Source organism: Benincasa hispida, chromosome 2 (genome assembly GCF_027475165.1).
Source record: "Benincasa hispida cultivar pf3 chromosome 2, pf3_genome.v1.1, whole genome shotgun sequence".
Classification (NCBI taxonomy): Eukaryota; Viridiplantae; Streptophyta; class Magnoliopsida; order Cucurbitales; family Cucurbitaceae; genus Benincasa; species Benincasa hispida.
Genome location: NC_143479.1, coordinates 12,623,097 through 12,695,185, shown reverse-complemented (window position 1 = coordinate 12,695,185; position 72,089 = coordinate 12,623,097). Strand labels below are relative to the sequence as shown.

At 34.3% G+C, this 72,089-nt stretch overlaps 3 protein-coding genes, 1 long non-coding RNA gene and 1 pseudogene across 10 annotated transcripts; 1 reads left to right on the top strand and 4 right to left on the bottom strand.

The window, feature by feature from the left end:
• Positions 1 to 21,290: 21,290 nt before the first annotated feature.
• LOC150037651 (uncharacterized) lies at positions 21,291 to 23,762 on the top strand (annotated as a pseudogene).
• A 9,704-nt stretch (positions 23,763 to 33,466) lies between these two features.
• LOC120071098 (protein transport protein Sec61 subunit gamma-like) lies at positions 33,467 to 40,675 on the bottom strand. Of its 7 annotated transcripts, none has more exons than XR_005480148.2 (4): positions 40,426 to 40,675; positions 40,176 to 40,291; positions 37,973 to 38,078; positions 33,467 to 33,797 (listed from the first exon to the last, which is right to left on the bottom strand). XR_005480148.2 is itself a non-coding variant. In XM_039023151.2 (3 exons), the coding sequence occupies exons 1-2, from the start codon at positions 40,517 to 40,519 to the stop codon at positions 40,176 to 40,178; spliced, it is 210 nt and encodes a 69-aa protein (XP_038879079.1). In that variant the 5' UTR covers positions 40,520 to 40,675; the 3' UTR covers positions 38,328 to 39,990. The 7 variants fall into 7 exon arrangements, 2 of the variants coding, with proteins under 2 accessions (XP_038879079.1, XP_038879080.1); XR_016527671.1 differs by lacking the exon at positions 33,467 to 33,797 and adding an exon at positions 34,166 to 34,531 and having other exon boundaries at positions 34,630 to 38,078; XR_016527672.1 differs by lacking the exon at positions 33,467 to 33,797 and adding an exon at positions 35,711 to 36,564 and having other exon boundaries at positions 40,426 to 40,651.
• Positions 40,676 to 41,771: 1,096 nt separating this feature from the next.
• NF-YC1 (nuclear factor Y, subunit C1) lies at positions 41,772 to 47,237 on the bottom strand. Its single transcript, XM_039023067.2, has 2 exons — positions 46,222 to 47,237; positions 41,772 to 42,007 (listed from the first exon to the last, which is right to left on the bottom strand). The coding sequence occupies exons 1-2, from the start codon at positions 46,878 to 46,880 to the stop codon at positions 42,004 to 42,006; spliced, it is 663 nt and encodes a 220-aa protein (XP_038878995.1). The 5' UTR covers positions 46,881 to 47,237; the 3' UTR covers positions 41,772 to 42,003.
• A 2,254-nt stretch (positions 47,238 to 49,491) lies between these two features.
• On the bottom strand, positions 49,492 to 53,926 carry LOC120071058 (uncharacterized). Its single transcript, XM_039023065.2, has 2 exons — positions 53,522 to 53,926; positions 49,492 to 52,657 (listed from the first exon to the last, which is right to left on the bottom strand). The coding sequence occupies exon 2, from the start codon at positions 52,500 to 52,502 to the stop codon at positions 49,974 to 49,976; it is 2,529 nt and encodes an 842-aa protein (XP_038878993.1). The 5' UTR covers positions 52,503 to 52,657; positions 53,522 to 53,926; the 3' UTR covers positions 49,492 to 49,973.
• A 1,125-nt stretch (positions 53,927 to 55,051) lies between these two features.
• LOC120070681 (uncharacterized) lies at positions 55,052 to 57,626 on the bottom strand. Its single transcript, XR_005480012.2, has 2 exons — positions 57,228 to 57,626; positions 55,052 to 55,922 (listed from the first exon to the last, which is right to left on the bottom strand). It is a non-coding gene; the product is annotated as an uncharacterized LOC120070681 (long non-coding RNA).
• Positions 57,627 to 72,089: the final 14,463 nt, after the last annotated feature.

Below are 72,089 nucleotides of genomic sequence, written 5' to 3'. Positions count from 1 at the left end.
TGTAACTACAGGGGCATAACGATTATTTGTCCAACTGTACTTACAAGCGATCTGTGAAGGGTTATCGCATTGTTGATTGGTTGATATGGACACATAATATTTCTGTAGTAAGGATAGTGCAGTTGTTGATCTTTAGTGGAGTGTCTGGCAGTTAACGGATGGTGGATCCCGTGACTAAAGAGTTTAGTTAGTTATTCGCATATCGTTGGAGCTTCAAGCTATAGGTCCATAAGGTCCCCTTGGTAGCTCAATGAATTCAAGTTGAGAATCAGTTCTTGGTGTTGATTTGAAATATTCGAATTGACAAGAGGAAATTCGATTATATATGATATGATTAGTGTGATGTATGAGATACATCAAGTGGAGGATTAATATAAATGAGATTTACATTAAGTACCATGATAGAAAAAGAGCTATGGTTTATATGTTTCATGAGATGAAATATTAAAACTATAGGTTATAAATATAATATGGTAAGTTGGTTATCATATATATTTATAATAATATTAATTATTGGATAATTATCTTTTTTTCTCTAATAACCAATTGAGTGGGAGGTTATTGATGGTTTCATGGTAATCGTGAGATAAAAGGAAAAATGTTTTCCTAATTTTAGTGGTGGTTGTGACAGTTGCTATTTTCGAAAACTTACTCACGGAAATGCTATCAAGTGAATTGGATTCATTAAACGACAGCTGAAGAGAGACTAAACGATCTTGAAGTGCACTACACAATAGTTCACTCAGATGGCCATTAGCTAAACGATCACGGAGCATTTGTTAAACGATTGGGTATTCATCTATACGGTAGACTTTTGTCATCTCCCACTTGCTCAATCGTTACACGATTGTTACTCCTCCGGTCTCTTCCTCTAACCAAGTCCACACAGAACCCACACTTCTGGATTCTCACACTGAGAATACCAAGGTGGCCATTGTGGTGGTGTCTTACGCAACTTGACCGAAGTTGAGGTTTTAGAGGCCATTCGTTGGGTTCGTGACCTTGGAGTTCGTTGAGTTCGAGTTCATTGTGATCGTGTTGTGTTGCGGTTGTGGTGTACGAGCGTTCGTGTGTTGCAGTCTTAGAGATTGAACGAGCGTTCGTGATCGAGGGAGTTTGAAGACGAGTTTTCAAAGTATGTTTAATCTTTCCCTTGCTTATCTGGTAAAGCATGCTGTAATTTCATATTGTTGCATGACTAGTCAGTTTCCGTTTGTTGACTGTAATTGTTAGTATTCAATTTCGAATGGAATTTGGAACGATCATTCCGCTACTCATAGAAATCCTCATGTCTGATTTCCTTCATATATTATATCTGAAAATGAGGATTTTAAATAAAATTCTGTTGAAGAATGTCAACATAGAAAAGATTGGTTTCGGTGGAAAGAAGCAATCGAGGTAGAATTAAACTCAATTTCAAAACATCAGGTTTTTGGACCAGTAGTCTGAACACCAGAGGTGTCAAACCTGTGAGATACAGATGGGTATTTGTGAGGAAAAAAAATGAAAATAATGAGGTCACAAAATATAAAGCAAGACTAGTTGCACAAGATTTGTCATAAAGACCTGACATTGATTATGAGGAGATGTATTCTCCAGTGATGGATGCAATTACACTAAGATATTTCATTGGTTTGACTATATATGAAAATCGGGATATGCATCTTATGGATGTAGTCACAACATACTTATATGGATCTCTTGATAATGATATTTATATGTGAATCCCAGAAAGATTTAAGGTACCTGAAACATACAAATCAAATTCGTAGGAACTGTATTCAATAAAGTTACAGAGATCGCTATATGGATTAAAACAATCGGGACGAATGTGGTACAATCGCCTGAGTGGATATTTGTTGAAATAAGGATATCAAAACAATCCAATATGTCCATGTGTTTTTATAAAGAAATCACGGTAAGGATTTGTTATTATAATTGTATATGTTGATAATTTAAATATAATTGAAATTTCTGAAGAGCTTTCAAAGGCAATAGAATATCTTAAAAAAGAATTTGAGGTGAAAGATCTCGAAAAAACAAAATTTTACCTTTGTTTACAAATTGAACATTTCGAAGATGGGAATTTGTTCATTAGTTAACTTATACGAGGAAAATTTTGAAAAGATTTTATATGAACAAAGCACATCCTTTGAACATTCCAATGAAAGTTCGTTCATTAGATGCGAGGAAAGATATATTTCGACCTTGAGATGATAATGAAGAACTTCTTTGTCCTAAAGTACCATATCTTAGTGCAATTGGCGCATTTATATATTTTGCTAATAATTCAAGACCAGATATTGCAATTTCAGTAAATTTATTAGCAAGATACAGTTATTCTCCAACAAAAAGGTATTGGAACAGAATTAAGCATATACTCTGTTATCTCCAAGGAATGATTGATATATGTTTGTTTTATTGAAATAAATCAGATTTTGATCTAGTTGGTTATGCAGATTCTGGATATTTATCCGATCCACGCAAAACTAGATCTCAAACATATTATCTATACACTTGTGGAGGAACTGTTGTATCGTGGTGATTGGTGAAATAGAACATAACGAATATTTCTTCAAATCATGCTGAAACTCTTGCAATTCACGAGACTAGCCGAAAATGTGTATGGTTAAGATCAATGACTCAACACATTCGTGAAACATATGGCTTGTCTTATAATAAAAATCTTCCAACGATATTATACGAAGAAAATACAACATGCATATCCCAAATCAAAGGATGATATATTAAAGGAGATAGAACAAAACATATTTCACTAAAGCTTTTCTACACTAATGATCTTGAAGAAAATGGCAATTGTTGAGGTTAATGCCTAAAGTCTCGTGTCCTGTAGTTTGTAAACAGTATGTACGAACGCTTGTGTTGTTAATCTATGATATTTCCTTTACATCTTGTATTTTTGCTCAGTTACTTATTTTATTTGCTTTATCACAAACCAATAAACATAAAATCCCTGGTTATTTGTATGTGACTCAAGCATGTATGTAGTGACATATAAGTGGATCATGTCTTGAGTGATAACCAAAATAGTTTGTAGTATATAGATATAGGAGAGAAACCTTGTCCTGGTAATGCTATGGATGCGGCCCGCTTTGTGGAATGGTCATAAGTGTTGTGACTTGTCACAGATGGTCTGATCCTGATCATTTGTGTTGGGGACATGCGAGCAGGGGCGTCCTATACAAAGAGTTTGTATAAGAGCTGACCACGAAGTGTTAACGTATCATTATATAACATCATTCATGACAGAGACTTCACTTCACTAGGATGACCATAGGTAACATGACCTCAATCCTGAGTGAGTTGAGAACTTCTGCCATTGAGAGCGGTCCTTTGATTTGAATGGGTGCGAGTGGCCAGGACGCCAATTCAAACCTACCATTTTAAGGATTCGTCTGATTTTGGGACCTGGAAACTCAGCTACACAAGATGGAATTCACTTCTTCCCCGAGGCAGGAGTAAGTAGATAGATAACTTCCTTAAGGGATGATTCCGGGGCTTGAACGATGTGGCACCACACACCTTCTTTTGGCCTGAGAGGTGTTCACACATAGTTAGACTATGTTGTATTGTTCATTAGAGGAATCAGTGGTACTTAAGAAGTGAGATGTAACTACAGGGACAAAACGGTAATTTGGCGTAGCTGTACTTACGAGCATCTGTGAAGGGTCATTGTACTCATGATTGGTTATATCCGATGGACACAGAAATATATCTGTGGTAAGAAAAGTTCAACTGTTGGTCTTTAGTGCAATGTCTGACAGTTAACATATGGTGGATCTTGTGGCTAAAGAGTTTAGTCAGCTATTCACGTACCAATGGAGCTTTGAGCCTTATGCGTTATTTTATTGAATAGAAATATGGATGATATGCATTGATGGATTGCGTTGTGCACTCAAGTTTCCCCAACGGAATTCAAGTGTAAATTCCTCTGAGTTTCCTAGTAAGTCTAGAGTCGAACATAGGGACTTGTGAAAATAATTACGTTGGTAATGTTTATGAAAACTTTGTGGTAACCAAGTAAATAAATAAAGTGTTGGGTGTGTTGTTGCGTTGATGAAAAAGAAGTAAATAAAGGCGGCGGAGTTGAGAAAGATAGTTGCATTGATAGATGCAATGAGTATGCGATGAACGGGTTGAGAAGATCTTTAGCTGGTGCTACTCAGGAATGCGTCAAATATGAGATCATGTTACAACCATGCACAGCAAGTCATTTCCCAATGTAAATGCGATGCTCCTAAGTCTAGGACGCATGTGTTGAATGCAAAATGTCCATAGAGCTTATCCCTAAGTCTCTACTCTTGTCCTATGCGTTGATGCAAAATGCATGAAAGCAAGGTGACCACATACAATCATATCTTATCGTTAAGATGCATGCGATGCGTTAATAACAAATAGTGCTCATTTCTAAGCGCCTATCTCCCGTTTATACGTTCTAATCTGGTTCTTCCAAACCTAGATTCTGACCTGACCTTTCCAAGTCTAGATCCTGTCCTTAGACTACCCTCCCAAGTATCTCTAATAGATGAATGAAGCATACATAAACAAGATAATTGCAAAGAATGAAGATTCCCTCGTTATGCTAGTTAATTGCTTCTCAACCCATTCAACTAATTTAGCTACTCATGCATGAATAACAGAGAGTGAACAGATATAGAGAAAGAAATTCCATTCTTATAACTGAGTTGAATACAAAATGACAATGGAAAGTAAGGTAGAGAGCCTGGTAGAAATTCCTTACTGACCGAGGCTTTTTACACTGAATCTCTATTCTGATCTACAAATGTTCCCGCTTCCGCAAGCATCGGCCCTCTCTCTGTCTTGGAGCTTCCGACGCTTTCCCAAGCTTACAGGAACGATCTACCAGCACACTTTCTTCCTCGCGTCCGCCTTGAGGTGAAAGAAAAACTATGGACAGAGGCGTGAACTTGTAAGGTGGTGAATTAATCGATTGCTTAACCCTTCTCTAGAGAATGCACTTGGTATTTATAGAGTTTCCATGGTGAAAGGCGGTTTCTCTCTCTCGATTGTACAGATGGGACAACTTTAATTCCTGATTGATGTGCCGGATAATTGTCACCGATAAAGCTGAATGTACTTCGTGACCGTTATCGGCTATCAACTTAATTTGGATTCGACTGTCGTCACTTTCTGTCCCATCACTCTTAATTATCCTTTCACCCAGATGCGTCCATCATGTTGTGTTGACCAAGTTGCGGTGATTCTTCTTGGGCGAATGTTTGCGAACACGATCAACGCAAAGTCTTGCAGTGAAGATGCGCTTGACCAGTGAATTCTTATGATTGCCATCTTTGCATTGCGTTAACGCATATTCTGCACGAAAATATAAAGATCAACCGTTCTAATGCGTTGGACGCATGCAACCACAATATTATAGAATTTATGCTTAATGGACGCAATTTAACATATTTCATCAATGCAATCTAATATTGTTTAAGATCTTAGTACTATGATAACATGCATTTCTGCCCGTTATCAGAGCCACAGGTCCATAAGGTCCCCTGAGTAGCTTGGATAAAGTCGAGAACCAGTATTTGGGTTAAGTTGAAATGTTCAAATTGACAAAAGGAAGTTCGATTATATATGATATAATTGGACTGGTTAATTATATATGATATAATTGGCTAAATATATGAGATACATTATTTTGGAGGAAATTAGATATAAATATGATTTATATCAAGAAGAGGAAAAAATACTATAGTAAATATGTGATATCAAATTATAGGATAAAAATATAATATGATTATATTTATTAATTAATTAGTTGATTAATTATATGATGATTAATCCAAAATTCACATTCGGACGTGGGTTAGTGGGGCAACGTCGACTATTGTAACCGATGAGTTAAAATGAAAAATGTTTTCATTTTCCACCGCCTAGAGTTCAATCGTCCAAAGAATTGGTGAAGCACACGTTGGAGAATTCTAAGCGATCGCTTAAGAAAATCGAGAGACTACACGATAGTTCTTCTCCGCCTAAACGATCATCCACCTCGCGCTAAACGATCGCACACTGTCACCTATACGATCGGATAGCTTCTCTAAACAATCGTATAATGTGCCGATTTTACTAAACGACCATGTACCTTTCCCTAAACGATCGTTCAGTAAATCCTACACAATCGTGTAGCTCCTCCTAAACGATAAGCATTTCTACTATGCGATAGCGTTTTCATCCCTCCCACTTTCTTATCGCCTACACGATTCGTGTTTCCTCCTTCCTCTACCAAATTCACCAAAGCCCACCCTTTGGGTTTTCACTCCAAGAATACCCGGGGCTCTTTAATGGTGGTGTTGTCCCTGCGGCGCTCGTGTTCATGCATTGTTCGTGCTGCTGTTGTCGACGCTGCTGCTGGGTGTTGGTAGATCACGTAGAGGGTTTCCACTGTGTTGGAGTTCCGAAGTGTGAAAACTGTCTTCAACTGGTATGAAACTCTCTCCCTTGTTGTTTATCTTGTTCTTAGCATGCCGATAACTAAGATTTAATTGCATAACTATATGTGTTGAATATATATTGTTTGTATTTCGGTCACGGTGAGATCCACACTCATGGAACTCGTAGATATGAGATCCTTCAGCGACATCACTGTACAACAAATTCGTTTGAAAGATAACTTCGCTGACTTATTTACAAAGGCATTACTTAGTGCAATCTTTAAAAAACTAGTGCATAACATTGAAATACGACGACTCGGAGATATTAAGTGATGTTTCCATGAGGGGGAGTAAATATTACTTTTTAAGAGTATAAATTATATGAAATCTATACTCTTTCCCCTTCACTAGGATTTCTCATTGGGTTTTTTTCCTAGTAAGGTTTTAACAACATATATTTCATATATATAATGGACATCTAAGGGGGAGTATTATAAATATTATGATAACAAATGTCAATTAGATGCTTATGCTTAGTGTTTATTGTAATAGGATAAACAAGCATAAAGCGGAACCAAACAAAATCATTAAGCACTCTAATTACACTTAATTTGAGTTTAAAAGCATGTTTAAAACATAATTTCACAAAAGAGGGTTTCATAGTTTATACCTTTCTAGAATCCTTTTTAATCCTTGCTTTCTACACAAAATTGGATCTCCAAATCCTTAGTAGAGACCACCAAGAGGAGCTTCTCTACTAATCTCAGCCTTGGATTGAATGCTAGAAACTCAGTATTGAGAGAGATCAAGATAGGTTTGAGAGAGCTTGAAAGTAAAAGAGTTTTTGCAAAAATTTCATAAAGTTCAGATTACATCCATGTTCAATATCATAAATTGAAGCTTTTATCAAGCTCAAACATGCAAGCACTCACTCATTCAACAATTTGACACTTCAAATTCCACTTAGTGAATGGTCTAGGTGTTGATTTATCGACAAATCCACTAAACTATTTGAAATTTAGGGTAAACATTTTTAATTTCCACTACTTATTTAAATTAAATTTATAATAAAATCAAATTTAAATAAAACTAAATTGAAATTTTGAAATTGAAATTTATAAATTAAAAATGATTTATTTAAATAATTTAATGAATTAAATAATAATTTAGTATCAAATATTAAATTAATAAAACACCTAATTTAAATATGAATCCTATTCATGTAATCAATATTCTAATCAATATTTAAATATTTTAAACTTTCCAATTTATGTTTAATTTCGATAAATTCAAACGTTATTTATATCGAATATAATTATCCAAACCCTAAAATTGAATTTGAACACTTTAAATTCACTCAGTTTTCTAATCTAAGGTGTAATATTTTACGAGCTAGTAAAGGGACCTTATGGACCTACAGATCATGAGCTCCAACAATTTGAGATTAATCAATTAAACTCTTTAACTCGAGTTAATCAATATTCGTTAACCACCGAGACATACCGCTATAGCTCGATCGTTTTGCACTCTCCTCACTGTAGATATATTTCTGTCCACTTGATTTAACCATAATTAGTAAGTCGATCCTTCACAGGTCGTTCGTATTTACAGCTAGGTCAAAATTACCATTTTACCCCTATAAATACATCTTGCTCCTTAAGCTGCCACTGATTCTCTATCAATGGTTTATAGTCCAACTAATAAATCATGTCTCTCTCGGATATGAGAGGGCGGAGCCCCTTTATTCAAGACCAAGAATCAGTACTTAAGGGAACAACTTATCTACTAACCCTAAAATGGGTAGGAGTGAATTCCATCTTGCAGGACTATGTCCCCAGCTATCTATCCGGTCTTATCCCTAAAATGGGAAGCTTGTTGAGTAGTGTTGTTAAACTATACTCACCTATGTAGATCAAAGGATAATCCCGAATAAACAAGAGTTCATAATTGGCTCATGATTAAGATCGAGTTACCCTAGGTCATCGAATTGAATTAGTCAGTTTTAACAGTAAATGATTGTTATAAAGAAAAAGTGACTATTTCGTGGTCCAGTCTTATGCAAAACTCTTTTACATAGGATGCCTCTACTCACATGTCTTCACATGAACGATTTCGAGATCACATCGTTTGTATAATTAGACAAAATAGGCCGCATCCATAGTGTCCCCAAGACGAGGTACCCAATCTCATCTATATACTATAACTTGATCTTCTTTTATGTCTCTAAATAAAGTTACAGTATTCATACTATAGCCATGGATTCGTTTATTGGATTTATATTACATAATGCAATTTCAATAATACTTTTATTGAATAAAAACTTCAATAATACTTTCATTGATAAATAGAATTTGTTTCCGTGATTACGAACTGTGAGTTTTAGGACATTCCCAATACATTGACCAGGAGTCATGCCCCCATTTTTTCAAAGTGTTGTCCATGTATCTTAACATTACACATTATTACTATTCATGCAATCCACCTCCTATTGAGGTTGATGCCCTAAAGTCTCGTGTTCTGTAGTTTGTAAACAGTTTGTACAAACGCTTGTGTTGTATAATATATGATATTTTACTTCACATCTTGTATTTTACTCAGTTGCATGTTTTATTTGCTTTACCACAAACCAATGAACTTAAAATCCTTGGTTATCTGTATGTAACTCAAGCATGTATGTGGTAACATATAAGTGGATCATGTCTTGATTGATAACCAAAATGGTCTGTAGTATATGGGAGGTAAACCTTATCTTGGTAACGCTACGGATGCGGCCTACTTTGTAGAATGGTCACAAGTGTTGTGACTTGTCACAGATGGTCTGATCCTGATCATTCGTGTTGGGGATATACGAGAGGGGGCATTCTATACAAATAGTTTTTATAAGACCTGACCACGAAGTGTTAACGTCTCGTTATATAACACCGTTCATGATAGAGACTTCACTTCACTAGGATGACCATAGGTAACATGACCTCAATCCTGGGTGAGTTGGGAACTCCTGCCATTGAGGGCGGTCCTTTGATTTGTATGGGTGCAAGTGGCCAGGTTGCCGATTCAAACCTACCATTTTGGGGATTCGTCTGATTTGGGAGTTGGGAACTCAGCTACACAAGATGGAATTCACTCCTTCCCCGATGCAAAGGTAAGTAGATAGATAGCTTCCTTAAGGACTAATTCCAAGGCTTGGACGATATGGCGCCACACCTTCTCTTTGCCCGAAAGGTGTTCACACATAGTTGGACTATGTTGTATTGTTCATTAGAGGAATCAGTGGTACTTAAGGAGTGAGATGTAACTACAGGGGTAAAACGGTAATTTGGCCCAACTATACTTACGAGCATCTGTGAAGGGTCATCGTACTCATGATTGGTTATATCTGATGGACATAGAAATATATATGTGGTAAGAAGAGTTCAACTGTTGGTCTTCAATGGAATGCCTGACAGTTAACGGATGGTGGATCTCGTGGCTAAAGTGTTTAGTCAGCTATTCACGGACTGTTGGAGTTTTGAGCTACATGTCCATTAGGTCCCCTGGGTAGCTTGGATAAAGTCGAGAATCAGTGTTTAGGTTAATTTGAAATGTTCAAATTGACAAGAGGAAGTTCGATTATATATGATATAATTGGACTAGTTAATTATATATAAATTGGCTAAATGTATGAGATACATTATTTTCGAGAAAATTAGATATAAATATGATTTATATCAAGTAGAGAAGAAATTTCTATAGTAGATATGTGATATCAAACTATAGGGTAAAAATATAATATGGTTATATTTATTAATAATTTAATTGATTAATTATATGATAATTAACTTAAAATCTCTCTCGGACATGCATTAGTGGGAAATCAACGTCGGTTATTGTAACCGATGAATAAAAATGAAATTTGTTTCATTTTGAAGAGTTCGGAAAAGGATCAGAAGGTTTTGCGTTGGTGTGGAAACCTAAACGATCGCTTAAAGTCGAGAGCCTATATGATAGTCACTCAGCGCCTAAACGATCGCATATCTCGCGCCTAAACGAACGCCTACCTAGCGCTTAAATGATCTCACACTAGTTTCTAAACGATCGGTTAGCTTTCCTAAACAACCGTATAGTGTGTCATGTTTGCTAAACGATCGCCTACCTTTTCCTAAACGATCGTTCAGTAAAACCTATACGATCATGTAGTTTCTTCTAAGTGGTAAGCATCTAGCTATGCGATAACTTCATATTCTCTCTCACTTGCTTATCATCTACACGATCAGTTCTTCCTCCTACCTCTACCAAACTCACCAAAGACCACGCTTTGGATTCTCACTCCGAGAATACCTAGGGCTTTTTTCTGGTGGTGTCATCCCCGCTGCGTCGTTTGATTATGGTTGTTTGTGTTACTGTAGTCGACGCATCTGCTGGGCGTTTGTTAGAGGTCTTCCACTACATTGAATTCCATAGCTTGAAGAGCATCTTCAACTGGTATGAGAACTCTCTCCCTTGTTATTTCTTGTTCAAAGCATGTTGTTAATTACTGTTTGTTTGCATAACTGTGCGTTTGAATGTATATGTTGTATTTCGGTCACTGTAAAATTGGAGCGATTCGAATGCGCTCATAGCTTGAAATCTTCCCTATTCTTGCAAAGAAAATGAGGATTTGAGAATTGTGGGATTCTCTTTAGAAATTGAGAGGATTTTGGAAAAAACAGAGAGAGTTTTTGCTTCTACAAAAAAAAACAGAGAGATAAAAAAAAATTCTCTTCTTTTTGCACTTTTTTTTATATAGAGATGTTGGAATTGGTGTCCTAATTTTCTCGGAGTCTCGTAGTTTGTAAATTATACACATTGTTATATATAAAATAAGAGTTATTTTATGTGACATTTACTCATATCCAATAAACAAAGCTCCATGATTATTGTATGAAAACTTAAGCATGTATATGAGATATATAAGTAGATCATGCCTTAAGTGATAACCTAAAAAGGTCAGTAGTATAAGGATTAAGGAGGGATACCTGATCCTAGTGACACTATGGATACGACTTGCTTTGTAGAGGTTTGTAAGTATTGTGAACTACTATAGATGGTAGATCCTGCCCATTCATGTGGAGACATGCAAGTGGAGGCGTCTTATACAAAGAGTTTGTATAAGACGAACCACGATGTGACTAGTCTCTTTATATAACGTCGTTGATACTTGAGACTTACATCTCACCTAAACGACCATAGGTGACATGACCTCAATCCTGAGTATTTTGGGAACTCCTGCCTTTGAGGGCGGTCCTTTGATTAATATAGGTGAGAGTGGCCAGATTGCCAACTCAACATGCCTACCTTTTTGGAGATTTGTCTGATTTGGGAGCTGGGAACTCAGTTACACAAGATGGAATTCACTTTTTTATTTCTTTATTTTGATTTATTTATAAATATTTTGAGTAATCTTTAATATATTGGTATTATTTATATATTAGGATTGGAGATATCTCTTCTTTTGAGCCCTTACTTTATCTAATTTATCTAAATGGAATTGAATTGCTAATAAAAAAAGGTTTTTATCGATTTTATAGATAGATATCCATCGATATATCTAGATAATTATCTATATCAATATAATTATATATGTCTATAATTATATATCTATATAATATTAATAAAAGGGGATAAAGATAAAAAAGAGAAATAAAAAAGGGCTTTTTTCAAGCCTTCATTTTCAATTTTTTATACAATGTATGATAGTAATTATCCTTTTTCAATTTGGGGAGAGATGGTTGAGTGGACTAAAGCGTCGGATTGCTAATCTGTTGTACGATTTTTATGTACCGAGGGTTCGACTCCCTCTCTTTTTGTTTCTGTCAATTACTTGGTATTTTTTTATATTTGAGGAAAGATGTGGAATAGATAAAATGTTAAAAACATTTCAAAATCAAGCTAGGAAAAAATCAGATTTTTTTTATTATTCACGCCCCGGATTACGTCCCGGGTCATTAGATAGGAATCCAAAAATGAAGAGAGAAACAAAGAATATTACTACTGTATAAACAAATAGTTTGAGCGTAAGCATTGCACAATCTCCAAGATCATTTTTTTTAAAAAAAAAAAGGTTGATATCTTTAGTAAGAAGAGTGCAGTTGTCGGTCTTTAGTGTTGTGTTCGAGTTTGCCGTTGATCGTGTTGTGTTGGGTCGTTGTGTTCGAGCGTTCAGCGTTGCAGTCTTGGAGATTGAGTGAGCACTCGTGATCGAGGGTGTTTGAAGATGAGTCTTCAAAGGTATGTTTAATCTTTCCTTTGATCTATTCTGTAAAGCATTCTGTAATTTCGTATGTTGCTTGACCAGTTAGTTTCTGTTCCTTGACTGTAATTGTGTTTGTTCAATTTCGAATTGAATTTGGAACGATCATTGCGCTGCTCATGAAAATCCTCATGTCTGATTTCCTTCAATTGGTATCAAAGCCAGGTTGTTCTGATATTCCAAATTTTACTTCCGTTTTCAACTTCTTTTACAGTCGTGGTGGGTTTTCTGCATTTGCATTTAAGTGTTAAATGCGTTTGTGGATGGCGTTGATGAATGTTTACGGGTTAATTGCCTCTATTTAAAGCTTTCTTTTGATTACAAAATGTTAATTTGTAAGGGCCACTGTGTTTTTGGGCATAATTAACAAGCAACTGAGTATGTAATTCAAAGTGTTTGAGTTTGTCGAGTCATTCGGGATGAAGTTTCAAAGTATGGAGATGTAGTTCTCAGCAAGGAAGAAGACCAAGAGTTGGTCGTATCGTGTTGCCTCAGGTAAATGATCGTTGGGATTTGGCTAAACGATCATATAGATTTTTCTATGCAATTGTGTAGTATTTACTAAACGATTGTTTAGCTAATGCTAAATGATGGGGTAAAGTGTTTGCTCTATCACGTAGCGTTGGGTGCCCAATCACGTAGATGCTGGAGATAAACGATCGAGTGGGAGCATTTGATGCTCATTGTTTAATAAAAGATACGCGCACTAAACGATCGTGTAGTTAGCATACTCATCGCATAGTCATTGACTACACGATCATGCGGTATACGATATTTAAGCGCTCACTCAACGATCACATAGACAATTGTGCTTCACCATATCGTTGTCGTTTAGAGGATCGTTTAAGGTTTTCGTTATATGCGGCGCGTTACACAATCGCTTACTTCATGCTTCATCGTATAACAAAAAGTACACGATCATTGCTAAACGATTGTTCAGCTCTGAAAGCTTTGGTAAACGATTGAAGCGTTTACTCTTTCGTGTAGACGATCACTTGGGTTTTAGTACACAATCAGTGGAGATACAGACTTCGACAGGATGGTTCAAGACCCGGTTCGCCTGTTTGAACTGAAGAGTCTTTGTTTTTGTAATAGTTAGCTTTAGATTTGAGGATTTTGAGGCAAATTTTCCCGGTTCATCAATTTTTATTTAATATACATGAGATGGTTTATATGGCATAGTGTATGGCATATAGATTTGAAACCCACCTTAGGTTGTGCAATTATTCATGCATCATGTATTATAAGTGTTATAATATGGCATGATTAAATTACAAGAAAGCATGCGTATGCATCATGGAATATAAGAGTTATATTTATGCATGCAGTAAGCATATTCATGCATCATCTTTATATTATAAGTGTTATAGTATAAGGGTGAATGGAAGCATGTTTACTTGGTTCGTTTTTATTTTGTATAAGTGTTATATAAAAAGTTGGAATGAATGAATAATGCATGGAGCACGACACTTAGGCTGTTTATAAGCGTTATGAATGCCTTGTATGTGTTTGTTTGGTGTTGTCCATGGTTTTGGTTGTTTTTGTTATAAGAGTTATAATAGAAATTAGAACTAAAATCGATAAGAAAAAGTTGCATGCGGACTTAGGCAAACTCATGTTTTAAAATGGTTTTAAAATTGGATTGAGATAAACCTAAGTTCAAGGTTCTAATAGGATTAGCAACCTAGTTTAATCTTTTTAAATCGGTTTAATAGGATTAAATTGATTGGAATAAAGATTAAAATTGTATTAAATCTATCTAATACCATTCATGACAGAGACTTCATTTCACTAGGATAACCATAGGTAACATGACCTCAATCCTGAGTGAGTTGGGAACTCTTGCCATTAAGGGTGGTCCTTTGATTTGCATGGGTGCGAGTGGCCAGGCCGTTGACTCAAACCTACCACTTTGGGGATTCATTTAATTTGGGAGCTGGGAACTCAGCTACACAATATGGAATCCACTCCTTCCCCGAAGCAGAGGTAAGTAGATAGATAGCTCTCTTAAGGGCTGATCCCAGGGTTTGAATGATGTGGCGCCACACACCTTCTCATGGCTCGAGAGGTGTTCATACAGAGTAAGACTATGTTGTATTGTTCATTAGAGAGATCAGTGGTATTTGAGGAGTGAGATGTAACTACAAGGGCAAAATGGTAAACTGGCCCAATTGTACTTATGAGCATTTGTGAAGGGTTATCATACTCATGATTGGTTCCGATAGACACAAAAATATATTTGTGGTAAGAAGTGTTCAGTTGTCGGTTTTTAGTGAAATTCCTGGCAGTTAACGGATGGTGGATTTCGTGGCTAAAGAGTTTAGTCAGCTATTCATGTACCGTTGGAGCTTCGAGTCATAGGTTCATAAGGTCCCCTTGGTAGCTTATATACAAGTTGAACATAAGTTTTTGGGTCAATTTGAAATGTTCAAATTGACAAGAGGGAGTTCGATTATATATGATATAATTGAACTCGTTAATTATATATGATATGATTGACTAAATGTATGAGATACATTAATTTGGAGGAAATTGGATATAAATATGATTTATATCAAGTAGAGGAGAAAACACTATGGTTGATATATGATATCAAACTATAAGTTATGAATATAAAATTATTATATTTATTATTTTATTAATTGACAATTATGGGATCATTGACCACCGTTTTCTCCATAATCGTGCGTTAGTGGGAAGTTCAATTCGGTTTTCGTAACTAAAGAATAAAATGAAAATTGGTTTCATTTAGCAAGAGATGTGCATAATTGCTCACGGTGTGATTAGCATTCTATCGCTTAGTGACTTCAAAGCCTATACAATAGGGCTAACTTACTAAACGACTACACACCCATGCCCGCACTTTCCTAAATGATTGTTTACCATTTCCTAGATGATCGCTTAGCGCCTAAGCTGAATTAAACGATCGCCTAGCTTTTACTACATAATCATGTACCTCGCCTAAACAATCAAGCACCCGACTATACGATAGTCGTTCCCTTCTCCCACTTGCTTGATCTTTGTACACAATAGCCTTTCTTCCTCTCCTCTACCAAATCCGAACAAAGCCCACCCTTTAGATTCTCACTCTGAGAATACTGAGGGCTCCAAGTGGTGGTTTCGTCCCTGTTTCCTGGTGTTCGTGCAAAGTTGTTCGTGGTAGACGACTAGAAGTGCTGAACGAATACTTGCTGGTCTAGCGAGAGCGAGAGGTCGCTCGTGGAGAGAGCGAGATTTCAAGTGAAGATAGTCTTCATCTGGTATGTTTTCTCGATCTCTAGTATTTTATCCTTTAAGCATGCCAGTAATTTAGTGTTGTTAATACATATCTGTATGTGTGAATGTATATGTGGAAATTCTGTCACAATGAATTAGAAAGTTTCGCTTCCGCTCATAGCTATTGTATAAGAGTTCCTTCAACCTAAATCTAGAATAATCATCTATGAAAGAGATGAAATACTCATACCCACCTTATGCTCTTACATTCATCGGACCATAGAGGTCAAAATGTATAAGCTCCAAGGTTTCTTTGGCTCTATAACTTTTCAAGTAAAAGGTCGTTTGGTCATTTTACCTTCAAGGCTCTCACATACTGGTAATGAGTTTTCTTCTAAATCATTTAGAAGTCCACTTTTCACCAACTTCTTAATCCTATTGAGATTGATGTGACCTAACCTTAGATACCAAAGATGGGCATTTTCTTTAGGAGAAATTTTCGGTCTTTTTACAATTGTTGCTGTTTTGAACATTTCAGTATTGAGCACAACTTTTATGACTAATGACCTTAGTACATATAAGTTATTTTCCATTGGATCAAAACCTAATTCCATCCATTCCTTTTTTTTTTTTAAAAAAAAAAAACTTTATTCTCAGAGAAGGATATGGAATATTTTTGTTCAACTAGACAAGAAACAGAAATTAGGTTCCTCTTGATATGAGAAACTACATATACGTCATCTAATAATGTATATTGCTTCTTGTCCAAAAATAACTTAAGCCAGCCTACAGCAACAGCTGAAACAGCCTCACCAGTATCGACACTAAGAATCATCTCACAAGCTTCCAACTATTTCCAGACCTTGATGGGAATAACACACGTGGTTAGTAGCTCCTGAATCAACTATCTAGGCAGAATCATCATTCTCTACTAAGCACGTCTCTATGAAAAATAAATCATATTTATTTTCTTTGGAGTTCTTCCTTTTCTGGAGAGTAGTGGGATTAGGTCCAGAACCCAAGTCATAAACTCCAAGTTTCATCTCAGAGGACAATCATCGTCGATGAACTTCGTCAGAGTTAGCTACAATTGCTTTCTCCGTTAGTCCCTTGACATTCAATATGGACTGGAGATTATCTTAGGAATTGACACTACTGGTTTCATTGTCATCAATCCCCTTTTGCTTGAATAGTGAAAACTTTTGTTTAAACAATTTCCGAATTGATTCCATGATCTCATGTGCAATGACCATGTTCTCAAAATTTTTGGCCAACGCATTAGGTATGCTTGCCAAAATGTGAACTCGAGCCCTCGAATTAGCCTTCATCACACCTTATATGCATTACGAACATTTCGTGGTGCATCGAGGTTGAGACTTGAGGACAATCCTTAGTCATGACAATTTCAAGGTCGTTTACAACGAAAATTGTTTTAATGGATTATTTTCACGTCATGTAATTGAAATCGGTCAAACTAGAAAAGGCAACTAATAGAAAATCACTATTTGACATATTTGCTGAAAAATAAACACATTGATCTATATTAGATTTTAGCATAACTCTTAAAAAATCCAATCAGTTTTAGAAAAATCTAAATGAACCCCATTTAATATCTAATTTTGCAATGACACTTCAGTGATTTAGGACAAAAGCCACCGAAGGGTAGTTAGTTGTCCCTTCACTGAATTGAGACACTCTCAACCAATCATTACACCAGAATAACTCTTATTCCTATAACAATCAGTCATCATTTATTCGGTTAAGAAATCATTAACTTGCTTAATAATTTCCCGTAAGTGTGACCCTTCAGTTTTTATCCTAGAGTTCTGCCCCGATGAGCCAACTGAATGAAAAAACTTATTGGGGAAAATACTAAAACGATCCTATCCATTTCTAGAGTTTGCCTTGATATTGACCTACTGCACAAACCATTTGAAAGGGGACGCTCCCAGGGCGCCTTGAGGCCATGCAAGAAGATCTCATAGTGCAAACCAATGAAAGAGACTGTGGGACATGTTGATACACATCCCTCTCCCACTTACTATAAATTCTCTCTCCATTCACCTTGATATTGACCTATGCAAACACCATCCGAAGGGGGACGCTCCCAGGGCACCTCAAGTCCAAACATGAGTCTCACAGTGTGAATATTAAGGGAGAAACGTGAATAAATGACGTATCATATACATCTTTTCCTCCTACTGAGTATTTTAACAACCTAGGGTTTAATTTACTTAGGAAAAATAAGTAGCCATATTTTTCCTAAGTGATTGTTTAAGTTCGCCCAAAAGTAACATTTACTTTGGAATGTTAAACAATTTTGATTAATAATCGTTAAACACTTTAACAAATGTTAATCAACAATCGCAGGCTTGTAGCAAATCTATCTAATTCACCTTTCCAAGTAGGTTCCCAGGAAATGGTGTTCTGTTTCTATCATCTTAAGTACCCCAGCCTAACCAGAACCTGCCTTAGACAAAAGGTCTCTCATAGATATATTCGCTACAAATGTAATCTTTTATTGAAATCAATTTACTCCTATTAAACCAATTAAAAAAAGATTAATCTACTTTCTAATCTCATTAGAAATTTGTGAACTTAGATTTATGTCAATCATATTTTAAAACTATTTTAAAAGATGATTTTACCTAAGTTTGCATGCAACTCTTAGTTATTGATTTTAATTTCTAATTTCATTTATTTATAACTCTTATAAAGTAAATGAAACAAATTAAAACCTACATTGCATCGATTAACATACTTTATAAAATTATAATATTTATAAGATTAACTAAAGTAATGTCATACATCATGCAATGTTCATTTCATTACTACATATACATAACACTTATATATATCAAAGTAATGAAGTTAAATAAGATACATCACATACATACATTCAAACTATATATTATAACGATTATAATATAAATGATGCATGACTATGTTATTTATGTATGCAAGCATATAGTATAACACTTATATTATATGATGCATGAACATGCTATAAAATTAAATCATGTATATACATATATTATAATATTTAATATAAATGATGCATGAAATTAAATGTATAACCTATGGTGGGTTTTCTATATGACACACAATATGATATATAAGAAAAAAAAACATATGTCATGTGTATATTTAATTCAAACAGTTAATGGACTGGGATAGGACACGAAAAAGGAAATTCAAAAGGCTAACTATTACATGAGAAAGAGTCATCTAGTTCGAAATAGGTAAACTAGGCCTTGAACCACTCGAACAGAACCGTCCTTCAGCAAACTCTTTGCTTTGATTGTGTACAAAATAGATGCACGATCGTGTAGCAAACTCTACACAATCTTGTAGCATTAGCTACATGATCATTTAGCAAATGCTACATGATCGTGTAGCAATAACTACAAGATCATTTAGCAAAAGCTAAACGATCGTGTAGCTGTAACTACACGATCATGTAGAACTACTTCTTCTTCATCGAAACAGTGCTCTACAACTCTTCTTTAAAGCTCCCTGGGAATAGCACGAGCGACTAAAACTTACGAATTACAGACTCTATAGTAAGATTAATGCTTAAAAACATAGGGGCCTTTTACAAACCAAATTTGTAAACAAAGAAAAAACTAATTATCCTATCCTGAAACATCCATCAACAAAACCACATTCATAACCATTCATCGCATGAACCAAAATGCAGAATATATAAAACCCACCATCACTGTAAAATCAATTCAATAAAATAATGAAATTTGGGATCAGAAATCCAACTATTTGGCTCTAATACCAATTGGAGGAAATTTTCAAAAAAGATAATTTGAGCGGAAGCAAGATCTACCCAAATTCCATTTTTCATTTAATATAAGTTTTACAGTAAATAAGAACAAGATGTGCATTTACTTAAATTACAACATGTTTAAAAAAAATTACTTAGGGTTTCAGCAACCCTTACTTTTGAAGAATCATTTCTTCAAGAACTCCCTCGTACAAGCCACGAACTGAACTCTTTCTCCACACGGATCTCCTTCTTCAAAAGGGACACTACCACTTGAGAACTCTCTATATTCTCTTGGGACAAAAAGGATTCAAGCAAGAGTTATGAGTTTTGTTTGAATCCTTGGAAGAGGAAAGGAGATGGAGAGGAGGAGAGGAAGGAGAAGAACTTTTTTTCTCTTTTTCAGTTTTTTTCAGTGAGAACTCTTCTCAGGGATAATTGAGGAAGAAGATGAATCTCCAACTACATCCCACGTAAAACAACTGAAAGAATGGGGGGAGGGAGTTTTAACTCCTCCCCTTTAATTAATTTCCATTAAATTAATAATGTGTATGTATATATATATAATAACTACTTTATTTTTATATATATATACACTATATGTTATATCAAATATAACATATGACGTATAGTTTTATATTGCATCAAATACAACATAAACTATAGATTTTATTTTCTCTCAACAATACATGTCATTTAATATAAATCACATTTATATAAAATTCACTTATATGAATCTCATCCATACAATTGATATTTGGATCATATCCAAATATTGAATTCCTCTCAATATAAATCATATTTATATTAAATTTAATTACATGAATCTCATTCATGTAATTAGTATTTGAATCATATTCAAATTTCTCTCATATTATCTTAAATTATAATGTATCAAATACATTGTATTAATTATACCACATATATAATCAATTTAATTAATTATACCATATATAATTAATTCTCTCAATTAATTTGAATACTCCAAATTAATCCAAAATTATTTCTTAACTAAATCTCTATTGAGCTACAGAAGGGACCTTATGGACCTGTAGATTGAAGATCCAACGGTACTCAGATAATTAATTAAATTCTTTAATTAAAATACCCAACATCCGTTAACTGTCGGTCACTCCACCAAAGACCGACAGCTGCACTCTTCGCTATAGATAAATTTTTGTGTCCACTGGATATAACCAATCAACAGTGTGATGACCTTTCACAAATTGCTTATAAGTACAGTTAGGCCAAAATTACCATTTTTCCCCTATAGTTACATCTAACTCCTTAAGTACCACTGATTCTTTTAATGAACAATAAGTTATAGTCTCACTACGACCAAGTCCCTCTCAGGCTAAGAGAGGGTGTGGCCACTATGTTCAAGACCCGGAATTAGCCCTTAAGGGAGCAATTTATCTACTTGCCCCTACATCGGAGGAGAAGTGAATTTCGTCTTGTGTAGTTGTATTCCCAGCTCTCCAGTCAAACGAATCCCCAAAATGGTAGGCTTGTTGAGTTGGCAATCTGGCCACTCTCATCCATACAAATAAAAGGACCGCCTTCGTGAGTAGGAGTTCACAACTCACTCAGGATTCAGGTCATGTCCCCTATGGTCATCATAGTGAACTGTAATTCTCTATTATTAACGGCGTTATATAAAGAGACTAATCATTTCATGGTCCGGTCTTATACAAACTCTTTGTATAGATACCCACGCTCACATGTCTTCACATGAATGATCAGGATCAGATCATTTGTAGTGCTTTATAACATTTGTAACACCTGCAAAGCGGTCGTATCCGTAATGTCACCAGGATGAGGTACCTAGTCTTATCCATCTACTACAGACCATTTAGGTTATTATTTAAACAAGATCCACTTATATATCTCTACATACTTGTTTAAATTACATGAAGTAACCTCGAATCTTAGTTTATTAGATTGAGTATATGCTGATAAAATAACACTTATTTTATTAACAACAATATGTTATACACAAAGATTACAAGAGATTTAATACACCAATTCCAACAAAGATATGTTTGCTAGTAAGGAAATAGTATCAAAGCCTTTTTACTACATAGCTATAAAGAACAACTTTGAGTTCAAGACTGTGAGATCAAATTTTAAATCAATGGTGTTGAAGTGCTCACAAGATGATTGTCAATGGTACGTTCGTGCATTTTGTTATAAGGATGTGGAAATATGGAAACTTAGGAAGTATATTGCTAATCACAATTGTTCTTTAAATGCTATTCAAACTTCTCCTAGACAAGCATCTTCATCATTGATTGGTGATTGAATGATAAAAGATTTTAGCCGTTGTGATCGTTTGACTTCGGATGATATTATGATTCACATGTGTACTAAATTTGGGGTAAATGTTGGCTTTATAAAGCTTAAAGGGTGAGAGAATATATTATGAAGTCATTGAATGGTGATGCAAAGGAATCTTATGCCTTGATCCCATAATTTTTTATAAACCTGAAAGAAATGAATCTAGGTTTGTTTTTTTTATCATATTCTTTATATATCATTAATCAAGCTTTCAATGAGTATGTAATCAGTACTTGATAGACTTGTTTAACTGATATGGTCTATCAGTGATAGGTCTTATAGTAAATGAGCATATCGTTGGTCTGTCTTATAGTAAATGAGCATATCGTTGGTCTATCACTGATATTTGGTCTATCAGTTATAGATTTATTGTAAAACAACATGTAATTATTCTTTAATATATCTTTTTTTTTTTTATTGCAAGTTCAATAACTGCGTATGAAGCTAATTCTGAGGGATATTTTAAGTATTGTTTTATGGCAATTGGATCGTGTATTGAGGGGTGAAAATATTGTAGGCCAAATATATCAGTTGATGGCACTGTTTTGAAATGTAAATATGGTGGAACGCTTTTAGTAACAATCAGATTTTTCCTCTTGCTTTTAGTATTGTAGACTTTGAGGATGATGTGTCATAGAAATGGTTTTTTTAGAATATAAAGAGAAGTTTAAGGGATCGAGAAGGTTTAGTTATTATGTCTGATCAACATTTAAGTATTCCAAAAGTTGTTCAAAACGTTTTTCCAACTGTTGAAAATCGTGTTTGTTTGCAACACCTTTTGAGAAGTTTGAAGTTGACATATAAGGACTCTTCTATTGATAATATGTTTCTTAGATGTGGAAAAACATATATTGTTGTTGATTTTGAGTTGAATATGAGATGGATGGAGGCTATATATCCTAGCATACGAGACTATCTTAGTAAGGTTGGTTTCGAGAAGTGGACTCGTGCATATTGTAGAAAGAGAAGATATCAGATGATGACTACAAACAATTCAGAATTCTTAATGCTATTTTAAAAGAGCTTAGAGATTTACCTGTGGCATCAGTACTCGATTCTATCAGACAATTACTTCAAAAATGGTTTTATGATAAAAGTAAAGTTGCATATTGTATGAAAAATGTTTTAATTAGTTGGGTTGAAGGAAAGTTACGAATACAACATCAGATATCAAGAAGCTTCACGGTAAGAGTTGCTTGTTTTCGTGGTTAATATCGCAAAAACTATCAATGGTTTACTTCTATTAGTGATAGGCTTCTATCACTGATAGACTCAGATAGTTGGATCTTAATTAATTTATTGTCTGTGTTATTTTTCTCAAGTTAATGTAATTAATGATGTTGAATTTCAAGTGATTGATGGAAACAATCAATTTATGGTACATTTATATTCCAAATCATGTACCTGTCGTGTTTGGGATCTTGATAAGATTCCATGTGCCTACGCACTTGCTATTCTTCATGGGTGCAATATAGATACTTACTCTTTTGTTCCTAAGTATTTCTTATCAAATACCTTGATTTCATATTATGATGGTTTTGTTTGTTCAATTGGGAACCATGCTAATTGGAAGTCTACAGGGATTGACATGAATATATTACCTCTAATTGTTAAGCTTCCACCAGGCCAACCTCGAAAACAAATAATATTAACAATTGGCGAGCAAAAAAGTCAAACAAAGTGCAGTCATTATTGTCGTGTTGATCATAACCGTAGAACATGTAAATTTCCACCATTTATATAATGATGTAGCATTTACTAATGATGTGATTTTTATAGATATGAACGTGTATGTTGCCACCATTTTTAAATGTTGGAGGGTTTACCATTTTTACCATGGGTGTGATTATTATATTGTTCATAAGAACATAACATTCTGCTTGAGAAATATAGAACATTTCTTTTTCATTTTTGTCAATAGTATATATATTCAATTTGCTTCAAGTAATGTCACCAAATCCTATCACTGATTGACTCCAAGACCCAATAAAGAATACCACTTGTTTCGGTCCTTGGAACTTTTTTTCAATAGAAAGTAAAAAAATTTCCAACATATTTTTATAGAATAAAAACACAAAATCAAGTACACATAAAAGAAAGTAACAACAATTTTAAGTAATGTCACTGTGACTTCTATCATGGATATGTGTCTGTCACTGACATTAGTTTATCACTAACATTGATTTATCATTGATAGACTTCAACACCCATTACATAATAAATAACAAGGTTAGTCCTTAGAACTTTAAAATAGAAAGCACAAATGGACATAATTTATAATGATTCAACTAATGATCCAACATTTTTCAACATTTATATGGCAAAATCAACTACATATGAAGTTAATGTCACTATGAAGTCTATTATGGATCTTTTCTATCAATAATACTACTATTGTATCCACAAAAACTAAGGTATAGTAGCCCACAATAAAGGTACTACAATATCCACAAAAATTAAGGTATAATAGCCACAATATTAAACTAAGTCACAACTACAATATTACATCTGAGAGATTTTTAATTCAAAACTAGGGGCACAATCCTAGACTCTAGGAGAATGTCTTGTTTGTTTTAGAGAAGCTTTCTTCTGGTCTTTTGCCTTCTTTTGGTCCTTTGCATCCTTTTGTTCTCTTGCAATCTTTTGGTCATTTGCATTCTCCAACACCTTCTTTGATGGTTCAGGCTGTCTTTTTGGTCTAATGTTTTCAGCATTCATTGTTGCATTTGCCTTTTCTGGAATAGCCTAAAATGTCAATACTTAATTATAAGTTTATAAATATATATTGAGTTTATAAGTCATAAAGTAGTATAGGAAATGTGACAATTGTTATAACTTTACCTTTTTTGCTCTATCATGTACCATTTTTTATCTTTTTTCATGTCCATTGTCTTCAATCTTTTGTAAATATTATATAAGTGTATTGATAAAAAAAAATTGTAGAAGTTGTTAATATACTTTTTCCATGATAAAATCTATCATTGAAAAAAAAAATTAAAAAAACTAGATGTTGTTACTACCGGACTCCAATAAAAAATGACAATTACTACCGGACTCAAATAAAAAATGACAATTCTATCAGTGATAGAAACCTATTATTGATAGACTTCAATGACCAACACACTTGAAGTCTAAAAAAACACACTAGGAATAACCTACTATTGAGTTAGATGGGTACCTCTTTTTCCTTAGCAATAGTGATTTCTTCTATTTTCTTTTCTTTATCATGATTTTTTTTCAAGTTTTTGTAGATATTAGTATACTATTCAAAAAAGAAATAAATAAAAAAAGAAAGAAAATGTTGTCAGTAAACTTTATATAGTTTATCATTGGAAAAAAAAAAAGTAAAAGAACTAGAAGGCTTTAATACTTTTACCTCTTTCTCCTTAGCGTAAGTAACTGAATATTCAACTACTTTATCAATATTAGCATCAACATCAACATCTATCATTTCTAGACTCAATGATGGAGGATGATTCTTTTCCAAAGACTTTTGAGATTGTCTTTCACTTTGACATTTGTGTGGGACTTTCTGCTTTACAATTTATGTTAGAGAATGTATCAAATTGAGAATCTCCTTCTGTCCCTTTTTAAGATCTTCAAAATCTTCTTTGTGTTGGATTTTTAGACATTCAATATCTTTTGTAAAGAAGATATCTTTCTTCAGTCTTTTTATCATTTTCTGCAACATATCTCCTTCCTCCAATCTTTTCTTCTCGATCTCCAAAAATTTTATGAAGTGCTCTGATGACATTTTTCTTCTGATGTAATAATAGGAACTATAGAGAGCTGAAAACATAATATTTAATTAGTACTTTATACAGAATACCTTCTTTTTATCATATTTAAAATACTCAGATAATTATAGGTAGGAGTTATCAATGACATAGTTTAATGAGATCATATCAGTGATATAGGCTTATCACCGATAGACCCCATTACTGATATTTCAATATCACTTATATGGTCTATCTATCTGTAATATATGTTGTAATATTGGTCTATCATTGCTAAACTATGTCACTGATGGACTCCTTTCCTACAGTTATTTGAGTGTTTCAATAGATATAATACTTCTATCACTAATATTTGCCTATCACTAGTAGACCATTATCAAGACTTGTATCACAATTATTAATGGAAAAATTAGAAATTTACATTTTGTTCTGAGAAAATATTATCATTAAGATCTTGCCAATCTGGTTGTTTGTTGTTACCCAATTAAAAATTCTTGGAAAACCATTTCTTTTTTTTTCTTTTTTTTTCTTTTTTTTTTTTTTTTTTTTGCAAACCCTCATAAAGTTTAGAAAGTATTTCATATGCCCGATCCGCTAAAACTATAAGGAAACCTTACAGATAGGCAGTTGGGTTTTTTTACTCTTAGTAGATTTCTTAAAAAACTCTAAAGTAAGACTATGAGATAGTCTTCCCCATGGATAATTCCTAAACTTCTCCTCATCAGTCAACATCTTAACATGCTTCCAATCCACACAATTATGAGGTTGTTTTAGAATCAACAAGTTTTCCAGCAAATAAAGTTGGCAAGTTTTGCTATTTTTCTTTCCTCAATGCAGTGACTAGTAAAATAGTTAAACGCACGCTTAAGATTTTCTCTAGTGATGCCAGTATCATTTCTAAAAAATGCTTGTCTAATTTCTGAATCATTTTCTTCAGTTTCATCTAAAACATCATCAACGGGGTATTCATCACAATTTAATCCTATAATCAAACAAAAATCCCTCAACCCAAACTCTAAAATATTACCTTCAATGTTGAAAAGGAAAACATTGTTATCAGCAGAGACATATCGTCTTCTGATCAAAATGTGCTAGAAGTTGTAAAGGTACTTTGGAGATTTTTAAACCTAAGAAAATGCCCAGACGATTCTTCCTTAAATAAAGATAGATTCGTAGAATCTAAGCCCTTAATGATATGATCCATCTCTTTTTGCCTATTTAAACAAAAAGAAAATATATGTTATAAATATTCTAAAGTACAACTTAGAAATAAATATATACTAAATATATAGTGAATACCTTCTCTTTTTTCACCTTTTCTTTTGCTTGATGATTCTTCAAGTTCTAAAGTTCTTTTTGCCCCTTTTTTATCGTTCGCTTTCCATAATTGTTTTTCACTTATTAATCTATTAAAATAGTAATAAACACTTCAATCAACAAACTAAACACTGCAAGTTAATCAGTGATAGAGCTGATAAATAATAGATATGAAGTAGTAAAGTCTATCCGTGATAAACTTATCACTAATTTACTTTTGTCATTGATAGACTTGAAGTGGTAAAATCTATCAATGATAACCCTATCACGGATAGACTTCACCACTTTTAAGTCTATCAATAATAGAAACTTATCACGGATAGGCTCTAATCAACAATATATTTGAAGTCTAAAAGCACGCTAGCAATAGTCTATCGACTAAACAACAACTAAATAGAATTGAAACTACAATTTTTCTTACTTTTCATGAAAAATAAATCCAACATGCTTCAAGTCTATCAGTGATAGAAACCTATCAATAGCAGACTCTAATCATGTAGATTTGATCATGGATCGTGGGCTTTTTAGTCTTTTTGTATGAGTTGAATTAAAATTTGGCCATATTTGTGATTTTTTTTTTTTTTTTTTGTTAATGCTATATTTACAATTAATTTGACCCAAAAGGTTATGTTTACAAATAACCCTTTTATTTAATGATATTGAGGTATTCATTTTATAAAAAAAATGAAAGAAAAAAAAAGAATGGTCATTATATTTAGTAGACTAAATTAAGTTCATGATTTGAGAATCACATGCATATTGTTTTATTTATTTATTTATTTATTATTGGTAACACTTGCATATTGATTTACACCTTTATAAGGGACGTTACTCATATAATCCTATATTTATTCGTTTCACAACATTTTTTTTGAAGATGTATTGTAATTAAAGTGTAGGATGAAGGAATCGAACCTCAAATCATGAGGTGGATAGTATGAACCTTATGCCAATCGAGTTATGTTCTTGTTGGCATCTCACTAAGGCGACATTTGTTGTGGAAGATATTTCACAGTATTTTCTATATGTGATCTTTCACTATTAATTAAAATTAATTACCTATTAAATACTAAAGCTGAATAACAAATAAATCTAATGTATTACGAATACCTCACAATAAGTAAAACAAATAAATCCGCTTGTCAAGTACCGTACAACACTGCAAATTTAAGTAACGGATATCGACTAACTCATGTCCATGAAATACTTTTTTTTTTTAGGATTTGTGAAAATTATTTTAGACGAAAATATCCATTTAAAAATCTATTAATTACAATTATTTCATATATTTCATCATTTTATTATTGACCATTATTATTTATTAGTTGCATCAAAATTAATTATGCATTATTGAACTGTTCCACAAGACCAAACACGCATTTTAATCTAAAACATTAATTATTGTTGTATTTTAAATCGTTTCTAATCCTTTTCCAACTCTCATAATTTAAATGTTATGATGCAAGTGCAATTAAATGTTACAAATTATTAAATAATAAACTATAATTAAATAACTATCATTATTACTAAATTGTAACGCATACCTATTAAAATTCTAACCTATATGGATAAGTATATAAATATTAATTTATCTCACGTGAACAAAACATAATCTTTCTTATTCAAATCCAATTTTTAGAGTTGTAGATGATTTATCTGAAGAGAATTCTATATTCACAAACAAGTAGGTTAGTAATTTTTTTCATTTTTTTACAAAGTTATTATAATGTTAAAAAAAAAAAATGAGAGACTTCATAGCTTGAGGTTAAAACCAAACAAAACATGACATAAAACAAGGTAACAAAAAAAAAAAAAAAATACCAACCAATAACATGAATAAAGCACACATAACTCAATGAAAAAGATCCTAAGGTGAAGAGTCCCCTTGGGTCATCATAAGAGAAGGCCCAAGCCATAAAAAACAACAAATAAAAAATCTCAAATCAAACAACAAGACTAATCACGTGAGATGGAAGCATAGTGGCACTATAAACATGCATATATTACGACTAAATATTGTAAATAACAATATACAAGTAACTTTCCAAATCTTGCACCCTCAACTGCTTCTTTGAGCTAAACTGACAAATCTAAGTGAGCTCCATATCCCAATGCAAAATCCTACGAGAGTATATTTCCCACTAAAGCATGTCTCCCTAGATAATCCTACTAAAAGGACATTAAAAAAATAAATGATCTCTAGACTCAATTCCATCATTAGAACATAATCATTCGATGACGAAAGAGTCAAATTACACTATCCTCCTAACCAACCTCAACCCTAATTAGATGAAGAACAAATCAAACAAAAGTACATTATTACTAGAAGATGAGTAACAACAATTACAAAAAAAAAATTCAATCTAGACGACGAAGTGGAATGGGGGAAGTTTTAGGTAGAGAAGGCTGAGGTGAGACCTAGAAAGAAATAGTTATGAGGTTTCTTTCTATAACAAATTAGCTGAATTTACAGACATGCCATTATTTCTTTTTTTAATCCATAGCAATATTTTAAACAAAATAATAATTTTAATTATATAGGATCAAAATCACAATTTTAGAATTACTTAATATCTTTATATTACATACAAAAAATAATAAAAAATAAAAAAATAAAAACAGCAAATTATATAGGTTTGATGGTCAAGATAATATATGTTCAACTTATTGATCCTCTTACCTTTTTTTTTTCTTTTTTGTTTTTGTTTTTTTTTTCTTTTTCCAATTTGAACTAAACAGCATGATTATTTGCACGGTACTAGGGCTCAACAATTCGAAATTCTATTTTAAAATTAATAAAATACACTTGTACGACACATGGTAAGTGTAGATTTCTTTGTTCTAATTGGATTGCGTCTATACAAAATTTGTGTTGCATTGCATATCTTGAAAGACATAACCCATTATCTTATGAGAAAATAAAATATTTTCTTTGAAAGACCATTGATTGTGTGTTCCTATTCTTTTGTTTATTTTTTTCTATTTTTTCATCCATTTATGTTTGTTTACTTATTGTGAAGAGTCGCAACATTTTTTCCTCCTTTATTTTGTTTGTCTTTAAATGAGTGTATGGTTTACCAACATTAGTTAAGTTAAGTTGGTATAATATATCAATTGATTATTTGGCCCACCAACTTTAAATGTTGGTGTAGTTGAGTTGCATATTTTACTAATTCACCCTAACTCTCCATTCTTCCAATGTTTTCAATGGTTCCACCCATCGGCCACTGTCACACTTCGAGAACTAACTCCGGACTCCGACAACCACCTCTAATGACAACTCCGACGATCAACTCCAGACTCTGACAACCATCTCTGATGGTAACTCCAGCGACCAACTCCCATTACAAGAATTTTTACCTGCTTCGACGTTCTTTTTCCCGACGCATCAATTTTTGTTGAATAGACTGGTTTCTCCCGACGTAATTTTAATTCGTCGGCCAAAATGAAGCAAGACCTACGTTTTTTTTACTTATTTATGCCGACGCAACTAGACATTTATCCCGACGCACAACGCATAGGCCAAAGTTTTAAACAAAAATATTCTTCCCTTTCCCCCATTTTTTCCTTCCCATTTTTTCCTAATTCCCACTTTCTTTTCCCCCCATTTCCTTTCTCACTCCACTTTTTTACCATTTTCCTCCCAATCCTCCCACTCCTCCCCTCCTCCTATGTTTTTTTTTCTTCCACCTCCCCCCATCACTTTTTTCTTTGCAAGCTTGGAGGTCCAGTGGCCGCTCTTTCGACGCCGGAAACCATACACTCCTTTGACACGGGCGCCGCACGCTACTCCAACTTTGATAGTTGCACGTTGTAAGTTTACCTATTGTGTTAACACAATACTTTTTTTTATTGATTAACATTGATTTTTCTGGAAAAAAAAATAGTTAAATGGTGGGTATTAAAGTGTCATTTACTAAAATAAAGATCTAATTAAAACTTCTAAATGGTATATTAGCTCATTTCCAACAACTTTTTTCTCCTCTTTTTCAAATGATTAAAATGAATGTATTAGAAAATAAATGAAAAAAAGAACACACTTTTTTACATTACATTAATGAGTTTTAACTAAAGGTTGTAACTTGTAGTTGAATATACTCTTTTTTCTCTATCTTGTATTTGTAGCATCAATTTTAAATACCCATCTTGTAATTGTTGTTTTTCTACAAATGGTTGAAAAAAAATGGGGAGAAAAGATTTGAACTACATGGATGATTATTAGAATTTTGACATTCCATTATTATGTGATTTATGTTGATGGAAAAAATAGAAAGTAAGATTTATAAAGTTAGAGAGAGAAACTCAATTACTTATTTAACTAAATGTAAAAAGGTGTATTTTGGAACTTAATTTGTTTATAGATTGTGGCTAGAGGGATTCCACGAGCATTTGCGAGTTCAAAAAGCTTATAAAAAAATATTACACATAAAAGGCATGTCAAAAACTATTCTTGTGGATAATGGAGTTACAAGATGAATTTCAATTGTTATTTAGTTTCTTTGGGTAATATGTTTGTTGTTCATACTTTTTAGAAACTTTTTAAGTTGCTTTAAGAGTCAAAGTGTAGCAAAGTTTCACTTCGGTAATAATAAATTTTAAATATGTGTAGCAAAAAAATGAGACGAATAAGAAGAGTAGAAAAGGTCTAAACTTCAACCATTGTTGTGGGTCAAAATCCTTTCTACAAGTGCAAAATGAATTAATATAATGCAAATTCGTTGTTGTTTTATTCATTATCTCATTATGTCTTACTAGTAATTTTTTTTATTGAACTATAGACAACAAAAATGGTGAAGATATCGGCTTAGTGGAATTGTTTCACGAAAGTCACTTCTTAGAGAAGGATGGGTGGGTAAGCGAAGCCGCCAAAGATGCACATGTACATTGTATTATATTATACATGTGTAAATTTATGTTAAATATTGTGTTTTAGTGGATTTAGGAACTTGTTACATTGTTATATGGCTATTCTGCAGTTATGGTAACCTGTATAGATACTTTTATTCCAACATTCTCTATGTTTTAAGTGTGTTTAAGGCAAGTTTGTAGTTCTATAGAAATCATTTTTTTTCCTTTTACTACTTTGTAGGTTTCAAGAGAAATTCTTTTAGCTTATTTGGGAGGGAGGGCTCACAATGTGGGGAGGGGTTCTGAGACTTTTTAAGAACTTTCTTTTAGCTTATTTATAACTTTCGAGTGATGAACTATATATTTTTTAGGACTATTGAATTACTTATTTAGTCTCAAAAGTTGTATAAGTAGATTTACGACATGTTCGTAGCATAATAAAATGGTTGTTTGTAGTATTTACGATGTGTTTGTAGCATAGTTTAGGTTTCTAGGACATTTTGAATGATGGTTTTAGTCTTGAAAGAAATTTAGGTGGATTTAGGAGAGAGGGGGTTCACAACGTGGGAAGGGGTTCCGACACTTTTTAGGAACTTTCTTTTAGCTTATTTATAGCTTTCAAGAGATGGACTATATATTTTTAGGACTATTGAATTACTTATTTAGTCTCAAAAGTTGTATAAGTAGATTTACGACATGTTTGTAGCATAATAAAATGGTTGTTTATAGCGTTTACGACGCATTTGTAGCATAGTTTAGGCTTCTAGGACATTAAATGATGGTTTTAGTCTTGAAAGAAATTTAGGTGGATTTAGGAGAGAGGGGGTTCACAACGTGGGAAGGGGTTCCGACATTTTTTAGGAACTTTCTTTTGGCTTATTTATAGCTTTTGTGAGATGGGCTATATATTTTTAGGACTATTGAATTACTTATTTAGTCTCAAAAGTTGTATAAGTGGATTTACGACATGTTCATAGCATAGTAAAATGGTTGTTGTAGTGTTTACGACATGTTTGTAACATAGTTTAGGCTTTTAGGACATTTTGAATGACGATTTTAGAGTTGAAAGAAATTTAGGTGGATTTAGGAGGGAAGGGTTCACAACGTGGAGAGGGGTTCCGATACTTTTTAGGAACTTTTTTTTGGCTTATTTATAGCTTTTGAAAGATGGGTTATATATTTTTAGGACTATTTAATTACTTATTTAATCTCAAGAGTTGTATATTACTTTTGAGAGATGGACTATATAAGAGGTTCCGACACTTTCTAGGAACTTTCTTTCGGCTTATCTATAGCTTTTGAAAGATGGATTATATATTTTTAGGACTATTTAATTACTTATTAGTCTCAAAAGTTGTATATTACTTTTGAGAGATAGACTATATAACTTTAGAAATTAGGATACGTTCGTAGCTTGAGGGGAGGGAGATGTATATGTTATAATTATGTTTTAGATTATCTTGAAGCTTGATTGTACTGTAACGACCCTAGTTTCCTACAACACTCTAGGACGCTACTTCATGCATGCATAGGCTCAATCGTACAATTTCTTTTAAATCAAATTAAGGAGCCAATATTTTATTTAATGATGCTCAATCGAGCAAGGATGGAAAAACATAATTAAATAATAATAAATAAACTAAAGTAAAATAAAATAAAATAATTTACTAATCGGGATACCCCTAAATCCTACCAGCAACAAATGAATGAAATTAAATAGTTAAATAATAATATTGTTATATTTTGCACAAAAGTGAAAGACGCCTAACTCCTAAACCAGATTTCAAAATGTAATACTAGATGTGGAAGCAGTGAAACGTCCTAATGGCCAGGTCACGGATCTCTTTTGTCATGCACCAGTCTGTCATTACTCTTACCTGAAAAATAGGGGAAAAGGGTGGGTATAAAAATATACTCAGTAAGCGGCCCACTATTGGGCCCACTCAGTGATCTATTAGTTTATCCATTAGACCCAAAATGCACAAGGACATCGTAAACATAGGCATAGGCATAAGGGGCGAACCCGAAGGCACGCTTTCATAAGTAGTGACACAAAGGTCACGACATAAATACAAGTGGTGATCCAAAAAGGACATCGTACATAAGCATAGGGTGTGGACCCGAAGGCTCACACATGCGATATGCATGGCACAATGGTACACTAACGATCACTAAAATCTCATGTGGACATACGCTTACAAACATCTGTTACATAATTAAACACATATACAATCAAGGCCATGACTCAGCATCAAACTTGAACACCGTTACCCATACTTCAATCAACTGTTTCACAGTCTACTCATAACTCATACAAAGGTACTTATTCATAACTCATACATCAGTACTCAAACATCAGGCCTTAACACATTATATCCATGTTTAACCTTATCACAGTATCCCTTTAATCCTTACATCCAACAGTAAGAATAACTCAAATTCAACACATCAAATTCAGCACAAAACCCATAGCAAATTTCATCACAGTTTCACATATAACAAAGAAAAATATTTCTCAGCAGGCCTAATAGGGCAACCAACAGTAAACCACTTCACAGTCCTAAAACAAGACCCTACTCCGCTCGAGAACTTCCTTCACCGACACACGTTCCTGAAACCAATTGCAAAATCCATAGGTGAACGTTAGCTTAGGCCCAAGAATCCCCAAATGACAATGGGCTGCCAACAAAACAAAGAAAACGAACTTACCCCCAACAGAATGCTTGGCCGGACTGTCACGAACCGACTGTTACCAGCGCTGATGACAACAGGCGGACCGAGAACGACGCTTGGAAGAGAAAAACCCGACGCGGCTGGAAAACCCACGGTCGACGGCGGCGCGGCTGATGGCGAGGAGCGATCTGCGTCGGTCGAGCGGCAGACGGAGTACGGACTTCGTCTGCGTCAGGTCGAGCGACAGCGCGGAGAAGAATCAACGAACTCGCGCGACTAACGACAGAGGTGGACGGAGAGGCGCGCGGTCAACCGCGGAGCTCGGCGAAGAGACTTGGCGACTGCAGGGGGGGGGGCTAGAGGAGGAGGAAGAAGAAAAAAGAGAGAAGAAAAAAAGAAAACCCTCTGTTTTTGTCCTTTTGCACGCATCCCAAGGCCCCTTTTTAAAATGCACGCATCCAAGGCCCCTTTTTAAAATCCTACGCCCCTCTTCCTAAAAATAACCAATATTTTCTCCCTCTATTTTTTTTTAAATAACTTTGGGACGTTACACGTACACCTTAAAAAAAACTTTGTTCTTAGCTTATTTGTAGTTGTGGAGGTTTAAAGGGGGAGAGGTTCATCTCTTAATTATAACCATTTTAATCACTTTTTAGATAATAAAATGGTTGTTTGTAGTGTCCATGTTTTGATTATGAATATTCACGCCATATTTGTAACTTGAGAAGGGGATCATTTCTCATAATCATTTTAAACATTTTATTTAGTCTTTGTGTGATTGTTAAGATTTTTTTATGCTTTTTTTTGTTGTTGATTTTAAGAAATCTTTCCTGATATTTGTTTTTCCTATTTCAAGTCGTAATTCTTAAAGATCATTTTTTTTTTTTGGAGATTGCGAGAAGATTTTGAGATGATTACTTAGTTTGATTTAGTATTTCACTTATTTGGGTTTAAGATATTTTAGCTTAGGGAAGATTAAACCTTTTTTGTGTAGGAAATTTGTAAGAAACTAGAAAAGTTCAAATTTAATTGCACACAGTTTTATAGCTTGCATATTGAATATTAGTCTTATTTATATATATATAAGCTTACTTTTGTTATATTTGTCTCCAAATGATTTGTTTGAAGATTAACTTTTGTTTCTACATAATTAGGTATTCAGGAAATAAAAATTTGGTAATTTGTTTGTTACAAAAAAATATATAAAATAATAAACAACTTATGCCGATGCAAATAAACGTTGGCAGAAATCTGCCTATTGTACTGAAAAATTTTGTTGTTTAAAAATATGTTTTTGCCGATGCAAATTGTATTTTGTTGGGAAAACACATATGCCGACGGAGGCACTTCTCCCGACATGGATACGGCGACGATTATGCCAGATGCAAAAAAATGCATTGGTATAACCCATCTCGACGTTTTTAGTACTTTGCCCAACGTTTTTTTGCACAGGAAAAAGTGAAAATTTTTGTAGTGTTCGAGTTCCAACAACCACCTCCGATGATAGCTTCGACGACCAACTCCAAGCTCCGACAAACTTCACGTGACCAACTCCGACAACCACCTTTGGTGATCCAACTCCGACGGCCAATTTCGTGCTACCAATTCCAACAACCAATTGGCTCCTACAACAATGACCAACTCCGACAACCACCTTCGTAGACTCCGACTACAAACTCCAATGAAAATCACCTTCGATGATCACCTTTGAGCAAGCAACTTCGACGACAAACTCCGACAACCAACTCTAATGCCATCTTCATGCGACTAACTTTGGGCTCCTACAGTCACCTCCGACTACAATCTCCAGCAAAATTCATATTTGATGATCAACTTCGACGACCACTTTCACCCGATCAACTCCGTGATTCGAAAACCACTTCCGATGACAAACTTCAACACCAAGTCCAATACACCTTCAAGTGACCAACTTCAGGCTCCGAGCCTCCGACAACCACTTCCAACTACAAACTTTAGCAAAAATCATCTTCGATAATCAATTTCGACAACCACTTTCGACTACTATAAGACTAGTGACTATTAAAGTATGTTGTAGGGTTATTGATTATATAAAAAATATTATTTTGTCTACATTAAGTACAATATTTATACGTAATGAATTCACATATTAAATGAGTGTTAAAAATATTTAGACGAAAAGTATGTATGTAATTGAAAAGTATGTATGTAATTGAAAAGTATGTAACATGTAATACAAAAACTATAAAAGGAATTTTTTTTTTCTTGGAACATTTTCCAACAAGAATTAGTGAAAAATAGAGATTTATTCTCTAATGATCCTTTAAATTTAAAGGAAATGAAAGTAAAACTGTTGAAAAAATGTGGTGATATTTCATTGATTGTTACGATGATGGAGGAGATTTAATTAAAAAAATACACGACATGATAAAAATATAAAGTAACAATAGGAAGAAGAAGAAAAAGAAGAAGACGATAATGAAATTTATGGAGAAAAATTGGCTAAAAAGTTTTGATTTCAATTTATTTTCTCATTTTATTTAACCATATTTCTAGTTAAATGTTGTTCATTGTCCAAAAAAAGTAAGAAAGAAAAGTTCTTAAAATTAAAAGAAAAAATTATAATTCATATTTAATTCAAACAAAGATTGGTAGAATTATTGAATAAAAAATTTACAAAACAAAAATAGTAATCATAAAAGCATATTATTTAAAGTTTCATCAGATACCCAAACTTAACTCTGCACCGCAAACACAGACATATAAACTCCACAGATATATGAACGCCACAAACATGTGAACTCCAAACATCCTATCTCAATTCAGCACAGTATTGAATGAAAAGTCAAGGCTAAAAGTATAAGATTTGAAATCTAGGAATTAGAAAGGGATTTCTTTTTCTAATAAAAAGATAGCATAATGCAAGGATTGATAATCTCCCAATGCAAAGTGTCTCCCTCTTTCACAGCAATGACTTCACTCGGTGGGAAGATTTTCAAATGGCGTGAAGACTGGGAATGAAAGAGAAGGATTTATAAAGGGAAGCAAGAAAGCAGAGTGGGGAGTTTTCGGATGTGTTAGGGAAGCAAGAAAGGGGAGAGAGAAGCGTAGTGGGGAGTTTTCAGATGTGTTTGATTTAACTTTCAAGTCTTTAATTTTAAAAATAAATCATTTTTCAAAAGATTGAAATGTTTGGCAACAATTCAAAATAATTTTTAAAACACTTTCAAAATGTATTTTAAGCCGTATTTATCAAAAGAATTTAAATAAAAATAATTTTTTTAAAAAATATTTTCCTCTCTAGTCAATTCAAACAGACCTTCCTTCTACCGCTCTACTTACTCTTGTTTCTTGAAACTATTTCTATGATAATAAGAGTGGATTTGTTTAAGGAACTCACAGGAGATATTGCCAAAGAAGTGAAGGAACTGATCTCACATTGCACATCACGACCAAAGAACTTCCTCAAACATTCTGAATGAAAACCTTTGCACCATGAAATCTACCTGTGAAAAGGAGTTTTTGTCAAGATATGAAAAGGGAGTAGAAGCAACAGAAAAGAATGAGATAAGGTTGCATACAGGAGTGAACTATTGTTACGTTTTGCTCCTTAAAATAGAGTGATACTAATAATAAATAAAAAGGGAAGAGATGGAACTTTTAACTTTTAAGAATAACACCACCATTCCTAAGTGCATGAACATGGTTAAGGTGAGACAATTTTTGGAAGGAAAAGAGCAAAAGAATGCTCAAAATTACAGAACGCAAAAAAATAAATGCAATAGATTAGACAAAAATTTCCAACCACTCAGTGTGGATAACAGTAAATACTTCCATGTAGCTATGGGATTAGTGAGACTACAATCCTGAAAGGAATTTGTACATTTGTACCAACTAAAAGCAGTAAAGAGCACCAAGTCAAAAGAGTGAACACGGGCCTTCGCTTTATCATTGAAAATGAGGTTCCTCTCCCTTCAAAGGGTCCAGCAAAACGCTCTGACTAATGGTGTCCATATAACTTACTTTTGAGCTTTGAAAGGGTGACCCCATAAAGAAATATGAAAGGAAATCGTCGATGTTGATGGGCATCACTGTAGACCAGCCGAAGGATTCTAAAATTGTTATCCAGAATTGCGAGGCATAAGTACAAGAGATGAAGAGATGGCCTTGAGATTCTGATTCTTTCAAATAAAAATGGTAAACAGAAGCAGATAAGGCCTGGTGTGAAAGTTTCATTTGCAGCCTATCATTGGTGTTGATTCCCCAGTGGCCCCAAAGGAAAATTTTCCTTCAGTCCCAGATGCTCTTGTAAGGGGGCTCAGGCTTCTTATTGCGTTTGTTTAGCAGATATTTGTTGTAGGATTTCGGTCTTTGTTGATGTGGACTCCACAGGCCAAATCCAACTATCCAAGTCATTGCTAATAATGAAAGCCTCGAGGAGAAGCAATAAGGAAGCTCATTCAATGATTTCATTCTCCTTTAGGTTTATTCAAAAACCAAAAGCTCAATCCCGACTGGTTGAGTTCCAACATTCTGAGATGGTAACATTGGGTTTTATTGGTGAGTTTATCAAGACTGTTATAAGCAGCAGCCAAAAATACTTCCCGAATTCAATGTTTGTTCCAAAAAGACATCTCTTTCCCATCTCGTGTTTTCTGCTCGTATTGACCTTTTACTTTTCTGGAGAGCTTAGAGACACTGAAAGGGAGCATTTGTGGTGGGAATTGGTCAATGGTAGCGAGGGGCAGATAACTAGTATTTAGAAACTACAAACTTCCTCCAAAGTCCAAAGGGCATGCTTTTCCTGAGAGAATCTCCATATACATTTTGCAAGTAAGGCTTCATTCCTCTGTTTTAAACTGCCAATACCTAAATCTCCTAAAAGAAGAGCCTTTTAGGTCGTAGATATCTCATCTGACATTGTGCGTTCCTTTCCTTTTTTCATCGAAGGTCCCTCCCAAAAGAAATTTTTAACAAACTTTTCAGGCTGGCCCAACTATTTCTGTTCTTAAGGGCGCGGCCAACCAATTCTGAGATCATCTCTAATAATCTTGCCCCTTATGCTCTTGGAAGGTCAATTATCAATGACAGGAGGAATATGGAATAAGACTGAATTATCAATGACAGGAGGAATATGGAATAAGACTGGGGGCGTTTAAAGGTAAGGGAACAAAAAAAAAGGTCCATACAATAATTGTAAAGGCGATCTTGATCAGCAGCATATTATCTCAGGGGAGAGCACTAATTGAGAAACCTTATTACATAAGAAAAAGAAAATAAACAGTGTCATTATATATTCAAACGAGCTTTGCTTGTCAAAGACTAAAAGTACAAAATGCCGAAGTGGCAATAGCAACTACTTAGTTAACTCAACGAAAATGTGTTCAACCAAAATGCCTTCAACGAGGAACTTCATCCCTGAAAGAATGTATGCAAATCAAAGTTAAAGAATAGAATTGATTGATGCATACAAATTTCAGGAACTGATATTAGCAAGGGCACATGTAAATCAACAATAACCTTTTTTTTCTTAAAGTTGAAAATTCAATCTCAAAACAAAAACACAATAAGCCCTAGCAAACAGAAACGGAGCAGAATCAAACCTATCCAGATCCGACGATTATATTGTTAATCAGAATAAAGACCAACTTGACGAAAAACCCAACAAATCCCATGACGACGAAACCGATTGCCGTACGGAATGCCACTTTAGTGAATTCTGTGTCAAAATCGTTGCTGCAATGCATCAGAATCGTAGAAAAGAATAGACAATGCAGTTCCTAATATTTGTATTCATTCACAAGGATTCGTATATAAAAGGAAAAAAACGAAGGAGGTGAAGGAAAGACATGCCATTGCGATCAGGCTTGTGGCATCTTTTGACGAGACGAACGCTATCCTTAGCGAACACTCTGAAAGGATCAACGACTGAATCAATGGCGTCCATTCCCTGCGAAGTGGATATCAAATTTTGATAAATTGGGAATGGGGCTTCGTCAGAATCAGAATGATCGGGGAAACGGAAACCAAACGAGTTGACCTCCTTGTGGTTTGGTTTCAAAGGATCGATCACAAATATATAGTTATTTTTTTTATTCCACAAATATATGGGTTAAAATACTCTTCCAAGCATATATTATATCTATTTTCTTCCTAAATAAAAAAATAAAAAAATAATAAAAAAATAAAAAAAAAGAACATATTTAGTTTAGTTGCTATTTTAGTCTTATTTATCTAACTACTACTTTATTCTTTAATATTTAAATTTTAATTTTACATAAAGACCATTTCAATTATTGTCATTAATATTTTAAATAAACCATTTCAAGGTTTTATGATTAAAAATAAATAAAATAATTATTAAAACCGAATAACATGAAATTTAATGATTTAAAATCAATTTAATGTTTAATTCTATATTTTTAAATGCATTTTTCATATTATTAAAATCGATTTTAAATAAGTAAAATCAAATTCTGAGTGATTTTAAAGATGACAATTTAACTGTTTTAAGATCACTTTCAAACGTGCTTAAAGAAAATAAGTAAAGTTTGTATCCTAAAAATGCTTCAAGTACTAAAAATAAATGTAAATAGTAGAATATTTGAATTCCAAATTATATTGCTACACCGAAGGGGGAAAAACCATAAAGACTACTCAACTTGAAAGATATATTTGCATGAGAAGTCATAAACATAATTTTGGTGTTTCACCATAGTTTGTAGTTTGAATCTCTGGCACTATTGTACAAAGAAAAATCTTGGTATTTCAAGTCACTGACAATATCTTGCATTCCTCACACAGCTTGGGCAACTTCAAAACTCATTCAACTTTTGAGATCACTTCTGAAACTAGAGCTTATTTTTTTTTAAGTATAATATTTTCTTTATAAGAATTGTGAGGAATGGGAAAGAAAAAGGTGTGATTGAAAGAGAGGTAAAGAGAAGTGGAATTTGATTCCTTTATTAGTGAGAGTTGGATGGATTGGAACTTTAAAAAGGGATTGAAACAGCTAAGACCTGAATCATATGAATATTGAAATCTCTTTGTTCTTTGTTCTTCTTTCATCTCCCTTCCCAAAATGGGGTTACTCAGTTCATTATTTTGGTTCCATCCAAACACAACTTAAAAGATTCTCCCAGACAGAGTCCAGCGGTATCCAACATAACGCTCCTCAGATCAACAAGGTAAAATTGATCTTGAACCAAAATGATAAAAGCCAATTCATATCAGAAACGTAGAAACAAGCTAACAAAGTAATGTCAATTCGACGACATCTAGTTAAAGTTTTTACAAGTTTCCAAAGTTAACCCCGTGCGAAAAGGAAACATAAAAGAAAAATACACTTCATTTTACGCCCTGGACAGGATCAGCAAAACCCATCAGTTTTTTTCATTGCACCAGACAGCAGATCATCTACACAAGAATTGCTTAGCTGCAGGGAAACAAACATCAGAATGAGAACTCGAAAAAGCTAAGAATGACAAACAATTTGGACATAATTTTGAGTATCAATTTCCATACAAATTAATTGACGCCTTAAGTTCAGTATTTGATCGTACACAAACATGTTAAAACTTCGGACTCTCTAGATATCTTTGATGAACAGTTAATGCGATATATATATATAACCAATCCCCCTACATTTGAACTGATCTCAGCAAAAGAAGTACTGATATTTATTTTCAACATGGAAAATTTCTGAAATATCTTCAAGATCATAAACAAGCAGTTGAAGTTTCCATCATCATAAGCAAAGAAATGAATAGTATCATCCATAAACTGGGGGTGACTAAAAGTTGGACCATCCTTGCTTATTTCTAATACTATTATAAGCAAGCCAGTTTGCACTCCTGTTTTGTAGCCTACTAAGAGCGTCCATCTCATCCGTTTCTCACCAAAGTCTTCTAGCTTAAGGATAATAAGAAGAAAATTCAAATCTGAAAAATAAGTCCTTGACTCCTTGTACTATTTGAGGTTATAGGGTAAGGAATCTCTACTTCTTCCTCAAAGAAGTCGTAGGTTTTAACCTCCCCAGCCCATATATGATATATGATGTAATATTTTGGAGGAAAAGAAAAGCCTTGTCAATGTGTTTCCATCATCTAACCCTTCTTTCTTCTTCTTAGGTCATTAACTGCTTCAATGGCAGTTAGAATAGAGTTGGCGACATTTTGTAGTAGAAAAAAAAGGAACACGGAACATGTTATAAGAGGACCTTCTCTTTGACTTTCAAACATCTTTTGGTTATCGTGAAAAGCTCCTTTGTCTTGCATTTCGGAATTTTCAGAACTATTTTCGTTTTTATTGGGTTTATTTCTTGGTTTTGAGTTTTTTACCGATTTGTTTCGAGGATTCTGTTTAAAATAAGCTTCATGAATTAATATTGGGTTTTGGTAGGAGAGAGTTGGAAGGTTTTCTTTCAAAGGCAAGGGGGATCCCAGAACTTTCCATAAGGCGTTACTTTGTATCCACGCCAGTAACCAATGTTTTAAAGGCTGCAAGGCATACACCTTAACTTAAGCCTCCTTTGAACCACAAGAGGCTTGTAGGCCTTTGTGACGAGGCACCGAGGCTTGTAGTGACTATGCTTTGTGTTATAATGTTAATTTGTCTCATTCTTAAAGAATATAAAAGCTTAAGTTGTGACAATATGAACTATTACTATTTTTGCTATTGTAACTTTAAAAGTATTGACAATAAAGATTTTATAGTATTTGTTCATCCTTTAAATGATAACAGTAGTGAGGTTAAAGATATCCTTTTTAAAATATTTGTTTAACAGTTGACAAGAGTGGTTTTTTTGTACTCTTATATGCCTATTATGCATAGCAATAATACTTGGCCATACTTAGAATTTGTTAAATGTTCTTAGTTAAATTTAAAGCTTACACCTCATACTGCCTCAAAAATCTCATGCTGCCTATTCAAGAGGAAAGGCTTCAAGGCTGCCTTTAGCCTGCCTTTTAAAACATAACCAGTAACTTGTCATACAGCTATACAAAGGTTTTATTCCTCTCTGGAACCCAACTTCCGCTTGTATGGAAAATTTTCCATGGAAGTCAATGATTCTACACATCAAAAGCAACTAACTAGAGAAGGTCACAACCTGCATCCTCTAACTAGGATCTGCATATTTTGACTCAAACCGTGACAATTTTCGTCAGAACATCATGGAAGCAAGTTCTTCACACAACTTGAGTGTGGTTCGAAGATTTGAAGCTTGGAATTCCTACAAAACTTGACCAAAGTGGATCGATAGTTGAGCTGAATTGTGGACCAATCAAATTTCACCACCTCAACAAACAGTCTTAGTTTTTTGCACTAATTCAACTTTCAGCTTTCCTTCTCGTCTAAGTTTGCTTTTTTGTCCATTGTCTAATCAATCAAATCGGTGGCTGAAGCTTATTTGAAAGGCTGCCACCCCCTAAATCAGTCAAAGGACTCTTTCTGTGGACTGTCTTTTAGAGAGCGTTGAATACTGCTGGTAAGCTTGAGGAAGTTCCCCTCCTGGACTTTGTCTCCATCATGCTTCTGCCTGTGCTCAAAGGGGAAGAGTCTATTGATCACTTGCTCCTACATTGCCCCTTTTGTGGCTCATTAAGGGCTGATCTTTTATTTTAAATGAGATGGCTAATCCATTTGCCTCCCTAAGAAGATTTGGGATTGGCTCTTAGAGGCTCTTTGCAGAACTTGCTTCAGGGGGAAGGCTAAGATCTAGTGGGATTGTGTGGTTAAGGCTATGATGTGGTCACCTTCTAAAGAAAGAAATCATCAGATTTTTTAGAATGATCGTATCTAGGGAGACTCTTTTGTTTGTAGCATACAACACTTGGCCTCTTGGCGGAGCTGAAGTCGCAAAGATTTTGGGTGTTTTTATAGCCTTGCCTTGATATTAGAAATTGGAAGGCTTTCTTTTTTTGGTAATAGTTCCCCCTTTTGGGGAGGGGTTCTCTCTACTCCTTGCCCTTATCTTATTCCTTTTGTCAATATGAATAAATTTCTCCATTTCCTTTAGACTCCCCATTTATAGGAACTACCACACAAGGTAAATGAATGATTTCCAACAAATTAGCTCCTCCCCTACCACTACCAGATGAATATGGTCAATTTTTCTCCCATTACTCCACAGTCCACACCTTGGAGACTTCAATGTACCATCCTCTTTTATTCAACACCTCCTCAATCCACAAGCAGCCATCCTCATTCCTAATTGGCTTTATTATTATGAGGAATTTTGGTTAGTAGGAGGGAACACAAAATCATTTAACAATCCTTTAATCAATCTACTAAAAAGTGACCAACACAACCTTTAGACCTCAAAGTTCTCAAAGTTCTCAAAAGCATTAAAAAAATTTCCTCTACATTTTATGAGTACAATACTTGGACAACATGAATCGTTCATTCTAAGATTCATTCAAGATGCACTGCGTTACAGGGGAAGAAATCAATAGAAAATGAAAGATAATCCTTTTAGGACCTGATTCATCCCTTCATTTGAATGGATGGGTTCCTTGTTGGCACACAAGCTAATTAGAAAAAAAAATTATATATCCATTTTTTTCTGAGAGAGAAAAACAAGTCTCTTCTTTTTTTAATAAGAAACTAGGATGTATATTAAGCAAAGAGAAAGAAACACCCTAAGGGCTGGGGACGAGGGAACCCGCACCCAAAGAGACTAATGATCACAGAAAGAGTATAATTACATAAGAATTTATTATAATTAAGACATCACCAAGTCACAAGAATAACGTGTTTAGATCAGTAGGAAGGTCGGGTAATCACTTGATGTCCCCTAAATGTGAGACAGGTCTTGATAGACTAAAATACACAGGTTGAAAGCTCCTTTCGTTGGGCTATTTTTTGTATGTCCTTTTACATTGTTTTATATTACAACTTTCTAAAATAAACAGGTTGAAAGCTTCATTCTCAACCATTGCTATTGCTACTGATTTGTCACTTTTGTTTCATAAAGGGTCAGAAAGAGAGCTTTATTACATGAAAAGGAGATGTAAAAACAACGATATAAAAAGAAGGATAATGGATAGGATATTGAACAAGCCAAGATGATTACAAAAATTCCTCCACTTGGCATTAATAAAAAGGAAAAACTACTGATATCTATTCTTGCTGGGAAATTCATACATCGGAACTACAAAGAAACATTCGTCAAAGAAACAAGAAATGGAGAGGGAGAAAAATAGGATAACCTGTCAAGAAAGGCGAAAGGAGATGGCTCCTTTTTTTTTAATTTTAAATTAAAAGAAGCCCTCTTAAGTTGGGAGTCATCAGAAAGGGAGAAAATTTTACAAAAATTATTAGACAGCAAAAACCAAAGATGAGGCTTTCAACCAAAACGGCTCCAAACAAAACCCTATAAATCCTAAAAATTACTCAACAAAACAACACATTCAAGCGGGGCGATTACGCAGTCAAGAAAAAGAAAATAGCAACAGCAACAACAACAACATAAAATCTCCCGATACAGAAGACGTGAATATGAAATCAGGTAAAACATGAAAATGTAAGAATTCAATTCAGCCTGATCACAGGCACTAATACGGATAGAAGACAAGATAAAGCTTAAATACTGAATCATTAGTTGTGCATTACTAATTCAAATCACACAAACAGCCAAGAAACACCTACCTCTGACCATCAAGATTACCCTGCCCGCTACTGCCCCCACTCGCGTAAGAACCGTCCTCAGCCGCGGTCTGCCACACCGATTGCCATGCCTGGGACGGCGGCTGAGCGTAAACTCCGGTAGGATCCATTGCCGGTCTCCCAATCATCATCCCCCCTGGAGCCCCTGCCGGTTGGCCCATAGGCGGGTAATAGTACGGCACTCCGCTAGCAGTGGCTCCGACCATGCCTCCCAACCCAGCCTCGTCCTTGATCTCATCTCTAGGCACAATATCAACTAAGAAATCAAAGATATCGGTCCTCGTGATGGCAGCAGCAATATCATTCTTCTGCAATGTCCGCCTCTTATTCTCTTCCGCGTGGAGCCATGACCTAATAGTGAGTTCAAGAATGAAGAGCTCGCAAGCCTTGGCAAACAAAATGGGGGCCTCGGCAGAGATCATACGAACATCCTCGTCGGCTTTCATGATCTTCTTAATGCGGGCGAGAGGAAGCTGATGGTTTTTAAAATCGTTAACCTGTTCGATTTCTTGACGCTGAAAGGACCAGAACATCTGAAGCTGTTGCTGCTGCTGCTGAAGGAGGTGGTGGAAGGGAGGGGCCGGGACAGGGGCCTGAGGGGGAGGGTAAGGGGAGGATTGGGTTTGATTGTTGGTGTCCATCGGCCGGCGACGGCGGCGATTGTAGTAGTAAGGGTTGGCCAAATGCTGGGAGGGGATTTGATGGATTGATGAGAAGATTTGAGGAAATAGGGAAGTGATTTTGGGGAATGTGAAGAAATTTTTGAAGAGGTGAAGATGGAAGGAAGAAAAAAGGGTGAGAGAGTCGCAGAACTCCGAAAAGAGTTGAGATAAGGTAACAGCCTTCACGATTCGTTTCTCAGCTTCCACCTCTGCATTTTAAAGATTTCATCTTCCCCTTTTTTTTAATATTAAAATTAAAATATGGGGGGAAAACAAAAGCCCTCGTTTAATTAACCCTAAATTTTCTGGCCACCCGGCCTGAATTTTCAATATTTGGTAATAAATTTTCATTTTTTTGGCAGCCTATTAAAATAAAGGAGAATCAAACTGTTATTTTTATAGCGGAAAGTATGATTTTGTCCCCTTTTTTTTCCCATTGAAAAGGGGTTGAGCTTCAAAGTAAATCGTCAAGGATTTGAATGAAAAGACAAGAAAAATCTTAAATTTATCCTTTTTAGGTATAAATGACTCATATAAATTATTTGAATATTTCAAATTTTACCATGACTACCCCTACTTCCATTTTATACCATTATGCTATCTTTTGTCCAAAAAAGTTTGTGTATATCTTAATATGCTCAATATTTTTTAACTGAATGTTTTCTTTTTCTTCTTGAGAAAAAATTATGGTTTCTTTAAATAGCTACCCTTATTATTTGCCATATCAATAAACAGTAAAAAAATAAAGTTTCAACAAAGGGGAACTTTTCTTGAAAAACAAAAACAAAAAAACAAAAAAAGAGAATTTGTTGGATATTATGATGGCATAAGATTTATTCATTGTTATTTATGCTATTTATTGGGGTTTTTTTTTTGTTAGTAGGTGTCCTGAATAGCTAAGCACGATATTTTCAATTGATTTTTGTATTGAGCGTGTTTTCTGAATAAATAATAACATGAAAGTCAAAATAAAACTTTTTTTGGTTTATAATGAGTAAATAAATGTTAGAATTTTTTTTACAAATATAAAAAATGTCAAATTATTTACAGAAATAACAAAAATAACACTGCAACATCTATCAGTGATAGACTTCTATCCATTTCTATTAAAGAAAATTGAAATTTTGCTACTTCGTGTGAATCATTTTTCTTACTTTTCTATTTTTGAAAAGATCCCCTTATGTTATGTGTATAACATAGTATAAGTTATTGGATTATCTCAATTTTATATATTATTGTGTGTTGCTACTACTTGTGAGAGTTAAGGCAAGTGCTATATTTACAAAGTGGTAACAATAGGTAATAAAAAAATGTGAGAATTTCATAGCAGATGATATAATCCCTAAAATGATGGATAAAGATGAAAATGTAAACCTTCTAAAGTATTTCTATCAAAATGAGATGTGAAGCCTTAGTGTAGAGATTTTGAATTTTGAAATATGATTATTAAAAATAGGATGCCCAGAATTTGGTATCATAAGAGAGGACCAAATTATGGAATTTCTGTTTTTGTTTGGTTTGAATTGCACAAAAAAAATAATAAGTTTTTTTTTTCTTGTCCTTTTTGAGTAAAAAATCGAAATATGGAATTGTAAAAGAATTGAGATTAACTAAAATACCCTTCTAAATTTCTCCGTTTTCACTTGTAACAATATCTTGGTTTTTCCCCTTTTGAAAATATTATTCTCTCATACGCTGAAACCATAACAACTTTAATTTAATTTTATATAAAGGCCAAAAAAATCAATACCAATTATTTTGTAGGATTTGCCTGTTAGAAACATGTGATGTACTTCTAAAAGTTTTATTCCAAGCCAAAGAAGTTTCTGTTGAAACAAAAAAAAAAAGAGAGTCCAACAAGCTGTACAACTTGCTAAATACCCAAAAGTAGTTTGGTATTGAGGCAGACAATGCCTTTTCTTTAACCACATGCCCACTCTTCCTATAATTCCCTTTCTTTTTCCCTTTTTTGAAAACCACTTTTTTGAATTTCAGAAGCAGCACAAACAAACAAACAAACAAATACAATTTATAAATTAAAAAAAAAAATCAAAGAAATGAACTGTGAATGAAGGAGCATAATTTTGGAAAAGAAAAATTTGTTCTTGAAGAAAGTTCAAACATTAATTGAGTCAAATTGCGTACCGAATTGTTGATGCTTTAGAAAGCAGACCACAAAGACTTGTAATATGCGCCCTTCATTTTCCTGCAACATTAATGAACAAGAGAATAAGAATGTGCCTTCCATAAATTATTAGTAATGCGAAGAAAGTGCTTCAGATTTAGCCTTCAGTTCTTTCAACAGATATCAGATTTGGATTCTTCCAATGAAACATTGCAATATTATGAAATCTCGTCAAACAGATAATATATTCCTAATCCAACAAACAAATATGAAAAGCAACAATCAAAATGGAGATATAAACAACTTTCCATAAATAAAATGTATAATTCTTTTTCTCTTCGGATCATTTGACTTTGATTGCATTCTCTGTAATCAGACAGGCAAGAAAGGGAGAATTTGTAAAGGAAATCAAGAGCATGCACCATCCAGATATATATCCAAGTACATAGAGCAACAACTGAGATGTGTTCAAACTGGATTTTTCATTAAAAAGAAGAGAATATTGTACTGGAAGATAATGCCTCTCGAATGTACAAGTAAAAGTAATTACATCTCTGGGAGCAAAGAGTTAAATTAGCCTATCAATCTGGAGCTACGATATCGTATACCATATGGTCGATCAAACCCAAAGGAAACTGCCTTTTCCAACACTCCCCAAGCTACCAGAAACTGAAACTGAAATTTGTATTGAGGGTGTCAAAAAGCTAGACAAAATTGTAGCCCAAACAGTGTAGAGAGAGTAAAACTAGACTAAAGAAATACTTCTCCACATGTGTCATCAATTAATATCTCTCAAGGCTGAGAAGACAAATAAAATGAACAAAAGAAAAAAAAATCAAAATAACGATTAGGACGGATTGGTGCTTAGAAGCTGTACTGAGTATGGCCTTTGCTGCTACCCTCATGTCTATGGTATATTCATCTGAGAAAAATTTCTCAAAAGTTGTCTAATGTGCTGATAACTCGGCACCAATTGGCAATTTTCCCCGGAACCGCTTCCGGCTATACACAATCATCTTTTGAACTGTTGTCTTATTTCCATTATGCATCATCAGATCTTCCACCTTTACTTTATCCTGAACTTTTAGACATCGAATAGTTGTTTCTACATTATTCTCAATGTTTGCTTCTTTAGCAGATTTTGTAGCCTCAAGTGGGTGTCTGTCATTGGCTTTTTCAGCGCTCTCAACCGCTTCTTCGAGTTCTGTTTCAGTGTCCTTGGCAACTTGAAGAAGTTCCAGGGGTGTTGCTGCAGGATCAAGCTCCCAGCAACCAGCAGGAGCGTTTTGACCTTCAAGGCCTGTAAGCAAGCATGAAGGAACCTGGTGAGAAAACCGAAACATTTCTTCTCTGGGAATATTCCGGATCTTTGATGGATCTGAGTGCTGCTGAAACACAGTCTTGTAACCAACAACTTTAACTAATGGAACAACAGCAATCCCTTTATCTTCATTGTAATCTTCAAGGACTTCCACCATGTCATATTTGTGAATGACATCGTCTGGGGTAAGCTCATTCCAATCAGGAGACCAATTCCTATACAGAGCCCACACATCTCCTTTACTAGGAAAGATTCTAATAGCTCCTCTCTTGCCTTTTATCTGCTTAACCTTGTGTGAGAAGGAATTGAGAGAGCCATAATCTTCATACTTTCCAATCCAGAAATCCCCACTTGTCTTTGGAAATCCACAACCAATCCAGTTCAATGGAGCCAGTTCAATGTTACTTTTAGAATTAAGCCAACTGATTCGCATTTTGAATGGTTTCAATGATATAACTTTATGAACCATGGCATAATACCGGGGCATACCATCATCGTCATCATAAACAGCCCAAACCTGATTACTACCAAATGACTTTTCCGCACGATCCTTGTCAAAATCATGAAAATCTGGATCAGGAACGCTCATGGAGAAAGATTCAGAATCTTTGGTGTCTGGACTCTCACCAGAATTTGGAGGTGAAGGATATTTGGTCTGCAGCAATTCATCTTTACTACATGCAGCATTCAGATATCCACTGGATTTCGTACCATTTAGAACAACACTTTTCCCCTCTTTCTCTTCAACAAGATCCTTGTTAGAATTCGCCATCCTTTGCAAAATGGTTGATGACGCATCTGCTTTCCATTCATTAAGCTTCTTGCAGATCTCATTCCTAGCCTTGCCCATCAACATCTGTCGCAATTCCAGCTGGGAAAGCTCCCTTGTATTATCAGGTCTAAACTTTCCTGTGACTGTCCTTCTTCCTTCAAAGCTATACTTTTGAGATCCACTACTCTCCTTTGTAATCCCTGCACCATCTAATTCCATTTGCCTGAGGAAGTTTTTGATATTACCCTGCATTTTATGTCCAGTTATGCGTCTTTTTTTCTTCGGTCTATCTCCTTTATGTACAGAACTGGCACTGTCATTGAAGGATGTAGCGGCAAGACCAGCATCCCCTTTGTTGGGAGCATGATCTTCTCTCAGAGAAGGCTCCTCTTTCATAGCTTCCGATATGCCATCTTTATGCCCTACCTTCATCTTTGGAGATGATGGTTTGAAGAAACTAAAAGTTTTAGCTGTTGAAGAAGCTGATGCTTGCATACCTTCAGTTGCTCTGAGTTTACATGATGTATCAGAATGAAAAGATTTATGCATAGATTCCATACTACTATATCCAGCTGAGTCCACACCTCCTCTAGCAGAAAACTGTGTCTTCTCCACATTAAATGATTTCTTGAAATGGCTATATGCACTGGAAGCCTGTTGCTGCCTGTTGAAAGTCCATGGAGAGGATGACGGATTCCCATTGAAAGGTGGTGATGGGTTTTCAACAGCCAAAAAGGATATGCGGCAGTTGGGACAAATAAGATTGTGATTAAGATAAGATCTGAGATACTCAAAATGCACCTTGCATGAATTGCACATTGTCCAAAACGTGGATTTCACTGGATGAGAAGCTGGAGCAGAAAGGACCTCATCATCACTTCTCCAATGCCATCTATTCAAATTATTATTGGGGGAGAGATTATGGAAACCATTCCGAACAATTGGAACTGATGATCTTGTTTCAGTGGACTTCATAGGCATACCTCTTGTATTCCGCTTTTGGTCAAATGCTGCTCTCTTGGTTTTGTCAGACAAGCAGCTCCAAGCTTCAGATACAATTTTAAAAGCCCCATCTGCACCAATTGATTTGTTTTTGTCAGGATGAAGAATGAGTGCCAATTTTCTATAATGTTTCCTAATGGTTTCTTCATCAGCTAGAGGATCCACACCAAGGATCCTGTACCAATCAATGCATCCATCAAATCTTTTCTCTGCAGACAAGTAAACATTAAGAGTTGCAATAAATTGTGGAAGACCATCAAGACCGGGATACAAACTATGGGCCCTCAAGGCAAATCTAACTGCAGCAGCAATGTCCATCTCTACAAACTTTTTCTCAGCAACCTGCTTGGCCTTAATGGCATCATCTTTATTGCAATCCATCCCCTCAATATTGAAATTTTGCTAATGACGAGTATTCTAATATCCTTCTACTTTTCTGGAAGTGCTAGCACAATCATATCGGTGTGTTGATCTTCAATGTATATTCACCAATATTCTTGGACGTCATCAAGTAATCACCCAAAATTTTGAAATCCCTAAAGCAGAACAAGAATAAAGGAAATTACGTAAATTGACAAAAGTAGGCAGACACAAAGTTCATAGCAAAACTATGGAAGTTGTCGACTGGAAACAGATAAAATGCAATAAATAATTTCACTCAAGAGTTATAAATGTAAAAATACCAATGAACGTTTTACCTAATCCATCAATTCCATTTTCTACCCCATCACAGATCTATGACAATAAATCAGATCCAAGAACCGCGTAACGAGATAACCAGATAACCCAACGACCAAATAACAAACTTCTTAAACATTAACATATTCAACAGCAAAAAATAGGGAAAACAAAACAATAGTGGAACCTACATTCTTCATCAGAATGTACCACAAGATGCATACTACAGTTCTTTAGAGTTGATCATCCATTGGTATTCTGGACGCTGGCAAAATAAACATTGAAACCTGAACAACCAAATCTAATGAGAGGCAGCTGGTTCAATGATCACCCTGATTTTCATTTTATCAGGAAAAAAACTAATCATTATCCTATTAGAAGCACAGTCTCATTCTCATATACTTCCACATATGCTGAACAACATAAACAGCGTTATAGAAAACGAAATTAGAAAAGATAACGAATTCCCTCTTCAAAATCGAACCACCCATTTTCCACGGAAAACAAATAATAAAACAAAATGAATCGTCTTAGCTCAAGCCCAGAAAAGTCTGGCAGTTCGTTACGGTAGCATAAAGTTTCATAAATACAAATTTTCAGTAACACTTACAAAACCCTACATTTATCTATCCTATTGAAGTACAATCTAGCAACAATGGAAAACGGATCATATTCCTCAAATGGTACAATGCGAAGGTATGTAAGGGAAGATTATAACGTACAGAAAATCCCTTTTCTGAGATGTGAATCGCCGGAAACCATTGAAGAATCTGGATAACAATTTTCTGGATGAAACCTCTCTGCCACCAAGCTTCGAATGGGGAAAAATGAAAAATAAATCCCAAATTCAGATGGCACCAAGTGAAAATATTTCCTCACCCTGCAGAAAAATTGGGTATTTGCATGGCAAATATATAGCAACTGAGTTTTTTTTTCCTAGTCTTTTGTATATTTTTGCTAATGCTAATAAAAATGACCTAACAATTTTTTCACATGCGGTTAAAACCCTAACTACGGTTATTTTTTCTTTAACTCTGGTTATTGGGGTTGCAACATTTCATGCTACTTGCATAAATATAGACAAATTCAGTTAAAAATTAAAATAAGTTTTTATCCACTTTCCAAATAAATGCCGGCATCTTCAGCAAGAAAATATATATACACAATATTTAGTGGTAAAAAAATTATTAGAATATCCTAACGTAAGCTTGAACTCAAACAAGAAGTCGGTAAGTTATTAATGAAATTTCTTGTCAGCTTTCAGACCACTCACATTACTTTTGTTGTATTAAGTTTACTTGATGAAATTATGAAAATAAGTCAACATTACTTTTGTTGTATTAAGTTTACTTGATGAAATTATGAAAATAAGTCAACACTTCAATAACTCAGAAATTCGAGATTCTCTACGCATCCATATCAACTTTAGAAAGATTTTAAATTCAAAAAAGCTGTTTTTATAGTCATTTATGGTATGCATTTTTTTCCCTTTCCCTTCAGAGCCAAATAGCTTCAGAAATGTTCAAATTGGATGTTGGGTTCTCCATATAAACAATGATCAAGTTTTGCAACTTCCATTTGCTAATTTGTTGGTGCTCTGAGATGTTTGTGTAAATTCAGTGTAAATGTACAATAGTTGAAATTTGGGTGGCAGAAGCCAGCATCTTCTGTTAACTTTTCATAAACATTGTATGTTGCCCATGCAAGAGGATTGTGCAGTTTAGGAAATGCCAAGTGAAGAGTATAGCCTTATTAGGAGCAAGGACACAGCATGCATTCATTGATATGGCCATATATAAATGCCTGTGGAAGAGATATTGTTTGTATATATGTTGCATTGCCATCAAAGAGAGACTGTCACTTACAATGAAATTAAAGAAGCTGTCTTACCCCCCTGTGTACGTGTATCTTAAATTGGCCAAAGATTTGAGTGAAAAATGATATTGGTGTGGCTTTTGAATGGTCGTCTTTGTTTTTCAGTTCTATACAATCCATTGTGTCAAAGCTACCAATAAAGATGGCAGTTTCATGAATTTGAGAGAAAAACTCCTGCCTTTTTGTGAAAGGTTCAAATGAACTACAGATTCATAAATGCTTTTGCCTCAGGAGTGCTTGAATCAACTGAATCAAATTTAGAAGTCCTAGCTTTTACCAGCTTTATCAATTTGAAAATGCAGCAACTCAGAAACTAGAGAACAAAAAGATCTGATGTGTGCTCGGGTTTCAGAAGGAGAGATAACTACACTACAAAGTGACAGTACAATCAAGATCTCATCATTCCTTGTAACGGAGCATAACAACTGTTTTAGCTTTAATACTGACATCCATGGGTTACACAGACAAGAAAAGAATATCCACCCTCCCCCCACAAGAAAATAAAATGAAGCTAAGTGAATGAAACTTGGAATTGCTAGATCCAGTGGGCAAGCACCGAGAATGAGTATGGAATATTGTAGTTTGATAACAAACGACCACACTGAGCACTGTCACAACCAGAAAGATTGCAGGTAAGATCAACAATGGTTCAGCAGTTTAACAATCCCCCCCATATTCAAGTATGTCATCTTCCTGAGGCCGTATTTTATGTGTTTTATGTCCCTGAACTTGAAGCCTCACTTGAGCTTGCTCATCATCATCTACATTATGGTCAAATATTACTAGAAGTCAGCAAGTCGCTACTCTATTTGCGTCTTCTATTTGATGGCTGACTGAAGCAAATTTGCCATAATCTGTAATTTGTTGGTGCACTTTCTGGTAGTGGAAATGAAGCACCTTCTGAGGCCATATTCATCTTCAATGTCACCATGTACACCTTCATTTCAGTTATATTCAGACTAAGACATCTTCACTTTGTAGCACTTAGTTCTAGAGGAAGACTATTCACTGTCAGAGGTACTGGTTGAGGGAACAATATGGAAAAATAGGTCTGGAAGAAAAATAAGAATCGTTAGAAGCTTTTATAAGATCTGTATCGATCTCGTTTACATTAATCAGATCTTGAGGCGAGAGGATTCTCATCATATAAGCTGCAGGACGAGGCCAATCCTGTGGATGACAAGAAGCTTGAAAAATCAAATGAGCAAACTTATCAGAGGTTTTGAATATCGGGAAATCTTGATGGGACTGCAAATATGGATATCAATAATGCTTGATCAGGGGTATTGAACATCAAAGAATTCCATGTCAATAAAGAGCTCCAAGCTGTAAAGTGGATTAGATTACATCTACTTCCAAGTTACAACAGGAAAGAAAATACTCAGAAAGCACCAAAGTTTCTCGACACGGATAAATATAAGTAAACTTAATTTTACAAGTAAAAGAAACAGATAGTCCTATAATCCATGTCCAATTGAAAAAAAAAATCAACGTCCTGGGTTTATAAAGCTTTAAAATTGTGATGAAAAAAAACAGTTTTTGAGAAAGATGTAATGATTGATGCTTCATCGTGTCATTAATTTGTTTCAGATGAAGCACAAGTAAATGGCTAACGATGAACTGCAGTTGGAATCCACCATCCACGTCTCGCATGACCATGCTTTAGAGTTAAGACAGTAAATGAAAAACTTGCATCAGCACCCTTCTACTATTTGCAAGACAATTGCCCATTAACGATCTTCAGTTAACCCTCTACGATAGATAAACAATTATGACATTGAATAGTAAAAAGCAAGCTAGTGACAATGGTGAACAGATAGCAAGAAGCCATCGATCTTGAATATTTAATTAAAGCAGCAAATCTAGGCTTGGTGGAAACAATTAGCAACTGTAACTATTAGCAAATCAAGCAATAAGCTTTAAATTTCAACCATTATCATGCGAGAAACCACTAACAAACAACATTCTGTAGGAATCCACTCTGTCAGGATTCTAGATAAAGAAACAGCTTGACCAGGAGACTGAAATCACAATAACTTAGAAAAATTAAGTTGAAAGAAAGCTTGTAGACAGGGATTCTAGACGACTATAAAATCAACCTGCCATGAACGCACAAGTATTAAACTGCTGAAGTTTTAAGAAGTACTATATGAGGTGTCTAGCGAATCCAATGATCTTGGTAAGAATAAAACAAAATTCCAAGTCCTGCTATTCCAACATAAAAGAATTCCACCAAATAATATTCACGTCAATCAACTGAGACAGAACTACATTTAGGAGCAAAAAATTTATAAGAGTTTGGGACTTTTTTCGCTCTCGTATCTTCTGAATCTGACTCTTAGCCAGATTCTTCACTCGGGCCAATGATTATGCATTTTTGACAAGAATGATGTGCGATTGTAAGGAGAAAACCGATGCTACCACTTTGATTTTGCATGTAATCATCTTTAACAAGAACGACATACTTTACCCAACGGGGCTGTGATTTTCTTATTTCAATTAATGTTCATAGTTGAAGAAATACAGATGATACAAATTAATAAAACAACTTACTTTCCAAGAGGAACTATTTGGAAATTGAGAAATCGACATTGTAGAGGAGAGTGATCTGTAATTGCTTCAGATTGCGACCCCATTCTTCATTTCGCGCGTAAACTGTGCTTTTCTTCTCTGCTATTTTGAATGAAAACGAAGCCCTGATCGGCCGATGACTATAAAGGTAATTTTGCTAATCCTTTTCAATTAACAAAATCTATGTTTTAGTATCATACTTTTTTTCAATTAATTGGCTTTTTCTTAACAAATTTAATCAGTTTAAAACAGTTCCAATTTAGTTTTCCTTGGTGAAAATTATTTTTTAATTTTGTCTCTCATTATTGGTGGACATAAAAAATGGTTAAAGATAAATCTCTATCTCTACTCTATTAAAAAGGATTACATGGGGAGAATCTTTCTCTCCCCGTTTTGCCCTTCATGAGTAGAAGAGAAGAAACAATACGAAGAGTTGAGAGAGGAGAGAGTGAAAAACTTATATTCACACCCCTTTATAATTAAAAATATATATATATTTGTACTCTTTAGGGTTTTTGTTGATATTTTTAGCTTTTCTTTCTCTATTTTATACTTTTAAGACAGATACAATCACTGAAAAAAAAAAAAAAAAGTATCATTTTATGTTGTAAATAAGTAATTTAATTTTAATTTCCCATGATAACTAAATATTTTCAAAATAAATAATAATCACACCTTTTTCATTAACGTGGAATCCTCTTGATATATCCATTCAGATAAAAACTATTATTCAAATAGACATATCTTACAAATAGTACATCACCCTTTACATAATAACTAAATATTTTTAAAAGAATAAATACAAGTTTTTCTTTTTTTTTTTCTTTGACCTCATCTTCATTTTAAGAATGTCATAATAGAAAGAATTGTAGAATGATAAGTAAAGTTTTTGTTATTCATAAAGAAAATATATTATGCCAAAGTGAAGCCTAGATAATCCATAAATTTATTTTCTTCGACGAGCAAGTATGATTGTTATCTTTATATTTAAATTTTGATTTATTATTATACATTAACCGTTATATTGAGGGAAAAAATAAGATATGTATAGTATCTTGAAGTTCAAATTTTGATACAATTATTGGGAATGTCCTATAACTCGCCGTTCGTGTTAAACATTATATTTATCAATAATAATAAATTATTGATTTTGCATTCTATTATGAAAATCCAATAAACATATCCATGGCTATAGTTTGAATATTGTAACTTTATGTAGTGACATAAGCATGATAAAGTTATAACCTAAATGGTCTAATAAGAATAGGGATGAAATTGGGTATTTCATCCTGGTAACACTATTGAATTGTGGCCCACTCTGTAGTTGTTACAAAGAGTTGTAAAGTGCTACAAACAATGTGATCCACATATCGTTCATGTTGAGACATGTGAGTGGGAGCATCCTATGCAATGAGTTTGCATATAAACTGGACCACGAAAATAGTCACTTTTCTTTATAACGACCGTTTACTGTCAAAACTGACTGTTTTCATTTATAACCTAGGTTAACTTGATCTTAATCTTAAACTAGTTATGAACTCCTGTTTGTTCGGGATTATCCTTTGATCTGAAAACGGTGAGAGTAGTCCAACAACACTGCTCAATAAACCTCCCATTTTGGGATAAGACTGGATGAATAGTTGGGGATATAGCCTTGCAAGATGAAATTCACTTCTACCCGATTTAGGGTTAGCAGATAGGTTATTCTCTTAAGTATTGATTCCAGGTCTTGAACAATTAGGGCCCCGCCTTCTCATGATAGAAAAAGGATTTGATTCATAGGTGTTATGAATTAGAATTGTTCATTGGGGTTAGTGGGAACTTAATGAACAAGATATTCACAAGGGTAAAATGGTTATATTGACCCAACTGTGATTATGAACAACCTGTGAAATATCGACTTACTGATTATGGTTATATAAAGTGGACATAATATATCTATAGCGAGGGGAGTTCAGCTATGGGCTATAGTGGAGTGATCCATTAGTTAACAAATGGGGTTAAATGAATTTAGTCGATTAATCCCGAGCCCATGATCTGTAGGTCCATGAGTTCCCCCTACTATCTTGTAAATGGATAAGCTTTATAGTAGCTTGATAAGTTAATTTGAAACGTTCAAATTAAAATACGGAATATGAGAATATATATATATATTTAAATATGATCTAAAAATATGAAGATGGATTTGTGCAAAAATTAATTTAATATTTGATACTAAATTAAATTAATTTTATAAAATTAAATTTTCAGTTTTAAAATCAAAATAGATTTTGAAATCAAGTTTTGATTTTGAGAAAAATTGAAAATGTTGAAAATCATGCACAAATGGAAAAATGAGATTTTTCATTAACCATCTTTTTCATGCTCACACAAAACTCATTTCCTCATATTCATTAACTCCAAGCATGAGCTGCAAGTCATGCAACACTCTTCTTTGCATGTTCACATACAATAAATAAAGAAGAATTGAGTGAAATTGAGGCATGCATTCTATAGAAATTTTAGAGAAAATTTCGGCTGGAAGAAAGGTTCTTCAAGTAGTGTGCAAAGGTTCTTCAAGTAGTGTGCTGCTGTGAGCTTCTCCTTGTGTTTTCATTGCTTCAAGTTGTTCTTGAGTCCCACAACTCGTTCTAAAGCTCCAAGAGGATAGTGGGGAAGATCCTGAGGTGGTTCACGGTGTTCTTTAGAGAAGACAACTACTGTTGATCGAGATCTTGAAGAGTTCTACAAAGGTATGATCACAAACCCTCTTATTTTAGATGAGCATGCTTTAGTTTCTATCAAAATTAGTGAATTTGAATGCTTATTGATCATTCTTGCTTCCGCTGCATGTTAATATACTCTTACAACAATTTTGATTATTAGATTTGTTTCCAACACTAACAAATATTTAGGTTATTCTCAAACTTAAATTCTAATTATGTAGAAAATTTAGTTTTATTTATTTATTATTTCTTTTAAATTTCTTTTTCAATGAGACGAGTGAGATCAATTACAAGAAGCAAAAATAAAATAAGAATTGGGTCGGTAGATAAGAAATGGAAGTGGGTTTGAATGAGGAAAAGGGGAAAAGAACTGATGTGAAAGTAAATGATGAGGTTCACGAGGGAGTGTTATTAACAATGATGGTTATTTTGGAATAAGAAATGTAGCAGTTGAATTAAACCAAAGAGTGACAACACTCTCTAATTTTCAATTGGAAAATTTTCACATATAGAAAAAATGTCAAATTATTTACAGAAATAGTAAAACGAAAACACTCATAGACACGATAGATTGCTATCAGTTTCTATTACTGATAGACACTTATAGACTTCTATTAGCTTTTGTTGATGAATATTAAAATTTTGCTATTTTGTGTAAATAGTTTTCCTTATTTTTCTATTTTTGAAAATCTTCCTTTTCAATTTGTAGGAAATTATATAGAGTGTATTCCTTTTCAACCATAACAAAGATTTATATATTTATGTTATTTTAAAATTTAAAATGTTGAGCATATAGTTTTTGTTAATACTTGAAATTTTATATTATTATTTTTTTATTGGTTTTAATTAGATTTCTATAGTTTCAACTTTATCAAAATTTTAGATCTCTTATTTATTTGTTTGAATCAAAATTTTTACCCGTTTTTAATATATTTGAATTTAACATGTTTATTCATTATGTTAGGAGAACTACTTAAGAAAACTATCACAATAAGCAACAAGATCGGAGATCTAAAGAAAGGTATTAGTATCATATATATCTCTAACCTTTGAAATACACAAGCATGCCAACAAAACCAATATTCATTAAAGACGTTATTCTTGAGTCAGTTGATGATATATATTGTTATTCCATCCCTTTTTAATTTGATATAAAAAATTACAGTTTATACTACTCTTATCAAAAGTATATTAATTCAAATTTTATGTCACCATATGTTCCAACTTCCAAGTGTTCAAAACATCCTCAAACAAGTGATTAACATAAAATACAACACACACACGCATGTGAGTTTGTGCGTGCATGTGTGTGCTTGTGCATGTGTATGTCTAGTTTTGGCTATTAACTATTTTATTATTTTTAATTTTTTATGTCAAATATTTATTATTTAAACTTAATGAAATTTATATTAATTTGTTATTGAAATTTCATCGAAAAAAAATTATGTTCGATTTCAAGCCACGTACATTGCACGTGCAATGTAGCTAGAGTCTTCAAAGGCATATAGTTCCATTTATATCGATAATTAGGATCCCTAACACATAGGTATAAAGTGATAACCATTTGATTTTTAAAACTATTTCTTTTTGAAAAAATGACAATACATAATTTTTTTTTAAAAAAAAAAACCTAAATTGAATAGTTTAAGCTCAAACTGATAACTATTTAGGTTTTAAAAATTAAGTTTATGGACACTATACTCGACCTCGAGACACCTTTGCTTGTGTCCCTTTATGGATGGTATTTATATAGGTGAATAACAAGGTGAATGGAGAGAGTGTTTATAGTAAGTGGACGCGGGACGTGTGTCAACATACCCCACAGTCTCTCTCATTAGTTGGTAGTAAGGTTTCATGCTCGGCCTTGAGACACATTTATTTGTGTCCCCTACAGATGACATTTGTATGATTTTTTATCTCAAACTCCATAAATGGATAGGATTACTTTAATTTTTGCCCCAGTCGGTTTTTCCTACGGTTGGCTCACTGGGGCGAAACTCTATAATATAAAATGAGAGGTTATACTTAAAGAAATATTAAACGAATTTAACAGTTTCTAGATCAAACAATGGTGTCTGATAGTTACAGTAACAAGGAGTTGTTATGTCTATTGGTTGACATAGTATCATTTCAATGAAAGGGCGTCTGATCCCTCTACGGTAACTTTTATCCCGACTCACTAAAGCATCATTGCAAAATAGATATCACTTAAGGTGCATTAGATTATTTTGCTAAATTTGATTGGTTTTTCAAAATGGGTAATGCATAGATTACTAATATAGATAATCTGTATGGTTTCAACTATTTATTAACTATGACTTTCGTGACACTTAATTTTGCTCACCGCTGACAAATTTACGAGCGAAAATTATACAACCTGAAAAAAACCAATCAACACAATTTTAATCATCAATGACCTCTATTTTGTCCTTGTGAAGGATTATCCTCTCATGCTTGCTCTAAATACTGCTCGAAATATTCGAGAAGCATACGAGCGGTGGACACGGGAAAACAAGAAGACCCTAGCGTATATCTTAGCAAACCTTTCAAAAGTCTTGGGCAGGAAGCATGAGCCCATGATTACTGCCCGTTTGATCATAGAGTCCCTGTGGGGGATGTTCGGACAACCGTTCGTACAACTTGGGCACGACGCTTTAAAACACATTTTCAATGCTTGTATGCAAGAAGGGGCATCTGTTACAGAACACATTCTCAATATGATTCCACTTTTTCATGGCGGAGATGAATGGATCTGTCATTAATGAAGCCAGTCAGGTTAGCTTCATCTTCGAATCTTTACCTTAAAGTTTCCTACAATTTCGTAGCAATGCCGTTATGAACAGAATTGACTAAAAACTTGATGCATTGTGAATGTGATGCAATTATGGTATGAGTTGCAATGACGTGTTATGCGTTGCACATGTAAGTTTTCCTAATAAGACCCAAGTATAAGCCTCACTAGATTTCCTGGTAAGTTCAGGTCCGAACACAGGGACTACTGAGTAATATGCGATAGTCACTTTGATTATCTTGCGGTGGTGAAAATAAATAAGTTTGATGGTGTTTTGATTAAGTAAATTTCCTATGCGACGGAGTTTGAATGAAGAGTTGATGAAATCGAGAGTTACAATGAGTATACGATGAACGGGTTGAGAAGGGGTTTAGCTAACACTTCCTAAGATTATGCACGTGTCATCGATCACGCTACACACAAATAATAGCACGTCATCTCTCAATGCAAATGTCATAACTCCTATTTCTAGGACGCATGCAATGTATAGAATCAATTTTCAATTCAATGTAATATTTTTTACAAAATATTTATCGTGGATAAAAAACTCTTTATCTTTCAATTTGAAAATTTCATTAAAGGGAAAAAAATAGGGGATTTGAGCGTTTCCAATAAAAATCTTATCTGATTTCATTTATTTCAATAAGAATTGAAGGTGTAAATTTTCTTGATTTAACTTTTATTTTATAAGATTTTGCAAACCAATTTAATTCTGTATTCCGCGGGATATATTCTATAATAGTAATAATGATTTCGAGAAAAGAAATTAAGTAAGGGTTCATAGAATTCAAAAAGAAGGTTTTAACTTAATCAACTAATGTCATCGTTTCAATGTCTCATTAAATTTTTCATAAAGAGTTTCAGTTTACTATTTGATCTTCTATATTTATTATATATATAATATATAAAATATATAATAAAATCAAAAATAAACAAAAACTTTTTGGTTTATTGGGGCGATGGGGATTCGTAATTTTCCAAGCCCTCTCGGGGACTTGCTTAAGAATAAGAAAGAGGAATCTCATGTAAATACCATGGAATAAGGTTTGATCCTATTCATGGGGATTCCGTAAATATTCCATTCCAAAAAGAGAAAGTTCGAAACAAGTGGGATTTTTTTGGAGATTGGATGCAGTTACTAATTCATGATCTGGCATGTACAGAATGAAAACTTCATTCTCGATTCTCATCAATAACATCAAATTATATTGTCTCCTGCTTAGACTGATAAATCCCAGAGAAATTGCTATATCCTCTATTCAAAAGAGAGAAATGAGTCTGGATCATATGAGAAAACATAAGTAAACGCGCCTCTGCTTGAGCCTCCAAAGATAAAGGTACATGAACAGCCATTTGATCCCCATCAAAGTCTGCATTGAATCCAGAAAAAGTCAATAGGACTTATGTCTAAGTCTCTATTCTTGTCTATGCGATGATGAATGATGCACACATACACAAGGTGATCGCATACTATCATATCCTATTTCTAGGGTGCATGCGATGTGTTAATAGCAATAGAATTTATGTCTAAGTTTCTATCTCTTGCTTATATGGTTCTAATCTGACTCTCCCAAGCCTAGATTCTAATCTGCCTCTCTCAAGTTTAGATTCTATCTTTAGACTACTCTCTCAAGTATCTCTAAAGGGTGAATTATGTATACATAAGACAAGATGATCGCATAAAATGTAAATCATAGGCCATGCTAGCTAAGTGCTTCTTAACCCATTCGGAAATTTAGCTACTCATACGAAATGTGGAGAGATCGAACATAGATTGAAATGTAAGTTCCATTTTCTATAAGTAAAGTGCTTAATACAAAATAACAACGGAATTTAGAGATAAGAAGCCCGGTAAGCAATGTCTTACTTTCCGAGACCTTTTCCACTGTTTTTTTCACTCCAGTTTGTTCAGATGAATATTCTTGCTCTCGCAAGTGTTGTCCCTCTCTCCTTGTAGCACTTTCCGGTAGTCTTTCGATCTGATCGGGAATGATCTCTCGGCTTCTTCATCTTCAAGCTCGTCTCCGTCTTCTAAATCTAAATATGTACGTGAACAGACTAACGGTTCTCTAACTTGTATATGTTATATATATGGCGATCCATTTACAATAGTAGCCTTCGGTATTTATAAAACTCAAGGTGAAGCAGCCTTGCTCTGATGTGCCGATTAAAGGTCATCGAAAGTTGAGTGTACTTGCTACAGTGTGGCTTTAAAGGCTTGTCAACTAAATTCGGATTCGACCGTCATCAGCTTTCCGTCCCATCATGATTTATTATGCTATCACCTTGATGCGTAGTCTTTATGCGGCCATCTTTTTGAACAACCTTTCACGATCCCATATGATCTCATGACTTTGCGATCGCAATCTTTCAAGCGTGCGGTCGCCTAATTCCTTGGATCGCAATTTTACTTGCACCAACACATTTTTCCTACACAAAATAAGTAAATTAGCTACTTTTATGTGATGGGCGCATGCGATCGCAATTTCTTCAATTTAGCGCTTTTGGACATGATATTGTATATTTTTACCGTCACAATCTCTCATTGTTTTATTTATTTGCGTTGTAATAACATGTATTTCTACCCGTTATCAACTACAACTTGACCATCTTGCTCAATGAGCTTTAGAGTTTTCAGTTCTTGATGAAAAACAACGAGCAAAAGGGAGAGACAAATGTTGCCTCGTCCTCAAAGAAATTCTATGAGGATCGTCCTCTGGAACTAAGTTTGTGTCTTATTCTTCTAGCACCAAAACGTGGAAGAAGAAGAAATGTGGAAAAGAAAAAGTTAACCCACCAGCTGCTGCCTAGAAGGGTAAGAATGCCAAGGTTGTAAAGGGAATTTGTTTCTATTGCAACCACGAGGGACATTGGAAGAGGAACTGCCCCATATACTTAACAGAAAAGAAAAAGGCCAAGCAAGGTAAGTTTGATTTACTTGTATTAGGGACCTGTTTAGTGGAGAATGATGTTTTTGCCTGGACAATTGATTCATGCGCCACTAACCATGTTTGTTCTTCATTTCAAGGAATTAGTTCTTGGTGGCAACTAGAAGTTGAGATGACAATGCGTGTTGGAACTGGGCACGTCATCTCAGCTATGGCATTGGGAGGCCTCAGACTTTGCTTACAGAAATCTTATATTTTATTAGATAATGTATATGTGGTTTCAGGCTTGAAAAGGAACCTGATTTCTGTAATATGTCTTCTTGAGCAACATTATTCTCTTAATTTTCAAGTAAATAAAGTGTGTATTTACAAAAATAGAGAATTAATTTGTCGTGCTAATCTTGAAGATAATTTGTATGTGCTAAAACTATTAGCAACTAAAGCCCTCCTTAACACTAAAATGTTTAAAATTGCAGTAACTCAAAATAAAATACTTAAAACTTCTCCTAAAGAAAATGTCCGTCTTTGGCATCTAAGGTTAAGACATGTCAATCTCAATAGGATTAAGAGATTGGTTAATAATGGACTTCTAAGCTAGTTAGAAGAAAATTATTTACCAGTGTGTGAGCCATGCCTTGAAAACAAAATAACTAAAAGATATTTTACTGGAAAAAGGCATAGAACCAAAGAATCCTTAGAGTTTGTATATTCAGATCTCTGTGGTCCGATGAATGTTAAATCAAGAGGAAGGTTTGAATATTTTGTCACTTTTACTGACGATTATTCAAGTTATGGGTATGTTTATTTAATGTAACAGAAGCCTGAAGCCTCTTAAAAGTTCAAAGAGTTTAAGGTTGGAGCTGAAAATGCATTAAGTAAAACGATTAAAACATTTTGATCTGGTTGAGGTGGAGAGGTTTTTTTTATCTTACATTCCGTAACTATTTGATAGAGTATGGAATAATATCCCAACTTTCAGCACCTAGTACGTCTCAGTATAATGGTGTATCAGGAAGGATAAATCAAACCCTGTTAGACATGGTTCAATTTATGATGAGTTATGCATCCCTACCGAACTCGTTTTAAGGCTATGCAGTACAGACTGCAACATATATTTTGAACTGTGTTTCATCAAATAGAGTTACCAGAATACCTTTGGAATTATGGAATGGTCTTAAAGGTAGTTTATACCATTTCAAGATATGGGGTTGCCCAGTACATGTGCTTGAGGAAAATCCTAAGAAACTGGAACCTCGTTCAAAATTGTGTCTATTTGTAGATTACTCTTAAGGAATGAGAGGTAGTTACCTTTACGATCCTAAAGAAAATAAATTGTTTGTATCAACAAACGCTACATTTCTAGAGGAAAACCACATTAGGGAGCATAAGCCCCACAGTAAGATTGTGTTGAATGAACTTTCCGAGGAAACTGTCGAACCTTCAATAAAAGGGTTGTTGAAGAATCCAACACCTCAACAAGAGTTGTTGAAATTGGTTCATCTGGTAGGTCAAATCCACCTCAAGTGTTAAGGGAACCTCGACGTAGTGGGAAGGTTGAACACCCACCTGTCCGTGATATGGGTTTAACAGAAATCTTAACATGGTAGCTGATGGAGATGTTGTAGATCCATTATCTTACAATAAGGTAATGGAGAATGTTGACAAAGATGAGTAGATAAAAGCTTGATGTTGTGGATCCATTATCTTACAAGAAGGCAATGAAGGATTTTGACAAAGATGAGTAGATCAAAGCTATAGGTCTCAAAATGGAGTCTATGTACTTCAATTTAGTTTGGGATATTGTAGATCAATCTGATGAGGTAAAACCTATAGGTTGCAAATGGATATACAAGAGGAAACATGGTGTTGATGGGAAAGTGCAAACCTTTAAAGCTAGACTTGTGGCAAAGGGTTATACCCAATGTTGAAGACTATTCAGATCCTTCTATCCATTGCCTCATTTATGACTATGAGATTTGGCAAATGGACATCAAGATTGCTTTTCTGAATGGCAATCTTGAGGAGACCATTTATATGGAGCAGCTTGATGGATTCATAACCCAAGGTCAATAGTGAAAGGTTTGCAAGCTTAATCTGTCTATTTATGGATTGAAACAAGCTTCTCGATCTTGGAATATAAGATTTGATATTATGATCAAATCTTATGGATTTAATCAGAATGTTGATGAGTCTTGTGTATACAAGAGGATCATCAATGGTTCAGTAGCTTTTCTAATTTTATATGTAGACTATATCCTACTCATTAGGAACGATATAAATCTACTAGTTGAAATTAAAAATTGGCTAGCGACCCAATTTCGAATGAAAGATTTGGGAGAGGCGCAGTTTGTTATGGGCATTTAGATTTTTAGAGAACGAAAGAACAAATCATTAGTTTTGTCTCAGGCATCGTATATTGACAATATGCTTGTCAAGTTTTTGATGCGGAACTCTAAGAGAGGTTTACTATCTTTCACATGTGGAGTTATATTGTCTAAGGAACAGTATCCTGAGACACCTTAAGAAGTTAAGAAGATGAGATGGGTCCCCTGTGCATTGATTGTTGGTAGCCCGATGTATGCGATGTTATGTACTAGACCTGACATCTGCTATACAGTGGGGATAGTCAGTAGATATCAGTCTAATCCAGGATTGAAGGAACTCTTATTCAAGAGTATCTACGAGCGAAAATGGATCTTTCCAATTCATTGTGACAGAATTTTCACATATACATTCAAACATACAAATATGTATTGTAAAGCTAAATCACTAGCATGCTTAAAGGATCAATAAATAAAAGACCAAGAGATCATACCAATTGAAGACTTTTCTTCACAGCCAATATTGCTTTCACTGGAACGACAAGTAATCGTTCAACAACATCCATCATCTACCACGAACATTGTCCATACGAACAGAAGGAAACGGGGACGACACCACCACTGAGAGCCCTCAATATTCTCAGAGTGAGAATCCAAAGTGTGGGCTTTATTTGGATTTGGTAGAGGGAATGAGGAAAGGAGATCGCATACAACGATCAAACAAGTGGGAGAAAGGCTCATCTATTGTATAGACAAAATGCTTGATCGTTTAGGTGAAGTGTACGATCGTGTAGGAAAAGGTAAGCGATCGTCCAAATGATCATGTAGGAAGAGCTAAGTGATTGTCTATACAATCGTTTAGTAAATAGAGCGTGCAGGTGTAAGCGTTAAGTGAACGCTCAACACTATCGTATAGGTAAACGATCGTTCAGCACTATCATATATGCACTTATATTACTAAGCCATGACACACTTCAACACTGTGTCGCGCATACAATACTTAACACACTGTGAGTTATTTAAGCGTCTCAAAGCGATTCTTCAACTTACTCATCTGTTATGAAAATAAAAGAGATGCCGGCCTATTATCCCTTAACCATCCAATTAATAGACAATGAATATAATCATATTATATTCATAACCTATGGATTAACATCATATATTAACCATAGTATTTTTCCTCCACTAGACATAAATCATATTTATATCCAATTTCTTCCAAATTAATGTATCCCATACATAAAGTTAATTATATCATATATATTTAAACTCCCTCTTGTCAATTTGAATATTTCAAACAGACCCAAAAACTGATTCTCAACTTGTATCCAAGTTACCAAGAGGACCTTATGGACCTATGGCTCGAAGCTAATGGTACGTAAATAACTAACTGGACTCTTTAGCCACGATATCCACCATTCGTTAACTGTCAGGTAATCCACTAAAGACTGACAATTGAACTCTTCTTACCATAGATATGTTTCTATGTCCATTGGATATAACCAATCATCAGTACGATGACCCTTCATAGATGCTCGTAAGTACAGCTGAGCCAATTTACCATTTTGCCCCTGTAGTTACATCTCGCTTCTTAAGTACCACTGATCCCTCTAATGAACAATACAACATAGTCCTACTATGTGTGAACACCTCTCGGGCCATGAGAAGGTATGTGGCGCCACATCGTTCAATCCTCGGGATCAGCCCTTAAGAGAGTAATTTATCTACTTACCCTTACTTTAGGGAAGGAGTAAACTCCATCTTGTGAAGCTAAGTTCCCAGCTCCTAAATCAGATGAATCTGTAAGGTGGTAGGTTTGAGTCGGCGCTCTGGTCACTCGCATCCATACAAATCAAAGGACCGCCTTCAATGGCAGGAATTCCCAACTCACTCAAGATTGATGTCATGTTACCTATGGTCATCCTAGTGAAGTAAAGTCTCTATCATGAACGGAGTTATATGATGAGACGTTAACACTTCGTGGTCAGGTCTTATACAAACTCTTTGTATAGGATGCCCCCACTCCCATGTCCCCTACACAAATGATCAGGATCAAACCATCTGTGACAAGTCACAACACTTGTAGCTATTTCACAAAGCGGGCCACGTTCGTAGCATTACCAGGATAAGGTTTCCCTCCTATATCCATATACTACAGACCATTTTGGTTGTCACTTAAGACATGATCCATTTGTATGTCACTACATACATGTTTAAGTTACATAAAGAAACCAGGGATATTAAGTTTATTAGTTTGTGGTAAAATAAAAACATCTAACTGTGCAAAATCAAGAAGTGAAGTATATATATTATACATCACAAGCGTTCATACAAAATTGTTTACAAACTACAGGACATGAGACTTTAGGTTGCAAAGATTTGGGAGAGGCGCAGTTTGTTATGGGCATTCAGGTTTTTAGAGATCGAAAGAACAAATTACTAGCTCTGTCTTAGGCATCGTATATTGACAAAATACTTGTCAAGATTTTTATGTGGAACTCCAAGGGAGGTTTACTACCTTTCATGCGTGGAGTTATATTGTCTAAGGAACAGTGTCCTAAGACACCTCAAGAAGTTAAGGAAATGGGATAGATCCCCTATGCATCGGTTGTTAGCAGCCTGATGTATGCGATATTATGTACTAGATCTGACATCTGCTATGCAGTGGGGATAGTCAGTAGATATCAGTTTATCCAGGATATGATTATTGGACCGTCGTTAAGAACATCCCTAAGTATCTACAGAGAACGAGGGACTACATACTCGTGTATGGTTTTAAGGATTTGATCCTTATAAAATACACGAACTCTAATTTTCAGACTGATAAGGATTCTAGGAAATCCATATCAGAATCAATGTTCATTCTTAACAGAGGAGCAGTAGTTTGGAGGAGCATCAAGTAGTGGTAGGGGTGTACATGGTCCGGGTTGGGCCGGGTTGGAAGATTTTTATGGACCAACCCAAAAAATCGGGTTGGCTAATAATGAACCCTATCAGTTCGTTTTTAAGGGTCAAGTCAACCCAAAATTTATGGGTTGGGTCACTAGTTCCTTATATATATATATAGGAGTAAGTTCAAGAATAGTGTATTTTTTGAAAGTAATAATAAAAATAGGGTATATGGGAAAGAAATTACAAAAGTAAGGTGGAGGAAAAAGTATTGACAAAAATATGGTAGAAAAATCGTGTACCCGGTACACGATTTTTATTGCTTTTTTATTTAAGTGGATACAAAGGGGAACAAATTTATTTGAATTTCACAGTAAAACAAATCTACGTGAAAAAAATCTACAATAAAACAAATCTACGTGAAAAAAAATAGATTTAACCTTTATTCGTGGTTAGAAATTTGATTCAATTTTTATTTTATCGCACGCCTTTGAAATTTTGAATTTTACAGTAACAAATTCTCCAGAAATACAAAAAAAAAATAAAAAATAAAAGAAGAAGACAGAAGTTGGGGAAAATGTGAAAAAAAAAAAAAAAGATTTAACCTTAATTCGTGACTAAAAAATTGATAATTTTTATTTTACCGTAGGCCTTTAAGAATTTGAATTTCATAGTAAAGGTTCTCCGAAAATGCAAAAAAAAACTAAAAAGTAAAAGAAGAAGACGGAAGTTGGGAAAAATTTGAACAAAAATAGATTTAGTGTTAATTAGTGGCTAGAAATTTGATTCAATTTTTATTTTACCGTAGCCTTTCAGAATTTGAATTTCATAGTAAAAGATTCTCCGAAAATGAAAAAAAAAAAACTAACAAATAAAATAAGAAGACTGAAGTTGGGGGAAAATGTGAAAAAGAAATAGATTTAAAATTAATTCGTAGCTAGAAATTTGATTCAATTTTTATTTTATTATATACCTTTAAAAATTTGAATTTCACAGTAGGAAAATGTGAAAAAAAAAATTGATTTAACCTAAATTTTATTTTATTATAGGCCTTTGAAAATTTGAATTTCACAGTAAAAATTCTACCTAAAAAATATAAGAAAACAGAAGTTGGGAGAAAATGTGAAAAAAAAAAATTAGCCTTAATTCGTGGCTGACCTTAAATCGTGGACGGGGTACACGATTTACTCAAAACTCGTGACCCCGTCCATGATTTCACAACCCTATTTTTGTCAATAAATATTAAAATA

What these genes read in the sequence shown, in the direction of transcription:
- LOC120071098 (XM_039023151.2), bottom strand. Translation starts at nt 40,519, where the DNA reads ATGGACGCCATTGATTCAGTCGTTGATCCTTTCAGAGTGTTCGCTAAG. An exon ending in CCACAAGCCTGATCGCAATG is followed by an intron (nt 40,292 to 40,425) that starts GCATGTCTTTCC and finishes ATTTTGACACAG; the next exon opens with AATTCACTAAAGTGGCATTC.
- NF-YC1 (XM_039023067.2), bottom strand. Translation starts at nt 46,880, where the DNA reads ATGGACACCAACAATCAAACCCAATCCTCCCCTTACCCTCCCCCTCAG.
- LOC120071058 (XM_039023065.2), bottom strand. Translation starts at nt 52,502, where the DNA reads ATGGATTGCAATAAAGATGATGCCATTAAGGCCAAGCAGGTTGCTGAG.